At 29.7% G+C, this 72,089-nt stretch overlaps 4 protein-coding genes across 7 annotated transcripts; 1 reads left to right on the forward strand and 3 right to left on the reverse strand.

The window, feature by feature from the left end:
• Positions 1 to 4,365: 4,365 nt before the first annotated feature.
• Positions 4,366 to 14,672, forward strand: LOC105202998 (NCK-interacting protein with SH3 domain). Of its 3 annotated transcripts, none has more exons than XR_005575175.1 (10): positions 4,366 to 4,602; positions 4,697 to 4,887; positions 5,208 to 6,095; positions 7,106 to 7,308; positions 8,968 to 9,071; positions 9,619 to 9,837; positions 10,808 to 10,980; positions 11,652 to 11,749; positions 11,838 to 12,011; positions 12,079 to 14,672. XR_005575175.1 is itself a non-coding variant. In XM_011171694.3 (9 exons), the coding sequence occupies exons 1-9, from the start codon at positions 4,575 to 4,577 to the stop codon at positions 11,926 to 11,928; spliced, it is 1,995 nt and encodes a 664-aa protein (XP_011169996.1). In that variant the 5' UTR covers positions 4,366 to 4,574; the 3' UTR covers positions 11,929 to 14,672. The 3 variants fall into 3 exon arrangements, 1 of the variants encoding a protein (XP_011169996.1); XR_851136.3 differs by having other exon boundaries at positions 12,162 to 14,672; XM_011171694.3 differs by having other exon boundaries at positions 11,838 to 14,672.
• Positions 14,673 to 17,331: 2,659 nt separating this feature from the next.
• LOC105202999 (troponin C, isoallergen Bla g 6.0301) lies at positions 17,332 to 48,920 on the reverse strand. Of its 2 annotated transcripts, none has more exons than XM_026141213.2 (6): positions 48,606 to 48,920; positions 47,098 to 47,128; positions 36,747 to 36,890; positions 36,340 to 36,459; positions 25,439 to 25,570; positions 17,332 to 17,918 (listed from the first exon to the last, which is right to left on the reverse strand). In XM_026141213.2, exons 1-6 carry the CDS (start codon positions 48,627 to 48,629, stop codon positions 17,890 to 17,892), a joined length of 480 nt encoding a protein of 159 aa, XP_025996998.1. In that variant the 5' UTR covers positions 48,630 to 48,920; the 3' UTR covers positions 17,332 to 17,889. The 2 variants fall into 2 exon arrangements, with proteins under 2 accessions (XP_025996998.1, XP_025996999.1); XM_026141214.2 differs by having other exon boundaries at positions 48,627 to 48,872.
• Positions 48,921 to 66,781: 17,861 nt separating this feature from the next.
• Positions 66,782 to 70,193, reverse strand: LOC105203390. Its single transcript, XM_039451902.1, has 4 exons — positions 70,003 to 70,193; positions 69,828 to 69,896; positions 69,231 to 69,448; positions 66,782 to 66,930 (listed from the first exon to the last, which is right to left on the reverse strand). The coding sequence occupies exons 1-4, from the start codon at positions 70,101 to 70,103 to the stop codon at positions 66,887 to 66,889; spliced, it is 432 nt and encodes a 143-aa protein (XP_039307836.1). The 5' UTR covers positions 70,104 to 70,193; the 3' UTR covers positions 66,782 to 66,886.
• A 169-nt stretch (positions 70,194 to 70,362) lies between these two features.
• On the reverse strand, positions 70,363 to 71,160 carry LOC113002715 (52 kDa repressor of the inhibitor of the protein kinase-like). Its single transcript, XM_039451903.1, has 2 exons — positions 70,691 to 71,160; positions 70,363 to 70,527 (listed from the first exon to the last, which is right to left on the reverse strand). The coding sequence occupies exons 1-2, from the start codon at positions 70,789 to 70,791 to the stop codon at positions 70,419 to 70,421; spliced, it is 210 nt and encodes a 69-aa protein (XP_039307837.1). The 5' UTR covers positions 70,792 to 71,160; the 3' UTR covers positions 70,363 to 70,418.
• Between the last annotated feature and the right edge of the window lie 929 nt (positions 71,161 to 72,089).

Genomic DNA, 72,089 nt, shown 5'->3' on the forward strand with positions numbered 1-72,089 from the left:
GCAAAAATTTTTGGGGATTTCAATCAACTCGAACAGACCTAGTGTCACACAGAGTCACACAGAGAGACACAGGCTGTGTTCCGTTTTTACTGGCAGTACTGAAAATTTATAGTTCACGTCACATATACTATACATTTTCAGTACTGGCAGTTAATATCGGAACACAGCCACAGTGTAAAGCCCGTATCAGACTACGCATTGAAAAATGAAGATTGAAGATTAAAAATTGAGCTTTGGCCAATCAAAATAAAAAAAGTTAAAATTTCCTTGTTTTGATTGGTCAAATTTCAATCTTTAATCTTCAATCTCAATCTTCAATGCGTAGTCTGATACGGGCTTAACACAGTTGTGTAGTCTAATTGGAACAGATAAGTTACCAAACACGGTCACTAGAGTGCGTAAAAGACTGATTTAGTAAAAAACACAGATTCGAATTGAATCAGAAATCTATCCGTAGAAAATCCAGAAAAAAGGAATTTTACACTGGCAATTGGACGTTTCGGTTCGCGCGATGACGGTGCCAACGGAAACGCCCAATTACCTGCAGCAAGTGCACATTCAGTGCGCACTAGTTTACCCAATGAAAAACGCTATTTTATGTTCGATTGAACGCACTACACTAACCGTTTGTTTTCTGTTCCTGAACTCTCTGAATTAGTGTGCACTTAAAGTGAAATAGATATATATTTGAAAGTTAGTGAAAACAAGAAGGAACGTTCCAGTGCAGTCTAGTGCAGGAATAGAAAACAAGCCATAATAGCGTTTTTCATTGAGAAAACTAGTGCGCACTGAATGTACACTTGCTGCAGGTAATTGGGCGTTTCCGTTGGCACCGTCATCGCGCGAACCGAAACGTCCAATTGCCAGCGGCGAGTGCACACTCAGTGCGCACTAGTTTTCCCAATGAAAAACGCTATTAGTACAGAATGCACTGAACCGCACCGAGATTTTCGGCAGTGCGGTTCAATGCGTTCCGTACTTATAGTTTAGTACAAAATTGATACAATGTATATAATGGCAAAAGATGGCAAAAATATGATAGAAAAAATATTGTTATTAGACGAACTATTAGATAGTTTAAGCAGTTCCAGCGATGAAGAGATAATGACAATATTAATGAAATGTGAAAATATTCCAAAAGTGAAAAATGTGATGGAAATTATTAATGAATAATCTGACAAAGAGGTATGCTATACGAAATTTCAACATATTTTAAATATTTGTTATTTTAGATTTAAAACATCTGTTATTAATTTTAGCGACATTTTTGTTTGAAACGAAGCACGTTCGATATATTAAATAATATGTATTTAAATTTGGAAATTTATAATACAACAACAGAGCATGGTGGGCGTAAAACAATAAATAGTGATGTACACCCAAGGACTTTGATTCTGTCCATGGGGAAATTTTTCAAACTGAGAAGTCATCACTTTCTACATACTCGCAGTTCATGATTAATGAAACAACTAGAGCTTATTGGCCGTTACGTTAATCATAAACTGTAAATATGTAGAAAGATAGCGTCTTCTCAATTTGGAAAATTTCCTCATGGACAGAATCAAAGTCCTCGGGTGTACATACACCCAAGGACTTTGATTCTGTCCATGGGGAAATTTTCCAAACTGAAGAGCCTCGCACATGAAATACATAACATAACATAAGCACAACATAAGACCGATAGACCAATGAGTATCCAGCATAAAGTCGCCATATTGATTTACATAAGATTCCCATTGGTCCAGAGGCCTTATGCTACGCTTATGCTCTGTTATGCATTTCATGTGCGAGGCCCTTGAGAAGTCACCACTTTCTACATATTCGCATGATTTCATGATTAATGAAACGACTAGAGCTTATTGGTCGTTATGTTAATCATGAACTGTAAGTATGTAGAAAGATAGCGATTTCTCAGTTTGGAAAATTTCCCCATGGACAGAATCAAAGTCCTTGGGTGTACAGCTATTAGCCCTCTTATGGTATGTTTTTTATATATTTATGTAATTAATGTATATACATAAGTATTTAATAATATTATATTTACAGGTTTGTAGTTTGTGTCACAAACAAATGTGTGATACGGGACATTGTATCTAGATTTAATGTAGCAGAATCTACTTTTCATTCTATCATAACAAATGTTATGAAATATTTTAATTATATTGCTCCAAATACAATAAAGATGCCAGATACAGAAGATAAAAAAAGATTAGTTGCTCGTGAATTTAAAGATGTGCGTAGTTTTTTTATGTTTAAAAAAATGCATAACAGTTAACTAATAATTTATCAGTGATAGTAATCAATAGATTAATCAACTAATAATTATCAACGTATAGCAATAGTTATAGTTCAAGTTACCAGTTGCACTGAGTTGGGTCAAAGTAAATAACTTCACCTAGATTAGTGTAAATACCAAAGAAGTAAGAAGATCAGGAAGGAGCATTTGGCGAGAATCTCATGGTTACGCTTGAAACGAAAGAAGCCTTCTAGTAACTTCAGTAAATATGGGGATTTTTCGTTTCTAGATTGCCGATTGCCTTTGCAATAGTCGTTCACAACCTCATTTCCACCATGATATAGCCTATACTCCAAAGTTTATTCGTACTTTTAAAAGTATCAAAATTATTATTAAAAAATGGTGAGTTGTTGTGTGTGTGGCTGTACAAGAAGAAAAACTGAAAATGTTACGTTTCATAAGTAAGTATTACTTATTCTTTTTGCATATTCTATTATATATATTAAAATGTTTATAGAGATAGTTTTTTACTATTGTATTATAAATAAGCTGTTTTGAAATTATTTTTACACATTTTTATATCAAGAAATAGCTGCATTGTTCAAATAAATAAATATTAACATTAAGTTCATTTTTTGAATTTTACTTTATATACATATACGATTTAAACCGGGGTGCGCACGATTGGACACCGCACGATTAGACACCGCACGATTGGACACCACCACTCACAGCGGTCGATGCCTAGAGTTTTTCCATTGGTTTGGTTAGATAAGTGAAGATGATTGGTTGGTGTCCAATCGTGCTGTGTCCAAAAGAGTGTCACCCATTTACCTATCAAAAGTCATGAAAAAGTATTAAATAATTTGCAGATTTCCAAAAGATCCAGAAAGAAGAAATTTATGGATTAATTTTGTTGACAAACTTGAGTTTGGAAACAATTATACAATTTTTACACAACTTTTTGTAATTTCTATACGATTTTTATATAATAAATCATGTACACAATCTATTATAACTTTATACAATTTTTATAATACACCAAAGATATTAATTTATGACGTTTTTCTGTAAGACGTATAATTAAATGTAACCACTTAACACATTGAATAATATTATACTTATTTGCCAATGTTAAATAAAGATATAAAATAATTCACTGTATCAATTTTGTTTTTTGTTGGAAAATATTCTTAATAATATTCTTTTAATTGTAATCAAATCTACGATCCTATTGATTTGAACTGAATAATTATATCAATTTATATAAATATGTAAATTTATAAAAAATGTAAATCTAAGTTAATAAAAAAATACTTTCATATCTTTTTTGAGTAAGATTTGTATTGAATAAATTTCATTTCGAAGTAGAAGCAGGTTATATGTCAACATTTCAAACATTGATATAATACATATAATATTTATTTTCAATTTATATTTTTCTTATACTCAAATCACGACTACTCGAATCACGACTATCTCGGATTCACAGATATCTATACTAAACTAGATCGCTAACCTGTAGCATTAGCATATAACAGTATTGAGGCAGGAAGGATATCCGGTTTCAGCTATGTTACCTACAACAAAATGGCCGCTCCAATGCCGCTCTAATGCCGCTCTAATGCCGCTCTAATGCCGCTCTAATGCCGCTCTAATGCCGCCCTTGCTTGGCATTATGACACGATATCGAAAAAACACACTCGATAATCACAATTAATATATTCAACGGTGCTCAGCGGTCAACCGGCTCAGTTGTCAAACCTGACAAATAGAGTCCTATATAAAGAGAGAAGCGACATTGCACCCCCACCACAACCTTCAGTATCTAATTGAGTCCTCCACCGCCATTTTGGGACCGCTTTAACGTCGTCAAACACCATTCGTATCATTCTACAAACAGCTGTGGTCACAATACGGCTGCTCGCTTAGCCAATCAAGTATTAATCAGATTACCAATCAGAGCTTTGGACATCAATGTCGCTTCTCTCTTTATATAGGACTCTACTTTCCTGATATTCTTACTTCTTTGCAAATAACTTATAACTTATAACTTTGAACTAGTGCAGCCAGTTCAGCTAAAAAGAACAGACCTAATGTCAGTATGGTTAGTATATATATATATATATATATATGTACGAATGACATACGGTGTACGCACGCATACATACAGGAGGGCCGGTTGGAGTAAAAAGCTATATTGACAGAAAAAGGCAGGTAGGAGGGAAATGATATGCCCGAGCGTAGACGAAAGTAAGTAGGTGGTTCACCGGCTTTCCGGTTTTTATCTGGGCGTTGTCGCTGTCGGAATCATCGTGTTTCACTTTTGCTTTCAACGATGGACGATAACAATCCGACGAGGTTAGGTAAGTTCGGCATACGTATTTATATCCTGTCGAGACGCACACTTTTTTGAGCTATATTTTTTTCTCTTCTCTTTTACATCTTGCATATTTACAGCTACGGATAGCTACGAAATGGTTAAGGCTTTGTATGACTTCAAGGCTACATTTGCCAAGACTCTCAGCTTCCGGGAGGGTGAGTATTTCATTCTTCTGCAGCGTAATGTCAAGCAGAAAAACTGGTGGCAAGTTGTGAACAGAGGGGGACGTCTAGGTTACATACCATCCAATTACATTGCCTCTGTGAAGGTATGTGGAATTTCATATTTAGATTTATTAATTTCATATTTATATTATTTTTATTTATATGTTTTATTATACTGACACTGATGGATATAGCCTGCAGAATTTACTTATTTATATATTTATATATGTAGCCAATAAGAAAACAAACTTAAAGAAATTCAAATCAAAATGTTTCAGGATTTTATGTTCTATTTGACAGATATTGCTAGTTAAAAGAGCTAATACTTAATTTTTTTATTCATTGGTCAATTACTTTTTTACATTATTATACTTGGAATTTGCTCTGAGAAATGTATGAACATTGATTGTTGATTAATCTATAGGCTCAACCTCAGTTTATGATTGATTTCTTGGAAGATTGTATACTAACTTTGGAAACAGAAATTAAGAAAGATAGTGACTCTGTGCAACCTGACAAGCAGGATCTCTTGGCAAAGTTAATAGAAAGAAAGAAACAGGTTGAGTTAAGCAAAAAATCCAAAAGACAAGCGCCTAAACCACCAGATTTAGATTGTGGTATTATAACTAAAGAAACATATTCTGTGACTGCTTGTGACAATACAGAAGCAGATGTTAAATCAGCGCCCAGTAATACTTCTTATGCAACTGCGCAGACGACTCTTCGCAGTAATATCGCAGATCATATTCAAGAAATTACACAATGTCAACGTTCAAATCGAGACGAGCAACATGTGCAATCACTTCCTCGTCAATCGTCCTCTGATATTGTGCAGAAAGTTCAGGCACCGATTACTGAAATTCGTAAAACTTCCTCTCAAGGTAGCATAAAAAATATGTGTAGTGGCTCGCCAATTAAAAGTAATTCGCCTGCTAAGAACAGCTCACCAGTAAAGAGCAATTCCTTACAAGTTATTAACTCGCGAAACGCTTACCAACTGCTTGATCAAGTACGCAAAAATACTCAACTTAGTCACGAAATGTCGAAAGTAGCAGTCACAGTTGTAGTATCTAATTTGCGGCAATTGCTGCCAGAAACTGTAAGTCATTATCTTGATGCTTTGCTGCATCAGTTACAAACACCGCTGATTGTATCAAAAATGAGTATAGAAGAAACTTACGATGCTAATAGGTTGAAAATTATTTTTACCGAACTGACTTCGTGCAAGGAAGATTCACAGCAAAGAAGTTGGATGCTTTATGAAGATGAATCTATCATCGTGGAATATATCAAAGAATTAACCGAGATATTGGTATATTTTTTATAAAATAGAGCAGTAACTTAAATTGTATCAGCACCACATGCTTAGTATTAAACTTAACTCTTAACAGGTATTCTTGCTTTTGAGTTTTAAAAAACTTATTTTTTGTATTTTTTAGAAGTTGGAATCTTAAAAGTAGATTAGAGATTAGAGACAATAATTTTTATTAACGTATAAATTGTTTGCAAAATTTGAAAATGCTTTTTTCATGAAATAACATTTTTCAAAGTTGTCACGATAATTTTGTCCAGTTTTAATCCTATTGATCAAAATTTTTAAGAGATACAACATTTTTCTTTCTTGTTTGATATATCATTAAATAGAAATTCCAGCTTTTCAATTTTTGTCAAGAAAAAAATTAAAACAAAAAGAACAAAAAATTATATTTTTTGCAAAATAGTTTTGTAAAAACGGATTTGTTAACTGATAAGTTGGACGAAAACTTTATTTGTATAAATTAAGAAATTTTTTTTGAATTTTTTGCTTCAGATAATTTCTGCATTTAAATCGTGGAAATAGTGAACGAATATTTTTTTGATATCCCCATATAAATTTACAAATAATTGTTAAGAGTATCTCTTTTAATATTTGAAAAAATTTATAAGAAAAATAAAATATATCTTAATAAATTTTATATCAAAGGTATCAAGTTTATATATTGTATGTTGAGTTTATTTTTTACTTTTTATAACTTTTATTTTTTTCAAAAAAGCCTAAGAAGGGTATCAAAAGTGACATCACCTTTAATATTGTAATTAATTCTAAATCTCTTCAATTAAACGTTTTTAAAAATTTGTGTTGATTAAAAAATGTATGGACGTCTGATCCACATGTCTAGTTTCATTATATAATATATTAAATATTCAATATATGATTGTTAATACTAAAAATGTAATACTAAAATGTAATACTAAAAATGTGGTTTAATATGATTCATTTAGTTATATTATTAAAACTTAAACTTATAAAATAATTTAATGTTTATATATATTTTTTTTTAGACTAATGCTGATTCAAATGTATCAAGACATGTTTTAAGGCAAGATCGATACAATGGTGTAACAATATTGATACAGTATTATCAAATGGAGACGAGATGGACTATTAGACAATTGTTGTTGCAATCATTTGGTGTTATGTGCAGTTTAGATCCAGTAGTTCTAACTATAATGTTAAATAGTATTTTACCAATGGAACTAGCAAGGTATTTAAGACATTTAATAATATAGCATATTTAAATAACACAAAAATAATAATCAAAGTCAAAAGCTTGTCAAAATTAAAAAAAAATGAAATTAAAGAGCATATAAGTCAGCTTAGATGTTCGTTCTGATATTATGTATTCATTAGGTGATAAACTTAGTTTCCGTCGCTCACAAGTATGGCTTCAGCTGCAAAAGTAGTGAGCTTTGGCAGCTGAAGATGATTGTTTTTTTAAAAATTAGATATCTATCAATAAAATTTAGTACGTAAAAGTTAATTGTGAAAGCAGAAATATTTTTTAATTGATTTATAATCGTGATAAATGGTTTTTTTGATATGTACTTTTTTACTACTTTGATCTGAGCAATACTGTAGCTAAAGCATATCGATTGATTTCTGAAACTTATGGTGAGCAAGCTTCATTAGAAAGAACATGTAGAGACTGGTTTACGATTCAGAAGTAGTGATTTCAGTGTGGAAGACGACAGCCAAAAATATTGAGGACGTCAAATTGCAAGCATTATTGAATGAAAATCCAACTCAAACACTTGAACCAACAATGAATGTACTGATTGAACGATAAATTGCGAAAAAGGCTATTAGTAATCAGTAATCAACTCAAAGTGATTCTTTTGCATGACGACACGCGACCACATGTTGCAAGAACTGTGAAAGAAACATTGTTGGGGCTCGAATGGAAAGTTTTTTCTAGTTTATTCTCCAGATTCGGCCTCATCGGATTACCACCTTTTTCGATTGATGCAACGCGCTTGCTGATACACACTTTTCTAATTACGAACAAGTCTGAAAATGGATGGATGAATGGCTTGCTTCGAAAGACAACTCGTTCTATTGTCGCGGAATCCAACTTTTACCAGAAAAATGAGAAAAAGTAATAGAAAACGATGGAAAATATTTTAATTAGTGCAGTAACTCATATTCTTATTGAAATAAGTTTGTTTTTCAAAAAAAAAAAAAGAAACGGCGAAAACTAAGTTTAATCTAATATAATCAAACACAAAAACACAAACGTTTTGATTTCATTCTTAGGTCATTTTTAGTGTCGTTACAATTTTAAATTAACTGCGCTCATATTATTTTTTAAGAAATCTTTGCAAATAAGTTTGTGTCAATTTATGTCAATTTTAATCTATCTCATTTTCATTTGTTGAACTTATATTTTTGTAGTAGCTGATAAACTCTCTTAAACAAATTTTGTTTCTAAGAATATTTTTATTAATATAGAGGATGTAGTACCAGTGAAATACAATAATGTACACATTATTATAAAAGTCTAAGAATTATATGACTAAGATGTTGGACATCGATAACATTTATACATGTAAAATGATTGACTCAGGAAAATCGCAGAAGTCAAGCTAAATGGAAAATGTACTAAAAATGTACATTGAGCTCATATTTAATTTTCTCATTGATTTGGTATTAAGTTGTACTGCATTAATTTTATAATGTTCATCAACTTGATATTAATTTAAAATTCGTAATAACACTGAAGATGACCCAAAAGTGAGTTTGTTTTTTTTACTTTTTTATTTTTTAGTTTGATTATACATAAATGAGATTAGCACAGACACCTAACTTGGCTTATGTTTCTTAATTCGATTATTTTTAATAATATAAAAATTTTTCTTTTTTGTAGAGATATGAAGAGTAATTCCAGGAATGTATTAAGATTAAATTATTCTTCATTATTGCTTACAATGATTTTTTCAATGGGTGAACCTATGCCAGTTACACATTTAGGTGAGCAAAATAGATTGTACATTATATCATTACGAATAATGATTAAGGCTTCTGACTACTTGCTGCAACCATATTAAAATTTTGACGTCATAAATGAGAAATTACACGTAAAAGTTTCCGCCGTAACATTTGTAAAGAGAAATTGGATAAAACAAAATAACTAGCTTTGCTTTAAAACCCTTGAAATGGATTTTGACTATCCTTTTTCTGCGTAACAGTCAGTAAAGAGTCGTAACAAGCACGTGAAGCTTATTCAAACAAGAAAACACATAGGCAGCTGTTGAAAATAGTGAAAAATCTGTTTTTATGTATAAAATTCAAAGAAACTTGCAACCTATTTTTATTTGGTAAATACGAGAGTTACATTTTTACAATGAAACATGTAATAACGAAATGGCATGCAAGACAAAATTTCATTGTTAACTTGTCAGGTTTCACGCCTATTAGTTTTAATATTGTTCACAACGATATGCTGCCATCAACGCAGAATTCTCGGCTGAGGAGTCAGGAGTCTTAATGTATATATTTTTTATTGACTTTGTTACAGAACAACTTGGTTCAGATTTTATATCATTCCTGCTGGACCTAATAGAAACACCACCTGACACAGATCTGGAAGATCAAATCCCAGATTTGTTCATAAATTTGATATTATCTTATAATTTACAATTTACAACTTCTGAAAATATTGTTCTAAATGCCTTACGTGAGCGAACTGTTGCCAAGACATTCACTGAAAAAATTCTATTTCTTTTTAACAGAGAAGGTAAATTTTATGCAAATAATATGTGTGCAAGTAATACGTGTTACAATGAATAAAAAGAACATGAAATTTTTGTATTAAAATAAGATAATGTGGGACAGATGTTATTCCCCATCATTTTTCTGCAGAAATTTAAACGAGTATTTTCTGTTTCAGCAAGAGAGTCTTGAATTGAAAAAGTAGAAAGTATACTAACTGTGGAGATTTTTATTCAGAATAAATGCAAACAGTAATTTTTCTGACATAATATTAATACATTTTTATTTTGTATATTGATATATTCATATGAAATGAATATTTTTATTTTAATGAGTAATAGAGATTATTCGATTTATATTGTTTGCAGTGCAAAAGAATAACCAAAATTAGTAAATTTACCATGTGAATTAGCACAAACCAATAAAACAGATAGTTGATAAACAATTAGATATTATATATTGATTTGTCTTAAAAATGACTATAATTTCTGTTTTTCATTAAAGTAAAAATATCTGTACAATATTAATATATCAATTTATGAAATAAAGTTTATTAATATTATTGTGTTTGAAAATTTTTTAATATTAATGTTTGCATTTTTATTGTAAACTATAATAAAAACAGCTACTAAAAATTCATTTTTTTTTTATTTCAAAATTTGCAGTAACAAAAGATATTCATTTACAAAACTGAATTTTTACAGAAAAATTAATGTGATTTGAAATATCAACTTTTCTATCTTATTTTAATACATAAACCTTTATATTTTTTGATTTATACTAAAGCTATTTCTTAGCACAAAAATCCACAGCGGGATGGAATACGAAACCAGGATGACTAATCACAATGAAAGAATGCAAAGAAAAGAATGATTATAGTTGCACTGGTTCCGTGCGTACCGTTCCGCTGTAAATTCTTGCATTATGAAACGCCAGCCTAATGTAGATGTTAGAAATGAACTTATTTGAACTAATGAACTTTTAACTTACTCCAGAGGATCCGGTACGAATATTTGATCACGAGCCACAACCATCGCATTCGGTATTAAAACTTTTCGTCGACTTGTTCAGCAATGATACTATAGCAAGTCTCTTTTATACCAACGATGTGAAAGTTCTTATTGATATTATACTACGCCAACTTTTTGACATGTTCCCGGGTGATAAGGTATTACATTATGCTGCGATAAAAAAACTTACTTGTTTTTGTTAAAAATATTTAGATGTACACTATCATTCAAAAATTTCAGCATCCTTGAGATTTTCTTGCATTTCATGAAAAGTTAAGTATCACAGCAAAAAAAAGAGAAGTTTTGAAAAATGCATTTTAAAGAGGGAAGATAAAGATACTTAAATTTATCTTTTAGTTTAGATTTTTGTTCCTAAATTATATAAAGTTAAAAAGTGGTTTTTGTTTATTTTTATTTTTATTTTGAAGCGCTGCAGCTTAGTGAAACATTATAGGACAAAAATTAACAAAAAATATTTTTTTGTCAATTTTAATTACAAAATTTTAAAATATTAAAATATTTTAAAGTAGATTTTCTAAATTTTAAAATGCATCTAAAAAAAATTGATACAATGATTTCTCGTAATGCTGTTGAACTTTTTGTGTAAAAATTAATTTCTTACAAAATCTTTTAATTTTGAAAGTAAAGAGTTATGGACAAAAGGGAAAAATACACTTAAAAAATAATATGATTGATTTGCATACAATTTTTAAACATTAAAAAAAATTATTTATATTTTTCGTAAAATACGAGAAAATTTCAAGTGTACTGAAACTTTTGAGCAGTAATGTATACCTATCTAATTTATATCTTTAATATGCAACGACAGCGTAGACAATATTTGGAACTCTGTCGCCGTGTTCTACGCACATCCAATTATAATGAGCATCGACATCGATCTGGAGACTTATTAAAATGTTTTACGAGGTAAAGATTTAGTTGTATGCTTTACTGTGATTTGTTATAAATATTTTTATATAAAACATTTTTTATTACATCTTGTACTTTGCGTTAGGATATTTTGTGAGGAAACAGCAGAAAGTCATGAAGACCAGCAAGTAGTACGCGAAATTAGCAACGAATTTCCACACTTGTTTAGAATGTGACATTTAATTCCCCCATCTTGTCAAGATTTTGACGAAGATGACTTGCAAACTCTCGTTTAAGTAGATCTGAGAATTTATCAACGGTAAGGAGAAATCAAATTCATGACAAATTTTGTTGATAGCCTTATGGTTCTTCTATACTTTATTTAGTAAAGAGAAACGCACAGCTTATGATATAACAATGATATGTTTTATGACTGCCATAAATGTCTTCATTCTGTTGGTGCTACAAGACATCATTCTTCGTGTAAGTGAACCTATTTAGAATATATGGAATTATTATATATGCATAACACGAAACATAAGAAATCATTCTTTTCATTCTATTATGAGGACCATCGATATATAAAAACATTCCAACTTCGCATAGTTACATTATGTTATATTTAATATATAATTAATTATTATATATAGATTAAAAGTAAAATAATTTATACTTATAGATTATATATTGAGATAAACTTTAATATAAACTCATACAGCTGATACATTTGTGTGTTAAAAAAGATGGAGAAATGAAGTAGAATGATTAATATTATTTCTCCATAAAGTAGTCTAGTCTATGTATGTGCGCGTGCGAGTATATGCGCGCATGTGTATCAGAATATATTTTAACAAGTAAAAGACCAATTTTTGACACCACGAATTTCGTAAAGTTTATAGTATGTTACACTATATCTCTTCATGACATATGCTAAAATAATTTTATATAACACGCAATAGCTTTTCAGAATTTATTCTTTTAAGTTTTCCATGTGATGTATGCGAGTTCTTAAATGCGATAGGCAGGCAATAAACGTGGTCGAGCAGACTAAGCGAGCAGTTAGAATGCTACACATCACATATTTGAAGTTTTGCATTTTTCCAACTTTTTTTTTAGTTTTTTAATTTAATATGCTGTGTTTTACTTTGTAAAATAACCATAGAACACAGCATATCTGACGCTAATCAAAAACACAGCACATAGGTCTGAAAGACCAATGCAACTTTAAGTAGTCATAACTTTTGTTACAATAAATCTTTTTTAACAAAGTTTTTTTTAAATGGAAGTTTGAAGTCAGAAATATGACTGAATAAATAGTATTGCTAAAAAATGATATATTATGAAGTTATTAAAGAAAAATCAGTAAGTGAAAATAAAGATTTGTTACAAAACTCATTTTTTAATAATCATTGCAACAAAAACTTTTAAGGACTTAGTAATCTCGCATTTAAAGGTAAAGAATGATATTTAAAAAAAAAGTAATATTGTCATTCTTTATAAAAAGTATAATTATATAACAAGGAAAATATGATGATAAAAAATTTTACTTCCGTGCCATTTAAATTTTAGTTCAGCATTGAAGCTGTTTAACGATGGCGATTGATAGTGAGAATTTCTAACTTTTTCCTTTCCTAGCTTGTGGACCTTCTTTATCATTCGGGTCTTCCAGACCTACGTGCTGTATTAGGGTTAAAATTAAAATTATTTTCATTTAATAAACAATTGTAAATATATTGATTTTTTTAGAATATACAGTACTGATTTGTTATTGAATAGAAAAATATGGTGATCGTGATGTAAGAGTTATCGGTTTTGTCAAAAGTCCAAGTTTAAATTTAAAATATATCAGACATTTTTAATTGATCATCATTTTTCGAAAAGCAATGGCAAACCACCGAGATCTTTGTCAAGATAGTTACTATGAAGCGTACATGAGCATATATCAAATGAAAATTATAATCTTTAGGTCATGAAGAATTGACTGAGAGAAAGAAGGGAAAGGAAGAGGGAAGAGAAAGGGAGAGAGAAAGAGTGTGTAAGAAATAAAAAATTAATTTAAAAATATCCAAGTTTATTTATGTATTATATAAAACAATTGTAATCATTGTTTTTGGAATATTACAATCAAAATGAGAATCTTACATGTATTTGAATGATAATTAAAACAAAGGTTAAATAAAGTATTGTTTTATAAAACATTTTTTAATGATTAAAATTAAAGTTAGGGTTTTACATAAATTTATTTAAATGTTTTATTTTTTTTATTCAATATAACAAATCAGTATTTTCTTTAAAGGTGTTGATTAAATGTATGCAAATAATTTTCATTTTAAATATTTTTATCCTAATAAATTTATAATTCACTTGATGTTAAATAAAAAAAAACTGCAAAAGGAAAGAAAAAAGTTGGGGGAAAAAGCAAGGTTCAAATGCGTGATATCTAGTATTTCGGCGGCTTGCCTAGTCTGTTCGACTACGTTTACGAACTCGAGACATACATCGCAGAATAATTTAAACAATGATTTTTTGGAAACTATTGCGCATTGGACAGAATTGTTTCATCGCTTATTAGTAGGAGGGGTAAAATGTAATATATGAAAAATTTAGCAAAATTCATGGAGTTAAAAGTTAGTTCCATTGCAAATCATAAAAATTATATAAATTCTAGTTTATATCTTATTTCCCAGAGGGATACTTTCTTTAAATACTGTTATTTTGCGAATGTTCTAATCATAAAGTAAACTTATAGGTAAAAATTTGTATGGACTTACTTATAAGACTTACTAGGTGCCACTGCGATCAGTAAACTTGCTAGTCTATGATTAGTGACTATATTTTTTGAAGCATGTTATTCTGTTATGTTTGCGACTATTAATTTTATAAATTAAACTATAAAGTCAATTATAAAGGAATCTCAAATTTAATGTGATTATAATTGAATGTTAAATAAATAAAAAGTTTAGATCATAACTCACGCAAATATTGATTTTTTTTCTCTCCTGTAACTAATAATTTTAAATTCAGCTATTCAAATAAATTGAAAATATGATAAAACATAGATATATGATTATCGATATTTTTATATTTTTATTATTTAATATGAAAATTGTTAGAAGCCACAATATAAAAATGAAGTATTTCGTTAATTAGGGGAGACCGGGGCAATTCGGAAGATTTTTTTTTTATTTGCGTCTCCTGAGTCCCATATTCATTAAAAAAAAGTTGGACAGTTTGAAAGGTTGAACCTTCTCCTTCACAATACCATTATAGATAGAACACAGAAATGTACTTGCTTTGAAGTACACATAAAAATGTCGACCAATGCCAAATATTTCGAATAGCCCCGAACCCAGGGTAATTCAAAACTAGGTCGAAAATATTCTGAAATTTATGTTTTAAGACGAAAAAATTGTAAAAAAGCTATTATTAAGACTTTGTTTTATTCAGAAAAGGATATATAGTACTATGAAAAAATGTTACATACAATAAAAGAATACAAGCATAATAAAGAATTTTATTGCTTTAGCGTTTTCGGAACAAGTCAGGGACTATTCGTATTTCGTGTAATTACTTCTGTTGAATATTAAATTGTGTATTTGGTACATAGATCGCAAATATAAAAGAAAAAAATCGTCGAACGACGATTCGACGTTTCGAATAGCCTAGACATCAACTGTGTGCATTATTGCGTATAATCGACAAAAAATAGACTTTACACAGCAAAAAGTAAACATGAAATGTTTCAAATACATTCAACTGGACACGATAAATTCAAAGTTTTCAAAAAGAATCTTATTTATCTTACTTAAATTTTGAAGAAATGCTGACTATCAGATCTTACTTCGACTGTCGTAAAACACATTTTTCACTACTATGACTTCAATACGACGCCGTTACCAACAAAACGTTGTTAGCAGTATCGTTTATATTAGGACGCGTTTACAATTTTTAAAGTAAATTTTTAATATGTACCCATAAAAAGATACTTCCATTTTTCGAATTGCCCCGGTCTCCCCTATGTACTACTATATTTTTAAAAAGGAAAAATATAAGAATATATAGGAGAGACGGTGGTAAAATGACAAACTGTTAATTTTCCCAAGTTATTAACAAATGAACGGATATTTAATTTATTAAAGATTTTAGATAGTAATAAACTGGTAGTTTGATTTCAATCTGTCCATGAGAATAGATAATAAGAAATGTGTTTTGGAAGCACTTATCTGTAACTTTTTAGTGTTCGTTCATAAGGAATAACATAATTATAATAAATATTTTTATTTTCTCTAGAAAATCATAATATTGTATAGCTAAAAACGTATACAATAATGTATTAATATTTTTCAATTTTTGTATTGCACTATTTTATATTTTATAAACAAATAAACATGGCGACTGGAGGTAAGATGACAAAAGTTGTGCATAAGTAAGGTAATGCATTTGTGCATTAGTTTTTTCGGTCTTAACAGCATTCTGATGATAATGCTTGTATCCACGTTTTACTATAAGAACGCGCCTCAACCATGACTTATCGACTGCACTCCATGTAATATATACGGAGTGAAGTCATAAATCATCTCTTATGGTAAAACGTGGATACAACCATTATCGAACACTCTGTATAACGCAATTTTAACTGCAATATGTATCGTAATGTATATCACAATTTTAATAATTTTATTTTTGCAGATTACATAAATATTTTTCGTTTTATTTACGTTTTTCTTTAACTACGTTGTAATATCAAAAATAGTATAAAATTATTATATTATAATAAATCTTTTTAATTCATAAGAATACATTTTTAACTTTGACTGTTCTTCACCTTATTCGGTATATATTAAAAATCATTTTATCCGTATATGGGGGCAAGATGACGAAATTGATATGTCTTAAAATAATTTAAATTTTAAAAAATTCTAGTTTATTTAACAACTTATAATTTTTACTGATGATAAACAAGGTTTTAGTGAATCTAAAAAAAATATATTGTTATTTTTACATTACCACAGAAATTAGTAAAAATCGACAAACCTTAAAGTCGTCATCTTACCCCCTTCTCCCTTAAATAAAAAATGTAAAATAATAGATATTAAGTTACATATTTTGATTTCTTTAAAATAAAGGTTATTAAAAAGTAATACAATAGCAGTAAGATATATTTTTTATATCAGGCTTGAACTAAAACAATGAAAAAATTTGAGCACAGATATTCGAAACAAAATTTTGGTTTCGAATACTTCAGTTAAGAAGTATTCTAAATTTTATGTACATACGTATACAAATGTGAGGAAAGTGATTTCTATTAAATAACAAAAGATATAAGACTTCTTGTTTTATTAACAATAAATATATACTGATTTTTTAATGGAAACATTTTCAAATCTTATGTAAGTGTATGAAAGTAAAATTTATTTTATAACAAATATGGTGTATGTAGACTATTGGAAAATTTGTGTACTTTTGTGAAAAAATTTGCTTGTTAAAGTTTTTGTGTCAAGTAATGAACATATTCATGTGTAAATTTAACACATGTCTGTTATATTAACTGAACTCAATAGATATAAAGTATAAAATTGTGAAAATAATTTAAAAAATATGTTAAAGTAACACAATTTGCACGTATTTATTTTGTGTATGTATTTTAATTGTGTTACTTGAACATTTTTCAAATCAGTTTTATAATTTTACATTTTGTATCTGTTAAAATGTACAGAAAAAGAGTATTGATGTTACACTAACAGGAATGGGGATAACTGTACCGTACTTTTTTTTAGTATTTTTCTGTTAATTTCGTCATAAAAATTATGTTAATTGTATACCCATTAAGTAATTTTAAATCAAGATTACATTTCTTCTTTGTTGAAATATTAACGCAGTATTAATGTTATCTTTTAACATATCCAAATTATGTTACATTAACACAAAATTTTGAGTGGACCGTCTGGGACATGTGATTTATGTTAAATTTAACACTATTTTTTTAACTGTGTATAAAAGCAGAAAATAATTTATTCGATTCGACACATGGCAATTTACTTTCCAGACTCTAATCATAAAATAGAAAAAAACATCTCTGGACGAATAAAATCAATATGCATTGATCCTTTATAAACACGTGAATGATTAGTTTCAAGATATGATTGCATGGATTGCAAATGTCTTTAAATCCAAAAGTAGTTCACCATTCAAGATAATTATTCGCCGGTCATCATCTCCATGAACTCTGAAAAGAAAAAAAATACATAATATATATTTGTAAATATTTATTTTATTTACAGTAGAAAATATTTTATGTTGAAGTTTTTTAATATGTATATACCCGAGTGTTAATATATTGTGTATTTGAATATTGTTGTATTAAATTGATATTCAATATTTTTTAATGTTAAAATATAACTTATGGGTAAAATGGATAAGTGAAAAAATTATGTAAAAATAATTTAGTTTCAGAAATGTAAATTCTAAATAAATAAAATGTATGCATCAACATATTATAAATGTTAATTTTACTGAAGAAATATGTTTTCATAATTTGTTCCCAAATTATGTCAAAGTGTCACATTTTTTGTGTTAATTTTTTATATAATATTTGTGTTACTACCTAACTTATTCGTTTTGTATGGAATTGACAGAAAAGTTTGAGTAGATCTTTTGAGACATGCGATATATGTTAATTGTAATAAATTTTTTAACTGTGTGTATGTTATCCATTGTTGGAAAGTAATGCGTTACTTTTATCATTACTTTTATATAATTTCCTATCAGATATCTCTTCAATGCACAAATATATCAGTAATCAGATGTGCTAATCTATAAGGTTACATGCAATAAATACGATTATAAGTTATATTTATTTTTATATTTTATATAGTGTAAATGAAATGACCGTTTATAAAGTTGAAACATGTATTTTTCAAATTTAAAACTTACTAATTAAAATAGTTCCTATATTTCAATATGCTTTTGCAAATGTGATCCAAGTCCTTTAGAAAGGCATCAATACCTTTTCTAAAAAAATCTGGAAAGCCTGAATTGATAAACTCTTTAAATGCATTTTTCACATTTCTTTCTTCATTAAACTTTTTGCCTACCTAAAACGCATTTAAATGCTTGAAAAGACGATAATTTGTTGGTGAAATGTTTGGAAAATAGGGAGGGTGAGGGGGAACTTCAATGTTCAATTCGGCGAGATTTTTAACGGTTTATTTTGCAATGTATGTCTAGCGTGCAACAGCAACACGCCATGTCTGTTGACCAATGCTGGCTGTTGAGCGCATAGTTTTTGGTGCATAGCAATTTCCTGAGTACTTATCAGATTTTATAGCCACACCTTATTTGGTAAAAAAATAATGAACGATATCTTTGCTAGACTACCATATAGACACCATAATTTTCTTGGGGTAAAAATTTGGTTTTGGAATGTGTTTTGAAGCTTTATTCGTATCTAACTACCGCGCAGAACGTCGGTAGTTATCATACAAAATCCATTTTTCATCACAAGTCACAATCCTGTACAAAATTCCGTCTGTATTCTGTCGAAACTGTAAAGAAGTGCAGATCTTCAAACGTCAATTTTGTCTCTTTCTGTGATTTCATGGGGGACCTATTTATCCAACTTTTTCACTTTTCTCAACTTGTTTAAATATCGGACGGTTAAATGATCAACTTCAAATCTTTTGGACTGTTAACCTTGGATCTGCTTCAATCATCTCCTTCAAAACGAAAGATGCGTGTCCGCGAGAAGCAAAAGCAATAAAATATTATAAAATTATCAGGAAATTATCATATATTTACATGTAGTACTTTTGTGACAATACTATTTAAAAGTTTTCGCATTCGGTGGTGATACTCCTACTTCCGCCAGTGAGAAACAACTTTTGGTAGCGCCACATGCACACGCGGAAATGAATACAAATAGACCTAAACTTTTTTACAATATCCATTTTATGTTCCTTCATCGTTTCTTATGTTCATTTTTTATTAGCATGTTACTTCTAATTTGGTACTACAAAAATAAATGCCACATTTTTATGAACTTTGTATAGGCAGCAAGTATAAAACGTGTAGTTTTTAACTGTTTATATCTCAGTATTAAAACGGTTAATCTTATTGTAATTATACTAGCGTGTCAACGTCTTCTAGTATAATGTACAGTTTCAATTTTAAGAAATTCTAATTATTTTCAATTTGTGCGTGTACTACTTTAAAAACATGCATGGAGTATGCTCCGATATGTATATACGAGTAACTTTGTGTGAGAAAGAATTTGTGTTCCCATATGTATATATCTTTTTATTGAATATAAAGCCTATGCATATATCAATTACATACATATTAATATTAAGTTGTATATCAACATAAAATAAAATAGCAATGTTAATAACACAACAGAAGATTGTTTCTGTTTCTATATTTTGTAGAAACATTTAACAATATTTTTTTAATATGCAGGCTATTTCAGATTTTAATGAATAAATAATAAACTTTAAGAATATATAAAGATATTCAAGAAAGACGAGACAAATTTTTTGAATTTGCGTAAATCTATAATCTTATTCATCTAAATTTCAGATGCAAAAAGATTGTGAACTTACACAATTGTAGTTTTTTTTTTCTTGGATGTTTTTATATACTCTCAATGTTTATCTATTTGAAGCATTCTACATATTTGCACAAACGCGTTTTAATATAATGAATACATTACACTGTAATATTACTATAGTTTTACTGTCGTAATGTTTTTAAGAGCGTATATTTCAACGTTACCACAAGTTTGATGCAATATTATAATGTTTCAATATAAAGTTTACGCAATGTTTCTGCAATCTTTTGATGCTGTGTAGGATTTTATTCTTTAATATTACAAAGAAGTAACGAATATGCTAATTGTAAGTAACCCTGATAACCATGCATGTTTTGCAAAATCAGGCAACTTAATGCTAAGCATGAATTTTCGACTAGTTGCTGTGTATTTGCTGAAAACGTAACGCATAGTCCTACATATTCAACAACATGAAAGCAGATTTGAGACTTTTTATGTCAGCAGATTCAAAGCAAACGGAGAGCAACTGTTGCTTATTCTGTTGCCAACAAAATGACTTCTATTCGTGGAAAACATTTTGCTTTATCAATCATTTTCAACAACATAAGAGCAACGTGATGATAATAAAAAAAAAGATAATGATGTTGTGCTTTTGTCGTGTATTTGTTAAAAACATTAAATATATTAATTATTGTCGTGTAGCCAAATGAAATGTCGAAAATGATTTGTGTGTTTGCGCGAGCGTGTGTAATGTAATAAATAAACAGGAGTAAATTAATTATTTTATTAAAATTTTATATTTTTATATGTAAATAACAATTTGTATTGTTATTTAATCTTGTACATAAATTAATTAAATATTTAATTTAAATTTAATTTTTTTTAACGAAAAGAATACAAGAAATACTTTTTTTGTAAACTAAACATTTATTACGTTTACATTAATGTATTCTGTTTTAATAAATCTATCTGGATTCCGATTTTATTTTCAATCAGTCTTAATACCGTATTTTTGGTGTAGAAATCTTGATCGATTTGGATTACTTTTTTTTAATCGGTTTAATCACACATTTTTGGCAGGGTGGTGACAATTTAGCAGTAAAAAGAATTAACTTATTTATTTTTTATATATTTGAAAAAAAGTACAAAACATATATTTAACCGTTTTCGACATGTTGTTGAATTTTTGCTAAAATTTATGACTCAGCACATGTTGTTGGCAACTTGCTCTTAATATCATTGGTCGACGCAAGTTACGCTTACGCAATTTAATTGTAATGGTAACGCTACTTTTTAAAATCAATAACTTATAACGGTAACGAGTTAAAAAAAAGCTGTAACTTGAAGTAACATTTTAAATTCTAATGTTACTCTATTTTAAATTAATTAAAAACTTAGGCGCAATAAATTTTCTTCTTTTGTAAGCGTTTAAATATAGAGAAGAAGAGGGTATTATGGCTACTGTCGACAATATGTGGCTATCCTTATTATTTCCGTTATTAGTTGACGTATTCTAACAATTGCTTATGGAGTTATTTGTTTAGTAGCCCGCCGTTTTTTAGTAATGTTAATATGTCAATAATAACTAACAATTGTTATAAGGCATTTTTACTTTTGAGCACTTCTAAACTTTTTCAAGGTACATTTTAATTACATACATTTCCTCATTATTCTTAAATTTGAATGTATTATCACACAAAGGTACACCCAAGGAATTTGATTCTGTCCCTGGGAAAATTTTCCAAACTGAGAAAGTCACTACTTTCTACATACTCACAGTTTATGGCTTTGTTTACACCGAATACTTGATACGCGTAATATTTAGTAACTTTCTATTCAATTATCTTAATTTCGATAATAAATTTAATGAATAGTATATTAAGCTGGTACAATATGAACCAAGATAATTAATTAAATATAGATATCACGTATACATTTACACGTATTGTCGAAATTAATATAATTTAAATAGAAAGTTACTTGTTAGTATGCGTGTTAAGTGTTCGGTGTAAACTAGGTCTATGATTAATGTAACAACTAGAGCAGACTAGAGCTTATTGGGCGTCACATTAATCATGAACTGCGAGTATGTAGAAAGATGGTGACTTCCCAGTTAGGAAAATTTCCCCAAGGACAAAATCAAATTCTTTGGGTGGACAACATATACTTGAGTGTTTTTTTTTGTTATTTAACTTTTTATTTGGCCGTACATTTCAAGTTATACAAAGTTAAAACAATAACATGGAATTTTGTTAATATAGTTATTTAAGCGAAATTTTTATATCGAAATATTTCTTTAATAAATCGATTGTCATTCTAAAGAGCGGTGTTTAGAAACATTAGAGACATCATTTTATGTTTAATATTAAACAGGGATAAAATGATATTTTTAATGAAATTTCTAATGGTATGTTTAGAGCTTCTGAACACACGAAAGTTCTAAATCAGGAAAATTCTGAACAATGGAAAATTAAAAATATATAATTTTGTAATAGGGTACTGTGTTTTTTTAAACTAAACTAATTTTTTAAAATTATTTTTATGGATAGCCATATTACAATCCCTTTTTTTCTTTCCCCGATTATGCAGTGTATTAAATTTTTATAAATCACGTTCTAAATAATAAATACTTTATTACTTTGAATCTAGAATCTATGAAACAACACTTTAACGAATGTAATCGTTCAAGTTTCAATAGAAAATATTAATTATAAACAAAGCTATTCAATAAAATAAAAATAGGTGCCATATTACCCTCTTCTCCTTTATTACCAAACTGTAATTCGTTGTAGGAATTATAAATGTCATTTATAAATTTCTTGTAAGAAATTAGTAAAGAAGATTAAAGAATCTCTAATTTCACATCTAATTTTGTACTAAATCCTATTAATTCACCTGTTCTTTCAAGGTTGTTATGCTTTCCATTATTTTATGAATATCGCGTGCGAAATTCGCCAGAAATTGGACGTGTGATTTTGATGCATCGCCGCGATTTGTTAAGTACTAATATAAAAATAGGCAGAGTCAACGGGATTAGAATCAGTGGCATCCTCGATCTGCCAGCTCATAAATAAACCACTTAACTCTCTTCCGTTGAACTTGTTTGACATATGTTCACATACGTTGTTTCTCCATAAGAATGAATTCGAATTTTTCAAGTCAATATTTTTTGTTTTACAGATTTCACAACAATACATAAAAAATGTCAAAGCTGGCAAAATATTAAAATAGTTTTTTACTTTGTTGCATTGATTTTTTTAGAAGATTTTTAGAAATATATTTTAGAAAACTAAGTAAATATTTTTGAAAAGTTATTAAATTGAGTTAATTACAATTTTTGATTTCGACAGTAGCTGCATGTGTTATAATAAGAATAATGAGTTTTTAATTAATAATAAGAATTTGAGTTTTTAATTTCAGTTTACTAGAAGATCTGAAATTATGGTCACTAATGAATCGTGTAAAATTATGTAAATGGATTTATTATTCGTAAATTATAATTATTAATCTTATTTTTAGTTTAAAAGAAATAGAAATTATTTTTCAAACAATAATAAATTCTTAAAACAATAATAAAAAAAGATGAAAAGAGTAAAAAAATCTTTAAAAAATATTTATTCAATTTTTTACTTTCAATTACTTAAAAAAAATGTCTAAAAACTTAATGACGCGTGATAAAATAGACTATCTTTAATTTTTTAATACTGGATCGAATATACAAGGAAAAGAAAGGGTTACATATTTTGACAGGTAGCATTGATCAAAACAAGAAGAAAAGGTCTAATTGGGTTCTAAGACTAATATCTTCAAAGATACAAGCTATTTTGTAATTGAGCTCTTTGCCATTTTCTTATTAGTCATGTCATCTTTAGAATGTAATGAACAAAGGAGAGTGGGGTACAATGGGGATAATCTTTTTTCTAGGTGCTTTAAAAAATTAAAAAATAAACACAAAGAGAGATAAAGAAACAATTTTTATTTTAATATGAAATGTAATCATTTATCTTTCATACAAAAACTAAAGTAAAGAAACTGAATGTATGATAAAAAAATAAAAATTCTTTTTTTACAAAAAACAAAAATTTTAATGCTGACTCAGCATTAGAGGAGGTGCTCTATATGATTGCCATTCACTCTCACGTATGTTTCAGTCTTACGTCCTAGGGAATCACGCATTCTAACTTTATTTCTCTTGATATTTACGTTTGGTTCGCAATAGATACTACAAATCTATTTTGTTATCATACATTCAGTTTCTTTACTTCAGTATTTTTTATGGAAGATAAATGATTACATTTCATATTAAAATAAAAATTGTTTCTTTATCTCTCTTTGTGTTTATTTTTTTATTTTTTAAGGCACCTAGAAAAAAAATATCCTCATTGTACCCCACTTTCCTCTACTCCTTTGTTTATCAGACAAAGAGCTCAATTATAAAATAGCTTGTATCTTTGAAGATATTAGTCTTAGAACCCATGTTAATTAAACCTTTTCTTCTTGTTTTGATCAATACTATTTGCTATCAAAATATGTGACCCTGTTTTTTCAACACCCTGCATATGTTCTAATCGTTTAAAAATTTATATTTTCCATAAAAATAAAGATAGCGATTTTTTCTTGGAATCATCTTAAAGGTGAAAGATAGAACTTCTCAAAAAATCAACACTGTTGTGAATTCCACTCTCGATTTATATACCTCATCAAATACTTTACAAAATGAAGTAAATATGAAAAAAAAAACATTTATTTTTTACAAAAATTAAGATAATGAATTCTTTTTCTGGACTTTGGTTGATTTTGAAGATCAACATACGGATTATATGGAAAAAATCAATTTTATTCATATTTCAAAGCAGTGAAGTCCAAAAACTCATGGAATTTTATTCAAACTTAAAAAAATTTTTGTCCGTTATATTAAATTTATTAAAAATTTTAAATTTTTGATTGCAGATTCATAATCGACGAATTCTTACAAATTTTAGTAAGATGTGAATTAGATGCTAATTATTCCTATAAAACACATTAAAAGGAATATTAAAAGAAAAACACCTTTATAAAAAAATTGTCTTTTTCGATAAAATTACTTAAAAATTTTTATGTATTTTATTTTATAGTAAATTTTGTTTGCAATTGTATCACAATTTACTAGGCAACACATTATGCTTCATTAAAAAGATAAAAGAAAGAAATTAAAAACGTACCGTCAAAATCGACTGTACCGGAGCCATCAGAGTCGATTTCCTCGATCATCATGTCCAATTCCTCTTTCGTCAATTGATCGTCCAATTCTCTTAAGATTTCACGTAGGCACGTCGTTGGGATGTAACCATTACCTAGTAGAGCAAGATATGATAAGTGTGTTTTCAGAGAATTGCAGATTTGAGGAATATTAATAAAACAAATTTTTAAATTAAATTCTTACAAATTAATACACAATACTCCCAAAAGGCTAGTAATAGTCAAGAGTAGTTAAAAAGGCGCAACACTAGTTAAAACTATCTTTTATAAACAATTACGAATGTTGACAAGTGTTGCATTTTTTAACTGCGTCTTAATTTTCATTTCCCTTTTAGGAGCATTGTTTAGGAATGTTTAAGTAACAATACAATTGTGATAAGCAAAGTATTTACTGAAATTTTGTAAAAAAATTATTACTTTGCGCTAATAGAATATTATAGAAAAAATATTACTGTATAAAACTTTCTTTTTCTTAAAGTAAAAGAGAACTAATGCACACAGTCTCAAATAAAATTAAACATTTTTTTAAATAAAAAAAAGAAAGAAAAAGTTACAATCATAATTTTAAAACATTCTTAAATAAAGCACATTGCGCTTATATTCTCTATGATCAAACAGGGACGTTACTAAATTATCAATAAAATCATTATTTATACAGCATCGATTGTTGTAGAAAATTTGTAGAAAAGTATCAATATTTTACATTTTATTTGCAACAATTCTGGAAGATTTCTGCAAAATATGTCATACAAAGTGTTAAAACAGGAAACGTTTTTAAAATCTATTATAAAATTTATGTAGTAAAGAAGGGTGTTACGAAAAGACGTTTTAATATTAAACAAATACATATTAAAAATATAGAATAAATATAAACATATTATATTTATTAGTGAAAAGTATTAGTCGTAATGTGTGTTTGTATTGTGAGCATCGACCACATATTCTTCTTAACCCTTAAACACGTACATACATGTAAGTGGGTTTGAGAGACCTCATATGAAGTTTTGAACGCTTGCTATGTGAAGACGGAATGAGATAGGAGGTTCGGACCAAGACGTAAAAAAAGTTTGAAATCTCCTCTTTCGATTGATATGGTTGATCAACTTTTTTGGTCTCTTAGAATTCGAACGGCACGGCATCAAAATTTTGTTAGGGCCAATGCGATCCATATAGTGTGAAAGTGAAACTTTTTTTGTGAGTATTTTACATAAAACAGCTGGATAAAATACGTTCGAACAGGTCGGTTTGCGGATGTTACTCGCATATACTCTGTCTAAAGTTGGAATACTATAAAATGCTGTAGAAAAAGGAGTTTTTCCAAAATATATCATGAAACACATCAATTTTCAATTTTAGACACGATTTAATCAAAAATACCTCATATTCGCCTTGTTACATAAGTACATTTTTTAATAGAAATAACAATGATATAATTTTTTTTTGAAAGTATAAATCTTTAGCTTTAAAACGCCTTATTTGAAAGTCCTTAAAAGTTTTTTGTTGCGAAAATATGATTTTTTGAAGGAAAAGTGGATTTTTTACCAATTTCTTATTTTTGCTTAATGGTTTTTCTTTTATAGCTTCACAATAAATTATTTTTCGGCAATGCCGTGCCATTGTGCAGTCACATTTCTAAGATTTTGAACTTTTGTTTAAAAAAAAAAAATTGTAAAAAATATTGATTGTAATCAAAGTTATAGCTTCTCAAAGTTGAAAAAGTCTCCCAGACCCAATAATGTGTTTCCGTATTTTACAGGATCGGTGTGTTTAAGGGTTAAGAATGTATATGACTAAAGATTTTTTCATTATTTTCTTTCTTTGATTAGATAATTCTTTAGAGCACTTTTTGTTGCATTCCTCAATGACCTCTAACTAGAAAATAGATTTTCCATTATTTTCGTTAATAAGTCTGGTTAGATAGTCAGATTTCCTATTTTTGAAAGTTTTTTTTGATAAGAAGTAATCATTTTATAAATTACACAGGTCTACAAAATTGGGGGGAGATTCTTGTGCTTTGAACTTTGAATGACGTTTCTATAGGATTTTGATGTGCTAAAAATGATTACGTTGTCCATTTTTTTCCATCACCCTCCATTTTTTAAATAATCGCAAAAACAGCTTTTTCGAACTTGATTTCTTTATGAATTTTTTCTGGTTAAAGAAAAAATGATAGCAAGATCAGCTTTACAGCATTTTACGCAGAAATATTCCCACAATACAGAAAATATTTTTTTGCAACTTATAAAAATATTTTATGCAAACCCTAAACAAAAAACTTTGAAAAAATGCTGAAAAATCGTAAAAAAATGATAAACTTCGAAATGTAAAACCAAATAATTAAAAAACAAAAAATTGTACAAAATATTTGACTTTTTAAGCAAATTAGCTCTATGTTTCTAGTTTAATTCTTTTTTTCAAAAATTAATTTCCATTTGTATTACTTATACCGTATGACAAAACAAAGAAAAACATATTATGCTTCCTTTAATGATTTCAGTGTAGTTTTCTTGCTGTTTCAAAATCTTTGCTTACTTTTTGTAGCAATAGAAAATGTACATATATACAGAAAGGTGATTTTGCCTTACCTATCCTGTACCACGTGGAGGTATCACTTTATTACAGGGCATGGCCCCCTACGTCAGTAACATATTTACACTATGTGCAATCCTTTTTCTTCATTATTTAGAACATTACTATTTACATATTATAATATTATAATATTTTTATTATACTACATAACGATTAATCTTAATACTAAATTTACATTTAATTGTATATTTAAATGTGGAATATAATTTTCCAATTTAATAAAAGAGATCAATCCTGGAAAGCAAAGTACAAAAGGATGTCAATGACTCGAGACTTTGAAAATAAAAGAACTCGCTTTTATTAAATTATATTCCACATTTAAATATACAATTAAATGTAAATTTAGTATTTAGATTAATCGTTATGTAGTATAATGCAAGATTGGCAAGTAACGCGTTACTTGTAACGTCATTACCGTTACAATTACTTTTTTTTTGGTAACGAATGAGTAACGGCGTTACATTTCATAATTTGTAACGGTAACGGTAACCAGTTACATTTTGTCGGTAATTGTAACGATTTGAATAGTTACTTTTATCGTTACTTTGTATAGATAGAGTGTATTAATTTGTTAGATGATAGCAATTCGAAAATAGCAAACAATTTTTATAATCAAACAATTCTAATATTGAGATGCTAAATAGTTATCCAAAAGTTAAATCACTTTTTATTAACTACATTACTGCACTCCCAAGTAATGCAAGTGTGGACAGACTATTTAGCGTGAGAGATACTGTATTAAGAAAGAGGTCATCTTAATGATAATTTTATAATATACTATAGAACATCAACTTCTTTTAAAAATAATTAACAGATCTTTTTGGCGAAGTTTGATGCAAAAATGTAATCAAAGCTGAACTATCTGTGATTATATTGGATACAAATATATGTGACATTAGTACATAGAATAAAGAGACGTTAACTTAAAATTGTACGTGTATTTAATATATGTATAATTGTATACATATATTTTGAATCTTATTTCTTTAGAAGATAAAAAATCTATTTATATTTATCTCAGAAATTTGTATACATTTTATTAATATAAAAAAGTAACAAAAATAGTAATGATTCGTTAATTTTTAAGTAACGGTAGCGATAACGAGTTACTTTTTAAAATCATTAAGGAGTAACGGTAACGAGTTACTTTGTAGAGAGAAGAACGGTAACGGTAACGAGTTATTTTTATAGTTAACTTTGCCAACTTTAGTATAATGTAAATAGTATAATAATGTAAATAGTAATGTCCTAAATAATGAAGAAAAAGGATTGCACATAGTGTAAATATGTTACTGACGTAGGGGGCCATGCCCTGTAATAAGATGATCTCCACGTGGTACAGGATGTGTAACGTAAAATCACTGTAATCATTTCTGTATGTACATTTTCTAATGCCACAAAAAGTAAGCAAAGATTTTTGAAACAATAAAAAAACTATACTAAAATCATTAAAGGAAGCATAATATGTTTTTCTTTGTTTTGTCATACAGTATAAATAATACAATTTTAAGTTATTGCAATGAATTTTCGAAACTTATGTGTCGCCATATTAGATCCGCCATTTTCAATTGAATAATTGTAATTATACAGCAGTAAACAGACACTTACAAAACCATCAGATATCGACGTTTGTATTATTTATACGCATTTTTCAAATTTTTTAATATTGAATCCGCCATTTTGGTTTGTTTATTTTTGAAATCAAAAATCAATGATCAAAAAAACTATATACAACATGATCTCGTATAATTTTAAAACTTCTTGAACTTTATTTGTTGGCAATCAGTCATACGCGATGGAATATCGCACACCGTAGGTAACGCTCGCGGAATGCATTTATGGTTTAAATTCAATAACTTTTAACAAATCGGTCGAAAATTAATTAAAAAAAAAAAATTAAATTAGAAACATACAGCTAATTTGCTTAAAAAGTCAAATATTTTGTACAATTTTTTGTTTTTTAATTATTTGGTTTTATATTTCAAAATTTATCATTTTTTTTACGATTTTTCAGCATTTTTTCAAAGTTTTTTGTTTACGGTTTGCATAAAACATTTTTATAAGTTGCAAAAAAATATTTTCTGTATTGTGGGAACATTTCTGTGTAAAATGACGTAAAGCTGATCTTGCTATCATTTTTTCTTTAACCAGAAAAAATTCATAAAGAAATCAAGTTCAAAAAAACTGTTTTTGCGATTATTTAAAAAATGGTGGGTGATGGAAAAAAATGGACAACGTAGTTGTTTTTAGAACATTACAATCTTATAGAAACGTCATTCAAAGTTCAAAGCAAGAACCCCCCCCCCTAATTTTGTAGACCTGTGTTATTAAATAGCTCTATAAAGCAACTTCTGAAATTGAAATTGCAACGATAGTTCCTCAATTCTCGTACTATATTGTGAACCACGCATGCGTAACAAATATATTGTAGTTTACAATTAAGTGATTACTGTATAAAAAAAAGAACAAAATAAATTCTTTTTTCAAGACAATTTAATCGACAAATCTTACAGTATAAAAATATATTTGAAACGGTTTTTCTTACTACAGCGGGTCGCTGTGGCACGTCGTACAAGTGCATGAAAACTTTTATTTGCGGTTGATATTTTGCTATTGAATACAACATTTTATAGCATTTAACGCTAGAATAACGTTAGGAATACTCAATGTGTATAGATAAAGGTGTATAGATAAAGATTTTTTTATGTAGGACTATTTGTAAGACTTTTTCCTTTTGTGTCTCCTGAGTCTTATATTCATAAAAAAAAGCATGGGACGGTTTAAAAGGTTGAACCTTCCCCTTCACAATGCCGGTATAGATAGAACATGGAAATGCACTTGCTTTGTTGTGCATATAAAAATGTCGACCAATGCCAAATGTTACGAATAGCCTCAAGCCCGGGGTAATTCGCAATCAATCTGGGAATTACGATAAATTATAATTTTGATCATGTTCAAGCTACAAATTACTTATATGTCGCATAATTACATCTGAAATTGAATATTAATTGTGTATTTTGGTAATAAAACGCAAATATAAAAGAAAATATCGTTGCTATGAAGCAAGTAAAAAATTATAAAGCGTTAAAGATTGATACTTGTGAGGTTAAGAAACCTGTCACACTGATTGCATAGAGCGACAAGAGGACATGAGATTGTAATAAAAAAAAAACAGAAAAACAAATCCAGTATATCCTCACTTACACGTTCGCATGTTCTTTTATGCTATCACAGATTTTTTAACCCTGTAAGTGTTATTCTTTAACGCTTTATAACTTTTTACCTGTTTAAGAGCGACAATTTTATATTCATATTCATTTATGTATTAAAATACACAATATTATCAAGTTTGAACTAAATCAATGAAGAATTTTAGTTTACCTCAATGCTTAACTCTGCGTAGCGTAGATAATCGTAAGTAACATAGCCAACATAGAGTTAGGTTTACCCATAGGCGCTGCAATCAGTATTAACGAATAATCCCGGTGTTCGGTACGAATAGCCCCGACATCAACTGTGCACACTATTTTGTATGATCGACAAAAATAGACATCACACAGCAAAAAGTAAATACGAAATGTTTCAAATACATTTAATTGGACACGATACATTCAAAGTTTTCAAAAAAAACCTTATTTATCTTATTTAACTTTCGAAGAAATGCGGACTATCAGAAATTACTTCAATTATCGCAAAATATATTTTTCACTACTACGACTTCAATATGACGTTGCTAACAAAACTTTGTTAGCAACATTGTTATATTAGGACGTGTTTACAGTATTTAAAGTAAATTTTTAATATGTACCCATAAAAAGATATTTCCATTTATCGAATTACCCCATTTAATGAATTGCCTCAATCTCCTCTATACTGAGGGTAAAACATGTTCTATAAATATATTATATTTATTATATATTAATGAAATTGCAAATACTAAATAAAAATATAAAATAAAACATGTATGCATGCGCGCGCGTGTGTGTGTGTGCGCGCACGTGTATGAGATGTATGAAAGATCATGGTATTTTATTTATTGCATAACATTTTTGTACTTGTTTTTATTTTACTACATAAAATAGAAGAAGAGGATTAATATACTTATCCACATATGAATAAATTTTTGTTTTTCCTTTTGAAGATGCTTCAAACAAGGACCGAAACGTCTACTCTGTTAATTTCATAGTATAATTACATGTTTTTATGCACTCGACAACTAATAACGGCTCTGTATTGGCATGACCTCTGTACATTTAACTTAATTGAATTCTATCTTCTGCATTTAATTATTTAGTAAATTTTAGCTTTTTCCTGCAAATGGAGTATTTCGAATTCGATTAAAATTTACGGCTCTTATCCCAATAAATCATATATTTTATTTTTTTTCCAAAAATAAAGTATAAACATTCAAAATAAAGTATAAACATTCAAAATTCAAAAATATATTTATAAATTTTTACAGATTCTTTGAACAACTTTAAATAGATCAAATAGTGATCGGACAGAAGATGCTGTCTTTTACATTTTAATGTAAGGGTTAATAATAAAATGTTATAATAAGTTATTGTTAATATCTTGTGCATTTTTTAATAATTTTTGAACTCTGTTATGTCTGGAGATCAATCTTCATATTTTATATAAAGTTATTCATAATGACGTCTTGTCATTTGCCCTTTTACTCAACTCTCAGCTCTAAAAATTGATTTATCAGATAACTCAGATTTCTGAGGTGATTTTTGCACCTCCGCTTTTCTGAGCTGACGGCCTTAGCGAGGACCAACCCCTAGATACATCTGTGTTTAGTGCATGTGATAGGAACATTTCTGTTGCAATATATAATATTTTGCAGTAGTCTTTTAAAATTTCAAAAATGTTGTCTATATGGACACCTTGAATATGATTCGCGCAATATTTTAATATAATATATATTTCAATATAATATAATATTGTTTTCAATAATAATAATTGATAAAATACCATTTTCTTTTTTGTGTTTGTGAGAATGTTGTTACTTTGTTTCATTATTTGTATATCTTTGGAAATTTTTTTTGGCATGTAACATTCATCATATCTTTTACTTGACACAAATAATAATTGCAAAATTTATCCGCATCACGGATATTTATCTTCTCGGTGCCAACCACGTTAAAATACATACACTACACCCTCGACATAATCGTAATTCATGAAAGATTTGTTACGACATTTTTGGCTCTTGGCCACCACGTGAGTTTACTCCGTTGGAATCTCCGACTTATTTTTACGTTCGCATATAACGAAACTGATGAGAAACTTAATGCGCCTGTTTGTATAAACATATTCTGAGATTTTCCTCATCGCATATAGTTCATGTTTTTGGCTCATGTCAAGTCTTTCTTCACAATAGTGACCTGTTTTATAAAGTAAAATATCTGTCACCATATATACTGTATTCTCATTTTAGGAATTATCTAACAAACCACGAATATAACTGCTATATATGATAAATTTAAAGGCATTTATGTACATGTTATATGTATAGTAATTATGCCTGTTTGCTGGATACATGCACTTTTAAATTCGTCATGTCGAATTATATCTAATTATTTAAATTATTTTTAATCATTCCTAGACAGCATATTCAAAAACGAAAAATAAAACGTCTTAAAAATACTATTTAAATGATTTTTAGACATCTTATTATAAGATGCCTTAATTAAAACTCTTAAGATATACATATGTATCTATGCCTCAATTTTGGAGATGTGTGTTGTCTGAGTACATATGCTGGATTTCTATTGCCATTATTTCTACTCAATATATAATTAATGTAAAAACAATGAAAATAAACAATTTAACTCTTCAGGCGAACGCTCAGTTTACATGCGATTTTCTTAAATTCCATAGTTGTGGTATAAAAGTTGACTTTAAAACTTTCTGACTTTTCATCAATAACCTTCTATATTTATATAATTATTTCTTCAATTTTATTTAGTACAATTTCATTTAAAGACTTTAAAAGTGTTGACGGGTTGTTGAAAGTACATCTTAAGGTTTTATAAATATTTTATAAAATATATTTGCAAAGGGTAATCATTTTTTAAAATAATTTCTTTGGCTTAAAAATGATTTTTTTAAACAATTTTTTTGCTGATAATGAGCAACATTCACTAAGAGATTGTAAAATCGCAAGTTTCTTTAACCATATGTTTTTTGTTAAAATAATAAATTTCAACATATATGGAAATTAAAAATAACGAAATGTTACTCAAAAAATTAGTTTAAATTTAATTTTATAATAGTTAATATATATAAGAAAGAAGAATGAGAAGATGAGAAAAGCTGGAAGAAGTTAATCTGTTAGGTTGAACTTTATCTCCTCACTATAAATACAATGTGTTTTATACATTATAACTATAATATTTTTATAATATAATTTGAAGACTTAGATTGAGATGAAAAAAAACTTAACTATTTATAGATTCCTGCATGGGCATTCTTTTTTGCATTATTTTTAACGTAAGAGTGCATGAAAGTTTAAAAAGAGTATTTAGTACCCACGAGTGATTAATTCATAAACTTTTGGCAGTTCTTTATATTTTATTAAATATGTTTACTGGATTGCAGATAGTATAAAAGTAAGTACATGAAATTGTAGAAATTAAAAAAAAAATTATTTTATTGTCATGTATATGTCTAAGCGAATTCGATTAGATGCACTAGTATGCACTAGTGCATATTAAGGCCGTTGTACATTGATCTAGTATAAAAATAAACTGCAAATATCTCGACTAGCGAAATTTTTAATACTTGTATATCTTATCAAATAACATAAAAGAGAAAATTTCATAATTTAATCTGTTTATATATTTATACTGACAATGAACACACATCTCACATCAATTCATGTACGTTGACTTTAATGCGCACCAGTGCACACTGGTGCAGTCCAACCGAATTCGCTATTATTACGTGCATTGTCATATTTTTTTTGTCTTTTGCATGCTAACGTGCACAAACACTGTGAAACTTTTAGGACTTTCTTCAAGGCCCGTGCTTCTTAATCACATATGCATTAATACTATTTAATCATTATAATCCTTCATCTACTATTTTGTATTGTTCAAATAAAATTTTGTTTATTTATTGTAAAATTATGATTTGTTGATTTTTCAAAATATTGATTTTTGATACTTCAAATTATTAAACTTTACATATCGTACTATTTTTTTTATTAGTTTAAAGGATCAATTAAGAAACCCTACTGTTTTTTTTTATTTTAACTTAATATTAAAAAATTTTATATTTTTTATTCAAAGTACTCATTTTGTGCGAATTTTTGCATTGCAATTTCTTTAAACAATTGTAATTATTTAAGAATAAAGTATTTTTGCTTTGAGTCTTATTTATCGTCTTTATCTGTCTTTGAAATATAGATTTTCTGTTCAAAGATACAACATGCAAAGTTACAAGATATCACAGATTTATGGGTGGCAGCGAAAGTAATTAAAAAGGATGGCAAGGGTTAAAAGATAATAACTTGAGAAGAAAACACGGAAATAGCATGTTGATAAGTCTAAAAGAATTTCAACATACAATATATTATACCGATATCGAAAAAACATTTCATTACCTTTATGTGTAACGGATTAAACATACTAAAGATATTAAAAATCAAACTCGATTTATTTCATTTATCGAAAATTCAGTAAACTAACAATAACATATCATCAATGTTATAGTGTAACACTCAATGTGTAACTGTTACATACAATGTGTTATATTGAGTTATATTAGATTATTTATAAAATAAGATAGGATTTTATATTTTTGGTATTTTTGGTATAACAAAACATAATATCATATACTTTGAAGTATTATTTAATAGTTTTTGTCCTTATTACTGATGATATGGCCCCAGACTGTTGGTAGTGCACTAATATCATTAATAGTTCCATTTTTTCCATTACAAAGCTGTTATGTTGTTATAACATTTATTTATTATGCTACTATAGTTGATATCAGCTATAGTTGATATTTATTGGGAAATTAGAAAAATGTTCCAAATGTCATAAGAGATAAATGATAATAATTTAACAAATCTGTAATGTGCTTGTAATTTGTGGCAAGAAGTGTTATTTTCATATTCTTAAATATTGATTAAATTGTACTTTTGAATTACGAAACAACTTGAATTTATCAAAAATATACTGTTGAAGCAATTGTTAGCGAAGGGGCACTGTGCCTCTCGTTAAATTATGATTTATCGGATAAATTGTTACGAGAGTTATCATACCTTCTTTGTCATAAAGTCTAAAAGCCTCTCGTAGCTCTTTTTCCAGTGCCTCCGCATCTTCTTCAACGATAAACTTTGCTGCCAACGTGACGAATTCGTCAAACTCGAGCCGCCCGGATTCTATAAGCGGAGTATTGTGTGAGACAGTGCAAAAGTGTTCAATGCGATTTCTATAAATAAAATTACTGAGGGTGCGTTACGGTAAATTAAATCGCGCGACATTTGACAACAACTCGGTAGAGACTGATCGTGTGCACCGATGTCTGTAAACACTTCGAAAATAGAAAGATAAACAAGTGTCATTGTTTTGCTCGGCCAGTAATATTCGATCTTAAATAAGTTCTTCGGAATTCGTCGTATGTGTCATTGACGTTGCACCGTCAATTAATACGATTAATGATATTTACTATCAGCGTCGACTTCATCGATGAGCTCGTCCAAGATTTTCTTGTTAAATGGTTGTCCCATTAGCCGAAGGATATCGGCTACCATTTCAGTGGAGATGCTGCCGTTCTTCCCACTGTCGAAACTGTCAAAGGCTTTGCGCAGAACTGCAAGAAATCATGTTTTGCATTAAAAAAAAGCTCTCGTTACTCAAATTTGTCGATTAAAAATCCGTGAAGAAGGTTACTGAAGTGAAGAATAATGATTATAGTATAGTTTCTCTCACAGCAACACGATTATGTTTAAAATACATTTAATAAACATTAAAAATCAATTTAAATATTTAAGTTGGACAAATAAATGTTTAAAACTGTTAAACGTTTAAAATGTTTTATAAAACTATTTAGTAAACGGTATAAAAACATTTTATAAAATCCTGTAACATCTACTTTAACATTTTTTTATTAGTTTAAAAAAACTATATATATACAAGTTATTTCGATAGTTTAATAAAAGTTAATAGACATTCAAAATGTTTAATAAACAATTGTATGTATTATAAAAATACATAAACTAAACGTTTTTAAACGTTAATTAAACGTAGTTTTAGGAATGTACTAAATAAAAAAAAATATTACAGAATTCATGGAAAGATTGATATAATCAGAGTAAAAAATTGTAACAATAACGCTAACGTTACATCAATTTTTATTTAATTTAATCTTTTTTTAATCGTTGAATGAAGAATAATTAAAGCCTGATGGCTTTAAAGAGCTGAAGCTTCTTGGAAAAAAAATACAAGACTCTCTTCTGCTTTCTGAGCTATTTCTCTGTAGTCACTTTCGCTAATAATAAGTAATCCAATTAAAGACATTAAGTGCCGGGGAGGTACAAATTTAGACTGTAAGTTAACGTCCCTTCTCAGCACGGCTGGCGCTGAGCTTATTTGGCCTGATATGCCATCGACTCACACTGATGTGTTACACGATATTTATTTATCGTTATTTTATTTGGTAAGAACCATGCAATTACACGGTTTACGCCTATGATCACACGTGTCTTACATTTACGACGAATTTAAATTGCATTTGATTTAATTTGATTTAACTGCTCCGATTTAAAGCGCGATCCAGATTTCAAGAGTTCTTGACATGTTACCGGTATCATATTACCGTATCTTCTTCTACTCCAGTCTTCCTTATTTTTAACTCTAACGCGAAATTGTTCGGCGATAAGCCAACTTCTGTGTAGCAATCGTGAGGAATATTAATGCATATGTAATATACATTAATATCTATATAAAATATAAAACAGAAACAACACGGCAATGATTTCCATCAGTAATTGCATCCCTTAATGTGTTGTCTTTAATATTTTATGTAGATATTAATATATTATATTACATGTGTATATACATATACAAAGACAGTGAACAATTTTTTAGAATGTATCTAAAACAAATTACATAAATTAAATATATTGTTATATATATCATTAGGTTATAGAATCTCGGTACAAAATATTTTGTAATTGGAATTGTAAAGTTTTTCAAAGTTGAAATACATGAAATATAAAATAAGTATCAATTTAGAGGAAGGTTGTTAATATCAACACATCACTTTGTTTTTGGATTATATTTCTTAAACAAAAACTAAAAATAAATTTTTGGAAACAGAAATACAAATATCTTCTATAAGATAACACATTATTTTTTATATTATTTCGAATTGTGTACAATGATTAAATAAAGATAAGCAAAAATGAGCCAAGATGAGCGGCTGATAAAATAAATTCCAAAACTGATATACCATATTAGGTAATAATGTTACATTTTTCTTTTCTTTCTCTTTCACAAAAATCATCTGCATAAAATATAATACATATGAGTTAAAATATATAAGGATTTCTACAATTTTTTAATGCAAAACATTTTTTGTTAATTTGTACACATCTTTCTTCTTTAATTATCTAAACTGATCATGTTTTTATCAGTATTAATATAGTGTTTAGCTTCTGAGAAAAAGGAAGAAAAGTGTCATTTCAAGAAATCTATCTCAAGTAGCAAGATACTATTCCTACTTATTCTTGATGTTATGAAATGATTTTTATGATGAATCTGACGTTTAAAATAATATTCAAACAATGTAAAAATGATATAAATTTGTTATAATTATTACGAAATGTAATATATCAACATCAAAAATATGACATTACTGTTATTTATACGTTTTGAGAATTTCAAATATGAAAATTATACCGTTAAGACTTGAAAAAATGACGTAAAATAAATAACATTTTGCTATCTGAATTTTTTTTAAGCAATCATCCATTCAAGTCAAGATCACCATTAACAATAAGCCTGTATTAGACTATCGATTGTTAAAGATCACCCGACTGATCACGATTGCGGGCCAATCATAATGAGGTGCCAATTGATAGATCGGCTAACATGCATTTAGATTGGGGTTTAAATGCGAGCGATTATGGTTGAAAGGCAGTTGAGTGATGACTGATGACTGTTGAATCATACTTCACAATCGATAGTCTGATACGGAGGCCTCCTTCCTTTTTTTTACATCTTTTTATTTTTTAAACGCATTGCCTTTAATGAGTGAGCAGAAACTTTAAACCATCCGGAGTGTTCAAATATCGTTTTTCATTGTTTTGTTTCCATTGTATACAGAATTGCTTCAATATCTGCAATATTTTTGCAATGTTACCAAAATATTGCAACATTAACAGCAAATTGTTAACATATTTTGTAATATTATGCGCTATATGTACTTTCCAATAACATTGAGCATTCAAATGACATTACAATATTCAGCTTTTAAATTTTCACACAATTTTTCTCAATATTAAAAAGATTTTTAACATTTTGATCCGCCAATGGAGGTATCTAACTTTAGATTCGTAATTAGTGCCTTATAAATTTTCGACTATAAATTTCATAAAAATTAAAAAAATTTTTAAGTTATGGTCCGTCATATTGGAATGTCCATTTTGAATTTTGTAACTTTCCAATTAATAATCAACGATCCAAAAAAGTCCTCAGATACACATTTTGAAAGAAAAATAAACATCTTTTAACTTTGGTTTGCTATATTGAATCAACTACTTTGAATTTTTGAAATTTGATTCCAGATTCGTAATCAGAGATGTCAAAAACCTTCGAGTACAAACTTTTCAAAAAATTTGTTTGCTACAAACATTTGTGAAACAAAATATTGAAACTATCAGGTAATTTTTTTGCTTGTCATTGCTGTTTTGCATCAACCATTTTGAATTTTAAAAAACGCCACACGACATTATAAGTTCATGTCCGTATCTACATTTTATACCCTGGTTGAATATTATATGACAAAAATTGTTCTAGGAAGGAAGGTTACGGTTGATAAAGAATGATGTACATACGTATGTATACTTCTTTATAAAACGTATATATAATTCAATGATTAAATTTTATATATATATATATATATATATATATATATATATTTATATATTTATATATGTATATATGTATATATATATGTATATTCAAACATCACATATTATGTAAATAATATATATGTAGCATTTGCACATTTATATTATATAAAAGGAAGCAGTAGATACAAGTAACTGTAATACAAATATCACAAAATGTTTGCTGTTTTAAGTATTATTTCCTCATTATATAGCAGTTGTGTCCCTTGAAGTATTTTTCAGCGAAGCGTAAGAAAAACTATGTCTTCGCTATATTTTTGATACGCTTTGAAGAATCGTATTTTGTATGAGAGCTATATTTGTAACTCACGGGAGTTACGTTTCGACTGTTCTGTGTATTACTGCGTCTTGATTCAGTCTTGATGAGAGACTGCGCGCGATTTCAGGCGTCCCATCTTAACATTTTTGAGCGCGAGAGAGGGAATACATCAGACAATCGCAGTTAAACATTGGAAAAGCATAAATAAGTTTATCTTCCCATGAATATTTTTTCTTTTTCTTCTTTCTTCTCCTTTTGATAGCGTTTCCTTCGTTCTATTTTTAACATTTATTCATGGAATCGATCGTCATCGCGCGAGATACTGCTTTCTCGTTCCGTTCTGCGTAGTTATACATAGCTGCGTTCTTCGTAGCTACGCTTGATAAAATCAAACGCGTAAATAAACTCGACGAAAGCAATGAAAATTTGCTCGACGCTCGATTGCGCATTTTGTTTGCAAAGAGGCTTTATTTTTAATTCTGGATACGAGCTACGTTTTACATCGCGATATTGTTTATTTACCATACACGACGGCTAACTAAAAAAAATGTAATATTATTTTTAAATGTGATTTTAGTATAACGATTTTCTCTACTTATAGAAGAACAAAAGTATTATTAGCTCTTCACTGATCAGAGTATTACATTCTCATCAAAATACTTTTTTTGTTCAAAGACAATTTTGAAATGACAATTTTTAACTTATGTTGTTATTTCAGCAAATGAGAGAGTAGTATAGTATCAGAATTACATTTTTATCAGCATTTGCTTCGTTGCAGAGATTGCTGTTTAAATATACTGTATTCAGTAATTGATACAATTATATCGTATCCAATATAATATAGATCAAAGGACATGCTAAGAATATACCTAGAACATTCCTCGGATAAAGTCTGCTGTAGAGGAATTTTGACGGATTATTAAGGTGGTACGTATTATTAAGGTTGTGCTCCGTTAGATCTGTCGAAAATGTTCCTTTTATGTTTATTTTCACCAATGTAGATCAATTTTAATCTCAGTTTAATTTATCGTTTTTTGTTCTAAAAATTAGAAAAAGATAAAAAGTAAGTTAACCTGAGATCTACATTGGTGAAAATGAATATTAATAACAAGATTAGTAGCGTTGTAACTAACTTCTTTGCGTTCCGTAATGGAATAGCTGACCCAGTGATTATTCAGTCTTGACTAACAAAGAAGTATTTTGATTTTTTAAATTTCAATTATTTATTAAATAATTCTTATCTATTATTACGTATTATAATAATGAAAAAAGATTTATTATGGCAATTGTAGACATTACTGGTACCTCTATTATTTCCGTTACTACGAATTCTAACAATTGTTTATAGACTTATTTGTTTAGTAACCCGTCATGGCTAATATACATATACATCAATACATAATAACTGACAATTATTGTAAAGTATTTTTACTTTTGAGCATATCGAAACTTTTTCAAGTTACATTTTAGCACTTAATTATACATTGTTTTTAAACTTGAACGTATTATCACACAAATGTGTGTACACTCGAGTGCTTTTTATTTTACTTGTTATTCGACTGTATAGTCGTGAGCTAAAGGTTGCAACACATTTTCTTTCATGGTTTTTAGAGTGTAGACCCTCTCATCGATCGGTGAACGTAATTGGTTGGAACCACTGGTAAGAACCAATTACGTTCGCCGTTCGATGAGCAAATCTACATTCCAAAAACCATCGAAGAAAATGTGTTGCAACCTTTTAGTTCACGACTGTACACATTTCGAGTTATGCAAAGTTAAACAATAACATGGAATTTTGTTAATATGGCTTTTTACGTGAAATTTTTAATTTGAAATGTTTCTTTGATAAATTGATTGTCACTCTAGAGATTTTATGTGTTCAGAAACATTAAAGATATTTTATCCTTGTTTAATGTTAAACAAAGCTAAAATAATACTTCTAATGTTTTTAAATACAGGAAAATTTTAAACAATGGAAAATTAAAAATATATAATTTTGTTAACAAAATACTGTATTTTTTAAACTAAGCCAATTTTAAAAACTTATTTTTGGGCTAGTCATATTATCATCACTTTTCATCTTCCAATTATACAGTGTATCACATTTTTATAAATTACGTTCTAACGTCCTAAATAATAAATATTTCATCGCTTTGAATGTGATAACAACACTATGACGAATATAATGGTTCAAGTTTCAACATAAAATATTGATTATTAACAAAGTTATTCAATAAAATGGGTGCCATATTACTCTTTTTTCCTCTAATATTTAATAATACAAATTTTAATTTTAAATAAGAAATTGAAAAACATAATAAAATGAATACCTCCAGAAAAATACATGAAGCTAAAAACCGTTAGTTCTGATTACTTTTAATTTATCAATATCATATTAATAATGAACTAAATGCGTTTGTGTGCATTACAGCATAATAAAGTTTATTTCTATATTCATTTTTAAGTAGGTGAGAAGGGCACAGTAAACTAGGCATTCTTGTCTTAAATATTTCAAGCGTTTAGATTAATACAGAGCTCATCAATTTTTTATTTTTCCAGTTGAAGTTTTAAAGTTTTATTTATGATTTTTAAAGTTTATTTTTATATTTCTTTATTTTATAAGAGTATAATGCAAACGTAAGTATAACATAATATGCTAGTAAAATTTATCTATTTAAAGATTTATTAAACACAGAAATACAATATAAACAATTTCATTTATAAAATAAGTATAAAGTATATAAATAATAATAATGATAATTGTATTATTGATTAAATTAAACATATTGGTGTTATTAATCCTTTGCTTATATTATACATTATATGGACTAATATTAATATACAATTAACATTAATTTTTAATCAAATTTGGTAATGAGTATATTTATACAATTTTATTAAACTTTAAAAAATTTAATTTTGATTAAATTGAATTGTAGATGAGAAATTTACAGAACAGTTTCAATCATAAAAAGTTACGTATAACACGAAAAATACAATAAATCTTTAAGTGGGTAAATGATTTACTAGCATGTTATACTTAACTTGCACTATACTTTTATGAAATAAAAGAATGTAAAAATAAACTTTAAAAATTATAAATAAACTTTAAAACTTTACAGGAATAAAAAACTAAAAAATAAACAGTAAGAAGTACGCAGTAAGAAAATCAACATGTTGGATTTGCTACTGTTTACATTATGGACTTACATTCTTGATTCTAATTGGCTGATTTACTTATTCCCTTAGTTTACTGGTTGAGTTTTCTTGTGTGTCGCAGCCATAAAAGAAATATTTTTGACAGATCTAACGGAACACAACCTAAATCGCAAAGTTTTATCTCCTAATATGTGTGTGTCAAAGACACTATAAATGTAAAGTAATTCTTAAAACTTTTCGTATAGTTTTCGTATAGTTTTAAAGGCTCGGGAAAAAACTCGTTTTTTTCAATTTTTCCGCGGATTTTTTCGGTTTTTTTCCCAAAGGTAGAAAAATTCATCGGAAAAATTCAAAAAGTATCAAAGTTTTACGACATGATTTCTTAACTTTAGTTCGCCATACTTATTTTCAAATCCGTAATTTTGCCATACTTCTTGAGATAGCTCAATTTTTCGTCTTATTACTTTCAGACTAATTAAAGTTTTTAAATTTGTATTATAAAAATTAAAAGTATGTAGTCTAAATTTAATGTTTATAAGATAATAGCAGGTCGAGAAAATAATTTGAATTTAAAGTAATTACATTTATAACAAAATATGTAGGAAAAAATAAACTATAAAACAAGACTACACTTCAGGAGTTCATTAAACCGGAATATAGAGAACTAAAGTTAGAAATCTGCGTTAATGAGAAATAACTACAAAATAGTCCATACAAAATTAGATTAATGTTAGTCTTTGTCCTTAAATTTTTCTCAGACAGCATAAGAGAAAGAACGTTGACTCTATGAGCTTACGCAAGCAGTCGATAAGCCTTCTTTTGTAATCTCTTATGGTAAAATTTCTTATGGTAATTAGGAAAATTATGATTCACATGTCTAGAGCTAATGCTGAGTTCATTTTATATGTATATATCTTCACAATAACCGCTTGTGCAGAGAATATGTACAAAGTACAGTTATACATTTAAACTCTACTATGTTACTATTAGAAGTTTAGACTATGTTTTACTATAAAAATAGGAGAAAAAATAAAAATTTTAACAAAAAAATAAGATTACATAACTTCCAGGATCATATTAATGTGATGAAAGACATTAAAAATTAAGTAACATGTCATTTATATAGTAAAAGCAGCAATTTTTTGCAAAAAAGCAATTTTTCCGGTTTTTTTCCAGCGATTTGAAAAAGCGGTTTTTTTAAAACTATACGTATAGTATGATTATATTAAATAAAGGAAATTAGATAAGGACATTATATTCTTCGCATTTCAAAGGAAAATGCTGTTGAACCCCCGGAAATGATTTATTCTGCTTTAGACGAAGATGTAGTGACGCATAAGACATGCAAGAAATGATATTTACTGCGACATCAACTGCGAAATTAAATATTCATGCTATAAAATTTTATTGTGTATTTGGTGGAATGTGAAAGGATTAGTATACTACGAGAGAGAGAGAGAGAGAGAGAGAGAGAGAGAGAGAGAGAGAGAGAGAGAGGGGAGGGAGAGCGAGAGAGAGAGAGAGAGAGAGAGAGAGAGAGAGAGAGAGAGAGAGAGAGAGAGAGACAGAGAGAGAGAATCTAGTCAGACTATCAATTTAAAGCGTCATCAGTAATAACTCATTCGTTTGTGTGACCAATTTGAAAGAAAAAGATTATTTACTGACATGGAACGAAACAAGTTATTTTGCAGCATAACGCTGGGTACACGTCGCAAAAAGGACAAAAGACGTCATTTATTTACTGGGCTGAGAAGTTCTCTTTTCTCTTAGCTTATTTTTCGGATCTCCAATCGGATTATCACCTGTTCTGATCGCTCTGATATCATTTTATCGATACGCATTTTAAACCATTAGAAGAGGTGCGGAAAAATATCGATGATTTCATTGCATTAAACCGCTATTTTTTTTTACAGAAGAGAATTCGTCTAAAAGAGGAACAAAGTCATCGAAAATAATGAATGTCGCAAGGATTAAAAGGAACACAGTTTTCCTATTAACAAAAAGGAAATTTATTTTAAAAAGGCACCAAATTTCTACACCTAATAATAAGAATTTTGTAAAATATTACAGATAGAGAATACAGATATAATTATCCAATATTTATTATTTGTGAGAAACAAACTATCACACATATTTGACATTTCTTTTAGAAATTTACACTTCTATTCGGTAATGGTAAAACACTTTGTATATAGAAAAGAGGATAATATGGCACCCATTTTTATTTTATTGAATAACTTTGTAATTAATATTTTATATTAAAACTTGAACGATTACATTTGTCAGAGTGTTGTTTAACAGATTCTAGACTCAAAGTAATGAAATATTTATTATTTAGGACATGATTTATAAAAATCTGATGCAGTGCATAATTGGTGGAAGAAAAAAGTGGTTGTAATATGGCTATCCATAAAAATAATTATAAAAAATTAGTTTAGTTTAAAAGAAACACAGTACCTTGTTACAAAATTATATATTTTTAATTTTCCATTGTTTAAAATTTTTCTGCGTTTAAAAGCTTTAGAAATATCATTAGAAATTTTATTAAAAATATTATTTTATCTCTGTTTTTTAACAACAAGCATAAAATGATGTCTCTAATGTTTTAAACACCGTTCTTTAGAATGACAATCGATTTATCAAAGAAATATTTCGATATAAAAATGTCGCTAAACATCATATTAACAAAATTCCAAGTTATTGTTTTAACTTTGTATAACTCGAAATGTATACGGCCGAATAAAAAGTTAAATAACAAAAAAAAAACTCGAGTGTATGTACCTTTGTGTGATAATACACTCAAGTTTGAAAAATAGTGAGGAAGTATATGTAATTAAAAGTAAAAAGTGTACCTTGAAAAAGTTTAGAAGTGCTCAAAAGTAAAAATGTCTTATAACAATTGTCAGTCATTATGTATTGGCATATTAGCATAACTAAAAAACGGCGGGTTACTAAATGAATAACTTCATAAGCAATTATTAGAATACGTCACCTAATAACGGAAATAATAGGGGTAGCCATATTGTCAACAGTAACTATAATACCTTTTCTCTCTATAAATGAGAATAACAATAGATTTATGCCTATTTGTTCGTTTATTGCGTTTTACATTTGTTTACATTCTGGGTTTTCTTGGAATATATGAATATCTATTTCTGTTATACTGACAGCAATATCAACAAATCTCATAACTTTTAGTCGCTTCATTGCCGACTTTTCTAAATAGAATATTCGATTTTCAAGACAATTTGTATAAAAATTCAAGACGGGTTATTAAAAAATAATTTAAGAAAAGGAATATATTTAATAAAAGTTTGGATAAAGTCATTTTATACTTTTTTACTATGGGTTTTTTAATTAAACTAATTTATGTTAGAATTATTTGCGATTACGTTAGAATTTATTGCGATGTGAAAGTTTACTAAAGATTAACAAATTGTTTATTAATTTTTAATTTAAATACATACCGGCAATTTGTTCCGGCGGCAGCTCGTCAGCCTGTAAATCGCAAAAGTTATGATAAACTTGTAAAATAACAATTATTAATAAGTATAAAATATATTTTTTTAGACATGTCCATGTCGAACATCGAAAATATTTATCATTCTTCTATCATTCGTAATCATTAAAAATTGTAAACAATTTTTAATAAATTTATTGCGTTTAATTAAAAATTGCTAGTTACTTTAAAAGAAACATTCGTGCACTCTGTTAAAATTCATTCAACAAGTTTTAATCATTAAACTTCAGTTAGGCTCTTAAATTTACCTTTACTTTTAAATGGTGAATACGAATTATTTTGTAATTTCAGTTTATAATAGATAAATTTTGGACAAAAAAAAAGAATTTTTTCATGCGTGAAGATCCGAGCATGCTACGTGTAGACTAAAAAATGAACTCTTTGGTTATAAAATATAATTAAGATTTATAAAAATATAAAATGAATTGAAACAAAATTGTTAAATTATATATGTTATTATTATTATATATGTGATATATATATATATATATATATATATATATATATATATATATATATATATAAGTTATATTAATATAAATTAATTTACTATTTTTAATGCTTTTACAATGATAATGTGATTTATTATTGAATAATGTCTTTCCATTTGTCGAAAAGTTTTGATGTAATTCTATTTAATCATATTAATTACAATTCATGAATTAAAATAAATTTTCTTGAACCGCCGCTTTAAATAATCCGTCATAATTTTGCTTCGATGTAGCAGCCGCGAAAAGAATACCATTTTTTGAACAATGTTGTATCATATAATACATACTCAAAGTAATAAAACACATTTTTTTTTATTTTTAGAGAGAAGACGATTTTTTGAAGAGGCGGTCAAGTCAATTCGCCATTTAAGAAACAATCACGTTTTTCCACAATTTATCATTCATGTTCCAAGAAACATCTCCTCAGCCGGAAGTAGTAGATCGGTTAGACGCATTTTATGTAGGCGCGCTAGTAAATTCGAGCACGATATACACTGTTAATCGCTATTGAATCACGATGCATAAAAAATATAACAAAAAAGGTGCACAAACGTAATCTAAGTCAGTATTTATAGTTGGTTCTTATATTTAATACCGTTTTAAGTATTATCATAAATTAATTATAGAGCCGTATTAAAATATTACTTGACGGTCTTGAAATAAGAATCGACTATGAATACCGGCCTTAGAGACAGATTAGAAACAAGAAAGAATGATCTACAATTAAATGCCTAGGCGGCACGTGCAAATAATTTTGATAATAATGAAAAAGATGGAAAAATGGATGGGAGGAGGGGAGGAGGGAGGAGAGAGAGAGAGAGAGAGAGAGAGAGAGAGAGAGAGAGAGAGAGAGAGAGAGAGAGAGAGAGAAAGAGAGACTCGAGCACGGTTAAAAAATACAACAAATAACTACGTAAGTATAGACAGTAGGAAAACGTGTGTGTTTACCAGGGCGACGACTTACAATATCATCGATAGAACATACCATGATGGCGGCGCGAAATTCAACTGATTTCTTTTCTCTTTTTTTTTACTCTACTTAAAACACCGAAACGTATACTCGACCGGTTTCGACTTAAGCCTCACAAGCGTATGACTCGCTTTGTTGCTTCCGAAGAGAATTTGCGAATAAAAATGTGGAACCCACGAACTTCTTGTCGCTGATTTGACGCACTACCGCGAGGCGATGCAACACCGCGGTAATATTCGAATGGGACGATATAGCGGTTGCGTGATCAATCGCGGACCGCGCCCCAGCTTGGCTCCAGCCAATCGTCGAGGGCGTGTCTTTAGCGGGGCTTCGAAGCTGCCTCCGGAAAAGCGCTTACGCTATTTTTGGGACGCGATACATCAGAGAAACGGTTTCGAGGTGGCTCCTTTTCGTCTCGTGTTCGCTCGCGGGATCCGGTGACGCTGAAGAGGAATCCTGTTTTTAATTAAGGAATACTGTTCTTAATTTAAAAAAAAAAATCAAATTAAGGGAAAAACCAGGTTTTTTCATTCTTTCTAAAAATATACGGAAAAATATAATTGTGATAATGACAGCGGACTTTATTGATGAATTACATACTTTATAGAACTCTTAAATATGAAAGAAATCTTAAAAGTACTGTTAAGTAAAAGAGTATAACATTGTTTTAAAAGAAAAAAAAGACATGAAAAATTGCAAATCAAACAAAAAACTGCTTTTTCTTCAAAAATTTCAAGAACTTTTCTGGACTAAAAACATCCTAATGTAGTGGCTCGGATCTGGTCGTTTGTTCAAATTACTTTTATCCTAAAAACAAACAAAACGTTTATTTTCTGACATAAATGCAAGACTACAAAAAAGAAAAGAAAGAGAATGTATTACTTAAGAAATATTTGAGAGTGTATAATTTGATAGCATAAAACATTGTAGCAATGCTGCAACAACGTTGCTGCAATGTTTCATGCTGTCTGGATATTTTTTTAAATCAAAGATACGGATGACATTATTGAAAATAAGTAAGATAAAGATGAAACGGATTAAAACTTAGGTTGATTTGTTTAAATTAATAAATTAAGTGTAGTTAAAGAAATCATTGATATTCGAGATATGAATACAAACGAACGAGTTTATTTGATTCTTGTATTTGTGTGATTACAACCGTTCCTGCGCAAGTGTGACGTATACTGCAGCGGTACGAAAATAGAGAATGAAAATGCCGTGGTTGGAGTAAGCGACAGTAAACGTTGGTACGTATGGTGTACCGGGCAAATCGATGTCAGACCCGCTATTTGGAATGGAGACAAAAAAACTTTTGCAACAATAGAAGCGAAAACGATTTGGATTAACCACAAAAGTTAGATTCTTCTTGCAAAAAGAATAATATAATAAGAAATTCTTAAAGCCAAAGGACCCAATTATTTTACAAAGAATATTAATTAGAATATTGTAAATAATATTAACTTAAACTAGGCTGTTTAAGTGTAATCATACACATAAGTAAAAAAATAAAGAAGTGTCAGCTACGATCGAGGCTGGATCTTGGCGCCTAATATTATTTTATATATATTTTCAATTTGTATAAATTGCGAACCGAATACTGTTAATCTTGAAACGTAATCATAAACCGAAGCTAGAAATAATATTATAAATTAAATTGATTGTCAATTTGATAACAATACTAGCACCTTAAAAAAACCGTAAATAATTTGTTACCAGATTACCATGAAAATATTGTTCCAGCCAAGTGTTGTATTATGAAACTTTTCGGAATGCATTCCTATCGGTATTATTTAATTATTCTAAATTTTTATTGTGTTTTTCGGGAGAAACGAAATAATTCCAATGGAAATCCATTTCGAACAATTTCATAAAGACCCACATTTATCGTAACACTTTAATTGTAAGCAACTATGGTCGTAAAGAATGAAGCTGTCGTAAACATTGTTTACAAAATTGCAATGCGAACAGCTAGTATCATAATAGAATGGTCAATAAGGATGTATCATTGTATGTACCGTTTTGCATTATAGAAAGTAACAATTAATTGTTGAGTTTATTGCAGTATTAATAATACATACAACTCTGTTTATTGATAAAAATTGGAAAAAAATGTCACAGAAGGTGGTAAAATTGATCCATCAATCAATTTCACAATGTTTGTGGATTCCAATAAGTAAGTAAAGAAGCATCAACTACAGTTGAGGTTGAATTTTGTTGCTTAATATTTTTACTATACACAGGGTGTACCAGTAGAATCTGGACAAATCTATTGAGTTTTCAGAAACATTTATTTTAATAAAAAATAACAATCGTATGAAAAATATTTTTATATTTGGGTTAGGGCATTCCTAAAAAACAATTTTATTCTATATAGCCCTCCTCTACTTTTATGACCGCTTCAATTTTGGGCAGGAAGCGCGCGCATGCATCAAAAATTCTTTCACTATACATGCGAATAAAACCTCAATAGCGGCTTTCAGCGATGCAACGTTAGGACGTCGAGTCTTGTTGGAGTGTTCCTCAAACACACAGCACACGAAATAATCTAGCGGATAAAATCCAGGCTGTTAGCAGGTCAAAATGCCTTACTCCGACACATTCTCATGTTTTCAAAGAGCCAATTCTTCACTAAGTGGCCATCTAAGAACCTTTTTTTGGACCCTTTGGAAGCCATATAGTGATAAATAATGTTGTAAACTGTCGATTTTGGATAATCGGAGAACTTTATTATTCCGGACATGGTATGTCCCGCGCGAAGATTTTCAACAAGCATGGCTCTCCGGTTATATTCTGGACACTGCTTAACCAGCTTGGCCATGACAAAGTTATGTTTTTGTTCCCAATGGATAAGGCTTACTTGAATGCTATTTAGTTGCCGGCTCATAAGTTATTATATGGCGAAAATTTTAATTAAAAAATTGTCCGGATTCTACTGGTACACCTTGTATATGTAAATCTTATCTCTAAAACACACTAAGGGATAAAGGATTTGGGTGACTCTATGAAATTTCAAACGCTTGCTGTTAAAGACGGAATGAGATAGAAGATTCGAATCAGAAGATAAAAAAACTTTGAAATCTTCTCTTTTAACTGAAATTGTTGATCAAACTTTATTGATTAACAAGAATTCGAACGGCACGGCAGTAAAGTTTTGTTGGGGTCTGTGGGACCATCATTGTGTGTGAGTGTAACTTTTTTGTGAGAAATCTTATATAAAAAAAAAAACTGAATAAAACAAGTGAATAGGTCAGTTCGCGTAAATTATTTGCATATACTTTAATCTACAGTTAGAACAGGATTGAAAATATTATCTTCAAAAAATAACGCGTTACCGTTATTATTGCTTTTGGCAAAGAGTACTTTGTTACCGTTATTCGTTACTAATTTCATAAAGTAATGCGTTACTTCAAAAATAACGATTTGTTACTTTTTTATAATACAAATCATTAAGTTATTATATTTTAAAATATATTACTTAATAATGAATATTACAGATAAGAAAAGGGTATTATGACTACCTTTATTATTTCCATTATTAGGTGACAAGTTCAAATTGTTTATGGAATTATTTAATTAGTAGTCCGTCGTTTTCTTTCTCTTTAATTGTGCTTGTAATCCAATACACAATATAACAATTATAAGGCCTTTTTTCTTTCGATCACTTCTAAACTTTTTCAAAGTACATTTTAGCACTTAATTATACATGTTTTCTCATTATCTTTGAATTTGAGCGTATTATCACACAAATGTATGTACACTCGAGTGTTTTATTGTTATTTAATTTTTTTTATATTCGGCTGTATACACTTCGAGTTATGCAAAGTTAAACATTAACATGGAATTTTATTAATACGGTTTTTAAAATAAAATTTTTATATCGAAATATTTCTTCAATAAATTGATTCAAGTTTCTCTACAGGGCAGTGTTTGAAAGTATTAAAGATGTCATTTTATGTGTGTTGTTTAATGTTAAAATAATATGTCTCATAATATCTTTAAAGTCTTTGAACGCAGGAAAATTTTAAATCAGAAAAATTTTGAATTATGGAAAATTAAATATATGTAATTTTGTAATAAAACACTGTGTGTTTTTTAAACTAAATCAATTTCTTTTAAATTATTTTTGTGCTAGCCATATTACTACCACTTTCTTTCTTCTACCATCAAGTGCGTCACAGTTTTATAAATCATGTCCTAAGTATTAAATATTTTATTATTTTGAGTCTAAAATCTGTTAAACAATACTTTGACGAATATAATCATTCGAATGTCAATATAAAATATTGATTATAAACAAAGTTATTCAATAAAATGAAAATGGATGCCATATTACCCTCTTCTTCTCTATGTAATACTAACAATAAGTATTAAAACTTTAAATTCTCTAAACAATTATTATATAGAACAGTTTTGTTTATATTTATTAAACTTGTCTAATAATTTTTTCAATTCTTTATATTAACATTTTATTTATTTTTTACTATTTTTTACTATACATTTTTTATAGAAATTTAGATTAAATATTGTTTACAGCTTTTAAATATAAAAAAAGCTATGTCCTATACAGGGTGATTCAGAACGATCCATGTATCCATGTAAAGACGTGTTCTTAGGTAAATTTTGAGACAATTTTTCCTATACAAAAATTTTCTCCAACGCTTACATTTTGAATTATAAGAGGATAAAGTTAGCGAATCATGGGCCGTGTAGACATGGTTGACAAAGGCGGTGCAACCGACGCGGGCGCTTAAGCGAAGCACTTTTGCGATCAACTGTCTGACCTTTGATTATATAAATATGGACTGCTAGTTGGCTCTTTTAGGCTGTAAGAAACATCTACAGCGCCCCCATCTCCTAAGCGACGATTTCCAGTATAAAATAACATATGGTGTGCTGTGTGGCTTTTATACGCGACAGTAATAAACATTTGTGCAATTGAGTGATATAATACAATGGTAGTATATTGTTTTATAAATGGTTGTAAATCAACCAAATATAAAAGTGTAAAAGAGAAACACATTCTTGTACCATTTTTTGGGTAAGTTATTAGTTAAGTGCATTGTAACCTAAACTTTTACACATTTATTATTTGCTTTGAATATTAATGTTGTTATTGTTCTAGTTTACACCGAGCACTTGATACGCGTACTAAATCGTAACTTTCTGTTAAATTATCTTACTTTCAATGATGCGTGTATACATGATACATATATTTAATTATCTCGATTTATATTGTACCAACTTAATATATCCTTTTTTAAATTTATTGCCGAAATTAAGATAATTTAATAGAAAATTACTAGTTAGTACGCGTATCAAAGGTTTGGTGTAAACAAGGCCATTGTCCTAGTTTACACTGAGCACTTGATACGTGTACTAACTAGTAATTTTCTATTAAATTATCTTACCCAGATAGCCAAACGTGAATACTCAATCTAAATCAAATAATTGCAGAATTTAAGTTGCTCGTCAATTGCTATTATGTTGCCTATAATTTAATGAAACAAAAATGTTTTTGTTAATTCAGTATTAATATGCTAAGTTTTATTGTCAAACAACGGTAGAACAATTGTTGCAACCAATGTTTATAGCAATCTGATAGCAATATGTGAACAACGATTATCATTCATGAGTTGTGAGCAACGTGTCGGCAACCGAATGGTAATATAAAGTTAACAGAAACATGCGAGTATTACTTTTATTCATAAGTTGTAAGCAACATGTCGGCAACCGAATAGCAACTCTACTATAATAATAATTGCTGAAAAGTTTTCAGCATTTAGTTGACAATGATGTGCATTATTATTGAGTGAGAGAAGTGCACGTAAACGTCAATACCTAAGCCTAAGCGACCAACTGAAGCGAAGCATACTTGCGTATGCATCGCCTAACCTACTTTTTTACTCTTATTATGAATGTACATCATTTGTCGTTGTGTGTTTCATAAAACTAGTAAAAATTCAAAATGGCCCAGTGTCAGCAATGCATTTTCGACTTTTAGCAGCCACACTAATAGCATGGAAGGGGAAGACTAGTACGTATGTATGTGGGCGCTTCGCGTATATGTGTAGAAGCCGCTTATCGCGCGCGGAGGGATACCGATTCCGTCGATGTGCGTATATACAGTCATGAGCTAAAAGGTTGCAACACTTTTTTTTATGAGTTTTGGAACATATTTTTTGATGAGTTTTGCTCTTAACTCACTAAGCGCTCACCGATCTGCTCTATCTGTTGAATATAAGTCTTGATATGACACAGATTTTGTAACAAGATCTATATGGTATTTATAGAAGGGATATGAAAAGGATTAAAAATCTTTTTACCTGTTGTTTATAACATGATGGCAATTTAAAAACACAATATGTTGCACGTCAGTTGTTCACAAATTGCTGAAAATCGTTGTCATCAGATTGCCGACGGATTTTCTACAAGTTTCTTGCATTGTCTGCAATCTGAGGACAACCTAACAGCAACACTTGTTTCCTACCCATTGTTTAGATATTAAGGATTCCTGACGTGTTGCGCGCCAGTTGCCAGCAAGTTACTGAAAACTGAGTTTAAAGTCTATTGCCAATAGATTGTTGGAAACTTGCCATTATTATATTTTGAAAATTGTTACTGACAAAAACATACTGAAAAGAGGATACCCCCTTCTGTTGCTTTGCTGATAACTTACGAGCGATATTTGTGGCAAGTTGCCGACAATTTACAATCATTTGGTTATCTGGGTTAATTTCGGAAGTAAATTTAAAAAATAGTATATTAAGTTGGTACAATATGAATCGAGATAATTAAATATATGTATTATGTATACACGCATTGTCGAAAGTAAAATAAATTAATAGAAAGTTACGAATTAGTACGCGTATCAAGTGCTCGGTGTAAACTAGGCCATTATCTTAAATATATTAAGTGTATGCATTAATTTTAAAGGATTTACAAGAGATGGCGTAACTAGTACTATACCGCATCGGGCTAAATTGTTGCTAACTTTATGTCGAAGCACCATCAAGTGGCTTTAGTTTTCTGTATGCGCCACTGTGCCGAATTGTAAACAACATTGTTTTTTTGAGCATTACATATGTCGAAATTTGTACCAACAAAACGGCATTTGCGGGAAGCTTTGCTTTTTTGTAAAATAGATACATTACGATAATCCGAAGCGCAAAAAAATATGGTGCAGGCCAGGCGAACCATCAACATCGACGGCATAGCCGAATATTCATGGCGCCAAGCTCATGCTCTGTATTTGGTGGGATCAGCTGGGTGTACTGTATTATGAACTACTCCAACCCAACGAAACTATCACTAGAGAACGCTACCAACAACAATTGATGCAATTGAGCCGAGCATTAAAGCAAAAAAGGCCAGATTACGCGAAAAGACACGACAAAGTGATTTTCCAGCACGACAATGCTCGGCCTTATGTTGCGAAACCGGTCAAGGAAACATTGGAAGCGCTTAACTGGGATGTTCTATCACACCCGCCGTACTCTCCAGATATTGCTCCTTCGGATTACCACCTATTTTGATCGATGGCTCATGGCCTAACAGAGCAGCGCTTCCATTATTATAAAGATATCAAAAAATAGGTCGATTCGTGGATAGCTTCTAAAGATGTATCATTTTTTTTGACGTGAAATCCATGTATTACCAAAAAGATGGGAAAAAGTAGTGGCTAGGAATGGGAAATATTTTAAATGATCAATTTGGTAACCATTTCGTCATAGCAAAGCCGTAAGTTTATTTTAAAATCCTTTAAAATTAACCTTTAGACGGCCGGAAAGTCTAAATATAGACGCTGCGGAGGACTCCCTATTATATAGGTTGTATCGAAGATATAAGTACAATACTTCAGGAATTTTCTAAGGAAATTATAATAGGTCCAATGGCGGCCGTTTAAAGGTTAATGCATACGTCTAATATAATAATGTATAGTTAAGTGATCTAAAAGCTCAATAGATTAAAACAATGACATTTATAAGAGGTTAAATTAGCTTATGAAGATAAAATAATTACGTTGAATGAACACAAAGACTTTGTAAGACGTAATTTAATTAAAATTGTTATTTTCAGCGGGTAATAATTTATACTATACAATTTATTACCCGAAAATGACGGTTCTCTAATAAGGCTCCCTTTTATTTATATGACATCACTTATTTGTTTTTATTTTTAATTATTTACTCTCCATTTTTTGCTTTATGTATTTTATTATATATATATATATATATATATATATATATATTAATTATATAATTTTTTTAAATATACCTTCATTAATAAAATGTAAATATTTTAATAGGCTGATGAAAACTAAGTAAAGCCAAAACGTTCCTAATTATTTGTCTACTATATTATTGTAATTTAAATCTTGAATTAAATCAATTTGGCTGGTTAATTTGACCGTTTAATATTATACTCTGTGTTTATTCACAATACGAGCGTTGCTCTATGCTTTTTATTATGTATATATTTTATATTTATTTCCTTTTAATTTAGTAAAATTAATTCTTATTTTACAGAAATATAATCGCATATTTTGGAGTGAACGTATAAATTCAAAGCGATATATTGTATTTCGTCTCTTTCTTTTCTGATCTTCTACTATTGCTGTCTCGCTTTTTTATTTCACATTTCTGCCACTTAGGAGATGGAAGCGTTGCAGATCTTTCTTACATGAAAACATAGGAAAAGTGGGGGAGTACTAGCAGTCCATATTTATATAGTCAAAGTGTCTGACAATGAGAATTATTTTATCACATAAAACACATACGCATACACGCGCACACATACATACTGTACAAATATTAACAGTGGCGTATTACCGCCCAGGCTATGGCCTAGGGGCAGGCATCTTCAAACATTTAATTTTTTTTTCTACGTGAATTGAGCTAAGTCTTACTATCCCGTTGATTTGCAAGATACTCTAGATATTGAATGCCAGCATTTAGCTGCACATTTACATGAAGTGAATATGGTAAAAATATCAGAGTCAGATTTGTGTAAGTTTCTTCGTAAAGATCTTCCCACACAATCAGGGACGGAGACTTCTGATTTTTCTGGGTGTGGAGTACCTCATTGAAGTAGGGGGGGGGTAGGTAGTTTCAATAATATCGCTTTTGTTATATATATGAAATATATTTTCTGTATAAGTTTAAGATATCACAAGAAATCTTATCCTATTTTTTAGATATATATATTATTATATTTAACGCTATAATTATAGTATAGCAATATCTACTCGTAGAAATAAACTTCGTAAACACAACAGAAATATTTAGTGTAAGTTATGACAGAAGTTATATCAGAAGAAAGTAAAGTATACTTAATGTTACATAATGAACTTTCAGTCAAAGATCCAGTAGCGTATAAAAATTTTTTAAGATTAAATAAAAAACAATTTAAAGATTTATTTAAGTAACATTTTAATTTAAAGAAATCTTTTCTAATGTAATGGAGGTAAAAAAATTTTTTATGTTCAGTTCAATGAAGAGAAATGAGATCTCGAGTATGAGGTAGGCACGCGCAATTAACAACGAAAGTAGGGAAAAGTTAGGTAGGATATGTAAAAAGTGGATACGAGATATGAGAGTTGGGTAAGCAGGGCGGTAGCATGCAGCGTGGGCACCATAGTCAAATATTGTTTTTTGTCAAAAATTCTTGAAATTTATTAAAAATTAAAATATTTTTTTTAAATACTCCGAATTCTGGGTGTGGAATTCCACACCTACGGGAGCTCTGGGTGTGGAATGCTCCACACCCAGCATAAGAAAGTCTCCGTCCCTGCACACAACACATGGACGTCCCCGGGCGTCCGATACATGTCCACAAAAGTCCTTGTAATGTTCCAGTATCTCGTGCATCCATAGGACGTTCCATGGACGTCCAAAAGACATCCTGGTTTATTGTAGCTGCAGTATGACGTCTGTAAGACATTCGCAGGACATATTTAAGATGATTCATAATATCTAACATATTATGTATATTAAACATATTCTCGACATACATAATAAATATGCATTCGAAAATCGCGAGCGTTCTTCGTTATATTAAATAAAACATTTTGAAAATGTTCTAAGGACGTCCATTAAATGTCCAGAAGATATCGGTTGTACGTTACGAAAAGGTCCGCTATATACATATATGTCAAATATATATGTCAAGTTGAGTATTTTTACAAATATGTTTTGGGACCGATAGTGTAACAACACAATGATAGTAAGAAAGTCTTCTTCGGTCGCAGCTAGGTCTTAGTGCTTATATTTATTCGTGTGATTTTATATACTTCTTCAAATTCAATTAGAATGTGCGCCGAATTCATTCCGGTCGTAACATAGCATGTCAAATAGGAATTAGTAATATCACTATTTATATTAAATTGATTATTTTAATATAATAATATAATAATTGATGCTGATTTGCATCTATATACCCATTCCCCCCTGAAAAAACTGTAAGAAATTTATTGCAAAAATAGGTTCAAACCTTGGGTGGGGTATTATTTTTCGCAATAAATTTCTTACAGTTTTTTCAGGGGGGAATATGTATATAAATGCAAATCAGCATTAATTATTATATTAAATTAATCAATTTAATATAAATAGTGATATTACTAATTCCTATTCGACATGCTGTGTTACGACCGGAATTAATTCGGCGCACATTCTGGTTGAATTTGAAAAAGTATATAAAATCACACGAATAAATATAAGCACTAAAACCTAGCTGCGACCGAAGAAGGATTTCTTAATATCATTGAGTATTTTTATTATTATCATCATTATCATTATTATTATAACACAAGGATTTTATAAATTATAAAATTATAAAGATAATTTTTCGTGTTAAAAAATATTTAACAAAAGATATATTTAATTATAAACATAATTTAATCATATATAAACTATAAATTTTGATAATATGATAAGTTTTAATATAAAGTAAAGCTTTTTAATAAAATATATTATTCGTTAATATTTAATATTTTATTACATATAATATTTAAATTTAATATTTAATACATATGTATAATACTATAACAATTAATTTAATATGCTATTTAATGGCCATTTTATTTGTAAAGAAAATTCTACTAAAAATATTGTTACGGTCGTGCGATATTTGTAATATGTCACCGTATAGTTTATGTAATCGATAGTAATGAGTTGACGGTTGCTCGTTGACGACGGTTGTTTGTTATGCTGCTGTTGTCTGGAGCCTCGTTTCGGTGACGGACGTGTTCTAATAAACGTCTCAGTTCCTTTCAAAGAGTCTGCTCAATTATTTATTGTGCGTGAGTGCGCGAGAGTGTCTTGTGCCACCGTCGGACGTAACAATTTGGGGGCTCGTCCGATTTGAACGACGAGCAATGGCTTTTATATCACGGAGCCCACGAAAGGGGATGTGCACGCGTTCTACAACGTTTGCGGAGCAATCTCTACGAGATGACGAACGCCCATGCATGCAGTCTTCGGGCGATGCCGTTGAACGAACGACAGAGGATGTCGTTGAACGGACATTGGAGAATTTTAGTAGTGAAACATCGAACGCGGAGACGCTTTTCCGGACGACGTTGAAGGAGTTGAGGCAAATGCGTGAGGAGCGCGCGTTGCAATTACGGCAACAGGAAGATTTTGCAACGCTCTTGCGACAGCGAGAGGAGGAGTTTCGGCATCTTCGGGAAAACCAGCTAAGTCTTTCTAATGATAATGCCGCGAATTTAATCGGGAATGCGAGTGTGCAAAATGATATGCCTCTTGAGAGTGAAATTGACGCGATCGCGGGAGAGCGGGTAACTTCACGAACTTCGTTTAAATTAAAACCGGATACGTACGATGGAAATACCTCATTGCGCGAATTCTTGTCGCAATTTAACCTTATCGCTCGGGCAAATCGATGGGATCAGGAAATGAAAACTGCCGTGCTTGTGTCATGTTTAAGAGGGAAAGCTCGCGCGCTATTAGAAAATATACAAGATTTAGAAAGTTTGGAATTCGCAGAATTAAAATCGAAATTAGAATTACGATTCGGAGAAACTCATTCATTACAGAGTTACTACTGTCAATTTACGAATAGAAGGCAGAAATTTGGGGAAAATTTTGCTGCCTTTGGAACGGATATAGAGAGGTTATCTCAGCTTGCATATCCTGAATGCCCACATTCTGTTCGAGACAAGATTGCTTGTGCGCAATTTGTTTCTTCAATATCAGATGGGTATGTGAGGAGAACCCTTCAGTTAGAAGGAATGACATCTTTGAAAGTGGCGATAGAAAGAGCTAAGACAATAAAATCTATTCAAGAAAATAATTTTGAACGAAAAGCGGGAAGTAATTTTAATTTTTTTAAAAGAAAAGGAAATAATTTTGATTTTAGGAAAAAAGAGGGTGGTTTTGGAAACGAAGAAAAACGAGGTAAAAATGAAGGTGAAAATAAATTTGTAAGAGGAAATAAATATAGAGGGAATTTTGTGAGTAAAAATCGAACGGAATGTTGGCTTTGCGGAAAGGAGGGGCATTTACGTTTTGAATGTCCCGGGAAATCGGAAAACTCGGAATAGTTGAACTTGACGGGGCGAGTTTGACTAAAGAGCGGGGAGCCCCGAAAGTTACGGGGAGAGAATTTAAACGTTTTTTTAAATTAAATAGAATTAAGTGTGATCTTGATGAATTTTGTTATTCCGGGGAAGCAGATAATAAACATTGTATCTTTAAAATAGATACGGGCTCTGATGTATCTTGATTTTGAATAGAAATTTTGTTGAGTTAGGTAAGCGAAAAGTTGAGATTTTTGATGGTGATTTGAAATATCCTACGGGGGAAAGAATTTTGATTAAATACAAAACAATTGTAAAAGTTCGGCTTGGAAACTTGTCTGTAGAAATGCCAATGTTAATTGCGGACATTAGCGATGATTGCATCTTAGGAGTGGATTTTCTTAAAAAAATGAATTTAGGAAATGTGTTTGATTTCGTTTTTGAGGGTCAATCTTTATCTGGTGAAACAAATATTTTAAGATGTTCTCGTGTGGAAAGTTGTTTTAAAGAGATTCCTGAAATTTTGAAAGAACTTTTCATTAAAGATTCAAAAAATTTAAATGACAGTCAGAAGAAAATTTTTGCGGAATTTTTGATTGAATTTCGAGATGTGTTTTCTGATGAAATTGTTGCAGGAAATTGTGATGTTGTCAAACATGAGATCAATGTAAAAGATTCTTCCCCAATTAAACAGGTACCTCGTCGAATTCCAATCCATTTACGAGGAGAGGTAGATAAAATTATTCAGGACATGAAAGAACATGGAGTTATCAAGGAATCTCAGAGTCCCTGGGTTTCGCCGGCGGTTATGGTAAAAAAAAAGGATGGAACAATCAGATTTTGTATTGACTACAGGAAGTTAAATGATGTCACTAAGAAAGATTCTTTTCCTTTGCCTAGAATTGATGACATTTTCGATCAATTAACAGGTAACGATTTGTTTTCCTTGGATTTAAAAAGCGGTTACTGGCAGGTAAAAATTCATCCAAGGGATAAAGAAAAGACTGCTTTTTCTATCGGTAACGGTCTTTGGGAATTTAATGTTATGCCTTTTGGTCTTTGTAACGCCCCCGCAACTTTTGAGAGGTTAATGGAAAAGATTTTACAAAATTTATTATCAAAAATTTGCTTAGTTTATCTTGATGATGTTATTGTATTCGGGAAAAATTTTGGGGAAATGATAAGGAATTTGAGGGAAGTTTTTCTTCGGCTACGCTCTGCAAATTTAAAAATTAATCCTAAAAAATGTGTTCTTTTTGGAAAGAGTATTAAATATTTAGGTCATGTTATATCAGCTGAGGGCGTTGCAACGGACCCTGAAAAGATTGTGGCTGTGAGGGATTGGCCAGTTCCGCATAATAAGAAGCATATTCGAAGTTTTTTGGGATTTTGCTCATATTATCGGAGATTTGTTAAAGGATTCTCGTCTATAGCAAAACCGTTATATGTTTTAACTGAAAATCAAGTTAGATTCTTTTGGGACGAGGAATGTCAAAGAGCTTTTGATAAATTAAAACAAATATTAACATCATCTCCTATTCTTTCTTTTCCAAAAGGGGATGGGGAATTTATTCTTGATACTGACGCTTCGAATAAGAGAATTGGTGCAGTCTTGTCACAGGCACAAGACGGAAAAGAAAAAGTGATTGCTTATTTTAGCCGAGTATTTTCTAAGGCTGAAAGGAATTATTGTACAACGCGTCGGGAATTATTAGCTATTGTTGATTCAATAAAAACTTTTCATCATTATCTTTATGGACGAAAGTTTATGGTCCGTACAGATCATGTTTCTTTAAGATGGTTAATGTCCTTTAAGGAGTTAGAGGGTCAATTGGCTCGTTGGATGGAAAGGCTTCAGCAGTATGAATTTGAAATTATCCATCGGAGAGGTCAGTGTCATAAGAATGCTGACGGTCTTTCTAGGCGATTATGTGAGGATTACGGATGTCAATATTGTACTAAAGTGGAATTGAAGAACACCTTATTTGAAAAAGAGACTGTTGGACTATTGATTCTAGAAGGAGAAAATTTGGAGGGGTGGCGTGAAGATCAGAAAGGGGATCCTGGTATTTCTTTTATTTATCAAAGCAAGGTCTCGGGAGAACGACCTTCTTGGACGGAGATTATTTCTAAAGATCCTTCTTGCAAGATTTACTGGTCGTATTGGGATGCGCTTGTTTTAAGGAATGGAGTTCTTTATAAAAGATGGGAATCTTCAAATTCAAAATTCAACATTTTCCAACTTGTTGTTCCGCGCAAGCGAATTAAGCGGATTTTGGAAGAAGCGCATGATTCTTCTACTGGAGGTCATTTTGGAGTTAATAAGACTTTAGAGAAAATCCGTAAGAGGTTTTTCTGGGCGACCTGCAAGCAAGATGTAGAAGATTGGTGTAGAACTTGTAAAATTTGTGTTTCCAAGAAGGGTCCTTCCGGAAAGGGGAAATCCCCTTTACAAGTCTACAATGTGGGAGCTCCATTTGAAAGAATACAGATGGACATACTTGGGCCTCTTCCTTCTACCTTCTTTGGAAATAAGTATTTACTTGTTATCGTTGATTGTTTCTCCAAGTGGGTGGAGGCTTTTCCGCTTAGGAACATTAGGACCAGGACAATAGCAGAGGTTCTCGTTAAGGAGGTTATTTCTCGATATGGAGTTCCTATGGAGATCCATACTGATCAAGGAAGAAATTTTGAATCTAAGATGTTCTCGGAATTAATGAGTTTGCTTGGAATTAAGAAAACGAGAACGACTCCCTTACATCCTCAGTCTGATGGGCAAGTAGAACGACAACATCAAACAATAATTGGTTATTTATCAAAATTTATTTCCGAGAATCAACGAGATTGGGATCATTGGGTTCCAATGTTTCTTTTAGCTTATAGATCTTCGAAACATGAGGCCACTGGTGTTACTCCTGCCGAGTTGTGCTTTGCCCGAGATTTAAGACTTCCTTTAGATTTGCTGCGGGGTAGTCTTCCAGAGTCTGAAGTAGATTCTAATGAAGATTATGTTAGTGGATTAAGAAGGAAAATGGAATTTATTCATAATAACGTTAGGGAGCGGATGGATCTTAGATCTTCTCGAATAAAAAACAGATATGATCGAGGAGTTAGACAGGTTCTTTTTCAGGAAGGGCAAAAGGTTTGGCTGTTTAATCCTCATAGGGTAAAAGGAAAGGCTCCTAAATTACAAAGGAATTGGGAAGGTCCTTATGAAATAGTAAGAAAACTTAGCGAGGTAGTGTTCAGTATTCGAAAATCATTGAGACATAGAAGAAAGGTTGTGCATGCAGACAGATTAGCACCGTATTCGGAAAGACGTTTAGAGTGTGAATAGGGAATCAGGGCCCGAAATTTATTTGGGGGGAATTATTCTTGTTTACGTTCAGATAATGGAAGTTCTAGGGAACTTCTGTTATAGAAAATTTTTGGGGACGACGCTCGGTAACCTGAGGCAGAAGCCCAGGGTAGAGCAGAAGGTCGTCGATTAAGGTTTACAGGAAGGGACGATGCTCGGTAACCTGAGGCAGAAGCCCAGGGTAGAGCGGGAGATCGTCATGAAATTTTGATTGAGAGAATAGACGACGCTCGGTAACTTGTGACAGAAGTCCAAGGTAGAGCAGAAGGTCGTCAATTAAGGTTTACAGGACGGGACGATGCTCGGTAACCTGAGGCAGAAGCCCAGGGTAGAGCGGAAGATCAGAAATCCTCTCTGGAAATCTTCGCCTTGGGGGGAAGGGATTCTGAGGATTATTTTTCTTCTAAATCGGGGGGGGGTGTGTGAGAGAGAGAGAGAGAGAGAGAGAGAGAGAGAGGCAAACTAATGTTTTGTGAATTGAGCACTTGTCGGATTTTATTTTTTTTATTTCAGTTTGGAGGCTTGCAAGGTCGACGCGCAAAGGGAAGTCAACGAGTTTCTTTTTTTAAGAAGACCGCCTCGCCCCGGTTTTTGATTCAGGGTTTTCCCGTGGGCTTGGAGGCAAATGCCGAGGCGGGGACATGGGAGCCTTTAGAGCGTTGGGTCCCTGAAAGTTAATTTCTTTCCCCCCCTTGTCCGAAGAATCAAGAAAGAAGCGCTCAAGAATTAAGATGAAGAGTTTTGTACGAGCAAAAATTGAAGCAAGAAGGTTCCGTTTTGAAGAAGAGGTTTCGCAGCTTCATGATCTCTGGAAGAACAAGCCTTCCAGCTTGGTTGTCGGGACGATAACTTTAAAGAAGGGGGGCAGTGTTACGGTCGTGCGATATTTGTAATATGTCACCGTATAGTTTATGTAATCGATAGTAATGAGTTGACGGTTGCTCGTTGACGACGGTTGTTTGTTATGCTGCTGTTGTCTGGAGCCTCGTTTCGGTGACGGACGTGTTCTAATAAACGTCTCAGTTCCTTTCAAAGAGTCTGCTCAATTATTTATTGTGCGTGAGTGCGCGAGAGTGTCTTGTGCCACCGTCGGACGTAACAATATAAATAAATAATAACGAATATTATATCGAATAAAATTTTCCTCGGAAAAAACGTTTTGGAACGTTAACTTAAAATATAAAGTGTAACGTTACACCCCTCCGCCGTGTCGTCACTCCAGACCGACCGACCGTACGACGCACCGCAGTCGAACACGTGCGTACGCTCGGCTTACGATAGCGCATGGTGGAAGCACAGTATATACAGTAGCGCAACTCTGTGTCGGCACCTTTGATGTGTATGAAGCCCAAAATGAAGTTCGCATGCGCAAAGTCAGCGAGTACATACAGTACCGCCACCTATACTTTCTTCTCACTCTTTCTCCTATGTTTCGTTTTCTCTCTTTTTTCAAGTCATTGCTAAAATGAATAAGATTTAATAAGAAACATGCAAATCAAATTGTTCATAACGTAAAACAAGAAAAAGTAAAAAAATTGCAAAACGTTTTACATATATTAATAAATAATAATATATAATTATGTATTATTGCATATTGCATTTAGCACAGAAAATTTTATATTCATATTTTAATATATTTAATAATTTAGGAATTATGAAAATAAAGGAAATAATAAAGGAATTATGAAAAACATTTTAATACAATATTTATCAAATAAAATAAATATATTAACCAATAAATATACTGTTATGAATTTTATATATATTTTATAATAAATATTTCTTTTACAATTAAAAAACTAACAAAAGTAAGTACGTTTCATTACAAAATAATAAGTTACAATTAGTAATTTTGATTAAATTTATTATTATATAATTATCCCCAAGCTTATGTTCGTATTATCATTAATTATTTAACATTGTTAAAAATAGTAAATTAATATAAATAAGTATTTTAATACAATACAATAACATTTACGTATTAACATTTTGCTTATTAAATTACAAAATTAAAATAAATTTTAATATAATTACAATTATTTTTAAAATAAATTATTGTAAATACTGTTAAAAATACAAAAATGATATAATTCAGTAAAGTAACCAATATACGCAATATAACATTCTTTAAAACTTATGATATTAATAAAACTATAAAGTTATAATTACTTTAATATTTATTATATAATATTAATGTTGTAAGCCATAAATTGTAAAGTTTTAACTCTTCCTGTTTCAACTCAATTGCCCATACCTCAGCTACTTAACTCATTTCAGTATGAATCAGAGAAGTATGTTAGAGAAAAAAAGAAAGAGAAAAACTTTGTATTATTAATTACAAAAAGGTTAATTTATCAACCTTTTTACGCTCACAAGTTTAATTTAATTGTTCTCCTCAGTTCTTGTCTTGGCTTGAATATTCAGTCCTATAGAAATAATTTGAGATTACCAACAATTATATAATTATATAAATATACATATTTAATAAACTATATCATATATTATACATATATCGCAGCATACAACATGCAATAAAATAAACTTTAAACTCTTTTTTCACCTCTATCAATTGTTCATACCTCAGCTACTCGGTCCACCTCAGTATGAATAATAGATAGAGAAAAAAAGAAAGAAAACGCATGCATTTATCTAATATAAATATGTAATGCAAAGCAAAAATGCAAGAAATAGTTAACACACATAAGCATATTATAAAAATAAGACTGTGAATATATAAAAATAATGAAATTAGAATAAAAATTATAGATGTAAAATATTTACAAGTTTTATATTCTTTTTACTTACACTTTTACAAGATTTATTATGGTCAGATAATGTATAATAAATACGCATACGTAGAAACAGTTTTATCAAAAAATCTACAGGAAAAGCTGGACATGGCGGTTCAAAAACGACAGTTTGTGTAAGTTGATATAAATAGCCGCCAATATTTTTTTTAAAACAATTATTTTCAAAATTTGTTACAAAGATTTTTTCCAATTTATGTATATAAGAACAAAAATTATTGTTTGCTACATGCAAATTTCCAAATTGATTATCCTGTTCATTAACATAACTTCTAAAAGAACAATATAAAGTAGTATCATCTAATACAGTCTTATTTTCATTTACATATTCTATACATGCATGACATGAATGATTTTCGGTACATTTCTTGATTAAATATCCGCATATATATTTAAATGCATTTTCCTCTGACAGATCCATAGCATAGTAATCATGATTTGGGATATCTAAAATTTTGAGCGGCGGAGATGACATAATTTCTATACATTCAGTAAAATATGGTGTTCTACTACTAATAACATTTAACATTTCATCTTTATCTTCGCTACAATTCTGTGCATCTGAGTATTGTAAAAATTTCACACTAAAAAGTTTTTTAAAAGCACGCTGAAACTGTATAGCCGTTGGATTCAAACAATTACCACCTTGTTGCCTTACAGTACCAAAGAAATTTTCTAAGCAATCTTGATTTATTCGACGTGTTTGAAGAAAAGGAAAATTGTAAGATTTTAATCTATCCCATAATTGCATTATGCTTCTAATTGTGATCTGTCAGGATTGAAAGCATTTAACTTTCACGCGCACACCGTTGGTGTTAACAACATTAATATGTTTTATGAAACATAACATTTCGTCTAAAAATTGTATTTGTTTCTCACTTCCAGTGAAAACTTTACCATATTCTTTTGGATTATGTACACTTGAAGAATTTAAAATATCAAACAATTTGTCGAAATGATCAATTAAATCTATCGTGCCAACAGCTTCACTCGAAAGCAAACCGCAAGACATTTGTGTGCACATGCCAGCAGCCACTCGATTACTGAATATTTGGGCAGCAAATTTCACCTTCATTTTGTGAAAATTATTCGGTTCTATATGATGCTTGGATAACTTAGGAGCCATTTTCATCCATTGTTTGCTGTCTCTATTATAAAATTCAACAATATCAGCCCAAGAAGCTTTTTTATTATTAAATTCAAAATATATTTTAATAAATTATTGCGTGTTGCTTTTATTAAATGAGGAGTATCAAAAATATAAAATACTTCCTCTTTATCTACTAAAAAAGTAGAATTTTGTGTCGAAATGCCCAGTTCTCGAGATAGCTGTATAAAATTAGATCCCATATCTGACACCAAAGCATGCACTGTAGCACCACAAGTTCGTAACTTAATAATAATATTAAATATTATATCTTTTAGAACGTTGCTCCGACATGATGTTTCAATAAAACAATAGCAAACAGGAAGCTTCCAATTTCCTGCAATACTTCGTGCCATTATAACTAAAGCACTTTTTGCAAGTTTCGAACATTTTTCAGAACCTGTGTCTTCAAAACCAATAATTTCATCTCGCGAAACATTATAAAATAAATGAGCTTTTAAACTCATTTCGTCCACGCATAATATGCAATGTTTTTCTATTGACGGTAATGATTTCAATTTTAGAGTTACAGCGTCAAAAATTTTATCATTAATTCCTGGTATGATATTCGATTGGGTAAATAATTGAAGCGAACACACTGAAGGCAAAGTAAATTCTTTAACTAAATTTTTATAATTACGTGGGCTCGAAAAATATAAGGATAAAGCAAATTTTTTTAAATCAATATCGTATCGCCTTCCATGTTTATTTTTTGTCAGAGCATCGATCTGCGTTATTAACAATTTTTGGAAATTTCCAGAAAATAACTTACTGCCTAATTGTCGAATGTTTGTAATATCATTTTCTTCTGCCGCTGCCGATATAACCAACTTCTGTTGCTTCAATTTTTTTCTCAGGCGTCGAACGGTTTGTTGTAATTTCTTGTTTTCTTTTTTTAATTTTAAAATTCTTGATTGTAGTCTCTTCTTTCGTGGACTTGAATGTAATTCCTCTTTTCGTGGATTCCATTTCTTTACTGCTGGACGTGCTCTATAACATATCCAAATGTATTAGATATTAAATATAGCAAGAAAGTAAATTTACCAAAAAAGTTTTACAAATAAAAACATTAATAACAAAATGATTTGTAAATAAAAATTATATTTTCTTTGTTGCATAAATTGAAAAAAACATTAATATTAAAAAAATATTTATAAAATAATTATTAATCAAAAAATAATATTTTATATATAATTAATATTTTCAAAATATTGTATTAATATTTTATTATAATATAACAACTTACGATTTAGCTTTAGCATCAGTATTAGGGGTATCAATACGTAATTTCCATTGAATGTTTCTGAAAAATAGAACAAATTTTTATCATATTTTTAGAAATAAGTAGAAAATATTTCATAATTATTACCTATTTCCATTCTCTTCCTGTTGGTTCTCTTCTCTTATTGGTTTAGGCTCTATTTCCATACATACATTTCTACAAAGAATGCATATTATAATATTATATTACGTCATTACATGAAATAAAATATTATATAAATATAAAAAAGTTAATAATATACAACAATTCAGATTTTCCTTACTGATGTATTTGTTCAACTACTGCTTGGAATTTATCTGCTTCAGCTTGTGGTTCCATTTCTGCTTCTACTTCTACTTGTATGTGTCCTGCTTCAGCTTGCATATCTTCTTCTGTTGCTACTTCTGCTTGCTGTGCTCCTCCTGCTAACGGATTTCTAAAAAAATATGATAAAAATTTTTTAATTTAAAATATTGTTCCTATTATAAATGTAAAAATAACTCATTATTTTTTATATTGTTTTTTTTGTATTAAATAATAACTGTAATTATTTTATATTTTAACATATTTAATATATCAAAAATAAAAAAAAGTTATAAATAACAATTTAAAAAGTCAGAAACTAGAATTGAAAACTTACTCAAAAAATATGGTTTGTACAGCATCTGGATGTAAACGGAGTGTGGTCTTTTTTATAAATCATTTTTCCTCAAAATGCAGATGACATATTGTACAATTATTGTAAGCATAATTTGGACCTTTTTGTTCCAAATCTAGTCTATTGGTTGCTTTAATCCATTGCAGCCATCTGAATATGTAATATAATAATTTAATATAAAAAAGCTTACATATATAAATGTATTAAATATAATCAAATAATAAAATGTTTAAAACGTTACATTAAATATTACATACACAAGTATAATGTTCTTGAAAAAAGCATTTTTTACAAATAATAAATAAAAGATTACCTGTCATGTTCCTTTGGAAATCTAAAGAAGTGTCGTTTTTCCACAGCGACAGTACTCATACATTTCGGCACAGCACACCACTGTTTTCCTTTTTTATTCATTTTTCAGTTTGTCACCAAAATTAAAAGCCAATAACAGGAATATCTGAAACAAAAAGCCAAGATCAAAGTGCAGTTTCCTATAAAAAAATAGAAAATCTATATAAATATTTATATAGGTTAACTATTTTCTCTTAGGATAATGCTTCAATCAAATTTCACTATTTCTTTATAATTTTTTTTGCACTTTACTTTCACTATATAACACTATTCTGGATCACTTTATCACTTTAATATATCACCTTATCACTTTAATAACTTCTAACCGCCAAAAATGTTTATGACCATTCAAATGCTGAAAGAGCGAACGAGACAGAATGTAAACAAAGAAAGAGGAAGCGAAAGAGAGATACTCGCTGACCTCGCGCATGCGCACTCTATTTTAGGCTTCAAAAATTTCCGAGAGTTGCACCATGATGTAAGAAGAAAGGTGAAACAAGTAACCAGATGCGCAGTAGACCATACTCTAGACCAATCAGAAGTGGGTCCAAATTTTAAGATTCAATATGGCTACGGCTCCGGTACTGAGACGTATTTATACTTGTATTTATACGTGAATTGGAAATAATCGGTGAATCGGAGAAATTCAAAGCTACTAAAAAAGGAAGAACGTGAAGATAAAGTTGAGACTTTGTACATTAATGAAAATTGTGATAATTGTTATTTCAAATTTTTTAAACTTGGATTAGAAGAAATTTGGAAAATTATAAGAATGAGCTTATGTCTATGGCTAAATTGTTGTATTTCATGTTTATAACAACAGTGTTTATTGAAACAGTAATTTGTGTTAAAGATAACAAATTTCAAGTATTTTTACATTTTTATATTTATTTTTTTTAACAACTACAATTATTATTTTTTTTAACAACTAACATCTACAATTTAAGTACGTGTGACTACATATAATTGTTTCGTATTCAAATTGCGCGGATATATTTGGACCCAAATTTCATTGGCTCACCACATCGAGCCACGCCTCTTACCGCGCATCGAGCCGCCGACGATGCGCGTTGTTTCACCTTGTTTCTTACATCATGAGTTGCACTACTGTATATACTGTGGTGGAAGTATTACATGGTGTGTGCAAAATCCGCAAACCACGCCCCTTTTTCGCTTCGGATACCGCTCAGACCCCAGGTGTACCAACTTCGAAAAATTAAATGTTTGATAATATCAGGTTACTACAACTGTTATGATTGCATCTTTGTCGCACTCTGCTATATGTTCGTTGTGTCCTTTTCTCTGAAAGAATTGCAGTTTGTATCGTTTGTAGTACGCGTGATTTCGAGAGAAGTAATTGA

The sequence above is a fragment of the Solenopsis invicta genome, chromosome 7 (assembly GCF_016802725.1).
Source record: "Solenopsis invicta isolate M01_SB chromosome 7, UNIL_Sinv_3.0, whole genome shotgun sequence".
NCBI classification, from domain to species: domain Eukaryota; kingdom Metazoa; phylum Arthropoda; class Insecta; order Hymenoptera; family Formicidae; genus Solenopsis; species Solenopsis invicta.

Excerpts from the sequence above, each read along its gene's own strand:
- LOC105202998 (XM_011171694.3), top strand. The coding sequence starts at position 4,575 with ATGGACGATAACAATCCGACGAGGTTAG. Across the intron at positions 6,096-7,105 it reads AAGAATTAACCGAGATATTG|ACTAATGCTGATTCAAATGT; the intron begins GTATATTTTTTA and ends ATTTTTTTTTAG. Across the intron at positions 7,309-8,967 it reads TTACCAATGGAACTAGCAAG|AGATATGAAGAGTAATTCCA; the intron begins GTATTTAAGACA and ends TCTTTTTTGTAG.
- LOC105202999 (XM_026141213.2), bottom strand. The coding sequence starts at position 48,629 with ATGGTATGTTCTATCGATGATATT. Across the intron at positions 25,571-36,339 it reads TAGACTTTATGACAAAGAAG|GTAATGGTTACATCCCAACG; the intron begins GTATGATAACTC and ends TTGCTCTACTAG. Across the intron at positions 17,919-25,438 it reads CGGTACAGTCGATTTTGACG|AGTTCATGGAGATGATGACC; the intron begins GTACGTTTTTAA and ends TTTTCTTTTCAG.
- LOC105203390 (XM_039451902.1), bottom strand. The coding sequence starts at position 70,103 with ATGCAAGCTGAAGCAGGACACATACAAGTAGAAGTAGAAGCAGAAATG. Across the intron at positions 69,449-69,827 it reads CAGGAAGAGAATGGAAATAG|AGCACGTCCAGCAGTAAAGA; the intron begins GTAATAATTATG and ends GATATGTTATAG. Across the intron at positions 66,931-69,230 it reads AAACATTCGACAATTAGGCA|GACTGAATATTCAAGCCAAG; the intron begins GTAAGTTATTTT and ends TTATTTCTATAG.
- LOC113002715 (XM_039451903.1), bottom strand. The coding sequence starts at position 70,791 with ATGAATAAAAAAGGAAAACAGTGGTGTGCTGTGCCGAAATGTATGAGT. Across the intron at positions 70,528-70,690 it reads TTTCCAAAGGAACATGACAG|ATGGCTGCAATGGATTAAAG; the intron begins GTAATCTTTTAT and ends TTACATATTCAG.